The sequence below is a fragment of the Hoplias malabaricus genome, chromosome 9 (genome assembly GCF_029633855.1).
Source record: "Hoplias malabaricus isolate fHopMal1 chromosome 9, fHopMal1.hap1, whole genome shotgun sequence".
Taxonomy (NCBI): Eukaryota; Metazoa; Chordata; class Actinopteri; order Characiformes; family Erythrinidae; genus Hoplias; species Hoplias malabaricus.
Window position 1 is genome coordinate 36,432,579 of NC_089808.1, and position 72,089 is coordinate 36,504,667.

At 42.5% G+C, this 72,089-nt stretch overlaps 1 long non-coding RNA gene across 1 annotated transcript; it reads left to right on the forward strand.

Annotated features, from left to right (window-relative positions):
- Nucleotides 1–24,287: 24,287 nt before the first annotated feature.
- LOC136707017 (uncharacterized) lies at nt 24,288–55,735 on the forward strand. The gene is made up of 4 exons (XR_010804189.1): nt 24,288–24,406; nt 51,400–51,514; nt 54,688–54,783; nt 54,920–55,735. It is a non-coding gene; the product is annotated as an uncharacterized lncRNA (long non-coding RNA).
- Nucleotides 55,736–72,089: the final 16,354 nt, after the last annotated feature.

Consider the following 72,089-nt stretch of genomic DNA (forward strand, 5'->3'; position numbering starts at 1 on the left):
GTGAGGAGTGCGGTGTGTTCTCCCTGTGTCTGCGTGAGTTTCCTCCGGGTGCTCCGGTTTCCTCCCTTGGTCCAAAAACACACGTTTTTAGGTGGATTCGTGACGTGAGTCACCCTGTGAAGGACTGGCGCCCCCTCATGGTGTGTTCCTGCCTTCCACCCAGTGATTCCGGGTGGGCTCACACCACAACCCTGAACTGTGTAAGCAGTTACAGACAATAAATGAATGAATTTGGACAGCTCACCAAAAACCCTGCTGAGTGTTTTATTAACTACATGTGTGTTGGTAGTCTCCTCAAATCTTTTTGCACGTGGTTAGCACGTTTGCCTCTCAGTGCTGGGATCTTGGGTTCAAGGAGGAGTTTCCATGTTCTCGCCATGTCTGTGTGGGATTCCTCCGTGGTCTCCAGTTTCCTCCCACAGTCCAAAAGAACATGGTGTATTTGCTTCTCTAATAACTGGCCTGGCATGAATGAATGAGTGTGTATATGAATGAATGTTTGTGGGAGAATTATGGACAGGGGCACTGTCCAGGGTGTGTTCATGCCCTGTGCCCAGTGATTCCTGTTTGGCACTGACCGCAATGCAACCCTGATGAGAATGAAGTGCTTATAGACGTTAATGAATGAGTGAATGAATGCAAACTGACCTCTGAAACAAACAAGCATGAGAACAGTGTGATGATTTAATTGTAGGCCTATTCTCTTCACATTGTTTACATTGCTGTAAACTCCCACCCACTCGCCAAAGCAAATTCAAGCCCCTGAGTCATGTGGACAGTCAGCTAGTCTGTGTTATCAAGAACTGCTAATGGCTTCAGATGTAAATAACACTCAGATCGCGCTGGTCTCCGAAATCCAATCATGTGCTTCCTGTGTAGTAGCTACGTCTGTATCATTTTTCTGACTGCAGCTGATCGATGGATCATTATTAGATAATTGTTTTATTGATCCTCTCAATATTATTCCAGCCTGATATTTTTAGTAACTTAAACCCATCAGTTGAAGACATGGCTGTACCTTCTTCTCTCTCTTCCTGGAGCACTTTGTGCTAATGGTCTGACGTAGGGGCCGCTCCTGTCCGAGGTCATCAGTAACCTCGATCCTTAATCGTGTTCTTGTTTAAAGGTGTATGCTGTGACACAAGACACAACACATTTATATTGTTTAAGATGTGAAGGGGACATATTCTACCTTTTTCTTTCACAAGTGAAGACAGTTCTGGAGTCTTAATGAAACCACAGCGCTGTTCCCTGCCTAAACAGCTCTGCTCAGAAGCACAGGTTTCAGCGCCTGCTCCTTTAAATGAGAATGAGCCACAGTTCAGTTCATCGCGAGAGCCCAGGAGTGAGGATTGAGGAGCAGAAGCTCTGGTTTTTAGCTGCTTTGGCTCAGTTCTCTTACTTCTCCACACTTGTGTTTGTTTTGTGCTTTCACGTAAACATGGGTCCAATGCTGTGATTGGACTGGACGTCGGATTTTTCACCCTATGGGAGGCTGCTGATAAACACTGAGAGAGGGTCAGAATATTAACCCTTTGTTGCGTTTAGTGACAAAACCTTACGATGAAAGTTAACCCATCATTTAACCCATCACACACACACACTCTCACTAGTGATTAGGGGCAGTGAACATACACACACATGGAGGAGTGGGCAGCCATCTTGTGTGCCCAGGGAGCATAATAAACCTTTTGACTGCAGCAATCTATTCGTGATGTCACTTGGAGGGTTCCTATTAAAGCAGAGATCCAACAGCGCAGGATTTAGGCTGTTGGAATATTGCTGTGAATATTAGATGGCATTCTACCATTAGAACTATTTGACTGAGCACTGAGCTTGGGGAACTGATGTGCAGCTGGTTTAGAGCATCCCACTGTGTTTTCATGCACAACTGAAGGTCTGTGTCCACAGTGGGTGCAGCAGCATACACTTTTTAAAAAGCATGTCTATGAGCATTAGGACTTATTCGGTATATTGGTAAGAAGGGCATAGTTTTTGCTTCAGTCCCGGTGTCCACTCCTTGCATAGCATTTCCAGCCTGTGTTGGAGCACTCTGCACTAACGGTCTATTGATGGCCCAATTACACACCCCCCCACTCCTGTCTGAGGTCATCGCTAATGGAGGGGATGTGATGACATGTCTGTGCTTTAGCAGTAATTTAGTGATGGAGGAGTCAAACAAGGCCCCTGGGGGTCTCACCCTCCGTGATGGGAACCATGGTGAGTAAGACCCTGCTGGAACCCTCAGACGGACCGACAGGCACAGGGACTTACCGGTGATGATTATGCTGCGTGACTGGACGAAGGGTGATGACTTGCGCCCTGCTTTCAAGTCAGTTCCCTCACCTCAGTCTCTTGGAGACTTGTGCCAGAGACTCTGAGACGCAGGGTGACATCACTGCAGGGTGGTGTCCAGAGAGACCAAGTGTGAGGCGCGGCACATCTGAGCTCACAAATCAGTGCCATGAAGTAAATCCGGCCAGGAAATGGACCAGCGTAAATACGTCTATGCCCTGAAATGTGTTTACCGTGCAGAACGCCCATAACTTTTGAATGATTGCATTCAGCAACGAGAACAAGTGGACATCTATTGGTGTTTAATGATTAGTCCTGGACCACTATCATCTATCTATCTATCCATCCATCCATCCTACTCAGAATCACTGGGTGCATGGTGGGAACACACCCTGGAGGAGGCACAAGTGACACACGATCACACCTATAGACACTTTTGAGTAGCCGATAGACCATGGGAGACACAGGGAGAACACACCACACTCCTCACAGACAGTCGCCCGGAGGAAACCCATGCAGACACAGGGAGAACACACCACACTCCTCACAGACAGTCGCCCGGAGGAAACCCACACAGACACAGGGAGAACACACCACACTCCTCACAGACAGTCACCCGGAGGAAACCCACACAGACACAGGGAGAACACACCACACTCCTCACAGACAGTCACCCGGAGGAAACTCACGCAGACACAGGGAGAACACACCACACTCCTCACAGACAGTCACCCGGAGGAAACCCACGCAGACACAGGGAGAACACACCACACTCCTCACAGACAGTCACCCGGAGGAAACCCACGCAGACACAGGGAGAACACACCACACTCCTCACAGACAGTCACCCGGAGGAAACCCACACAGACACAGGGAGAACACACCACACTCCTCACAGACAGTCACTCGGAGGAAACCCACACACACAGGGAGAACACACTACACTCCTCACAGACAGTCACCCGGAGGAAACCCATACAGACACAGGGAGAACACACTACACTCCTCACAGACAGTCACCCGGAGGAAACCCACACAGACACAGGGAGAACACACCACACTCCTCACAGACAGTCACCCGGAGGAAACCCACACACACAGGGAGAACACACTACACTCCTCACAGACAGTCACCCGGAGGAAACCTACACAGACACAGGGAGAACACACCACACTCCTCATAGACAGTCGCCCGGAGGAAACCCATGCAGACACAGGGAGAACACACCACACTCCTCACAGACAATCACCCAGAGGAAACCCACGCAGACACAGGGAGAACACACCACACTCCTCACAGACAGTCACCCGGAGGAAACCCACGCAGACACAGAGAGAACACACCAAACTCAGTCAACCAGAGTGGGACTCAAACCTAAAACCCCAGGACTGTGGAGCTGTGTGACAGTGACACTACTTGTTGCGCCATCTTATTTGCTCATAATTATGAGAAGCTCAGTAATAATAATAATAATAATAATAATAATACAGTACATAATAATTTATAATGTCCTTTTCCTAACTCAAGCTGCTACAGACTAATGCTTCCAACAATAAATTAATAAATAAATATATAAATCAAAATCACATCACAATACTGAATTGTGTTTTTCTCACTATTCTTTTTCTCTATTGGATTTCTTAACAACATTAAAAGGCCTCATAAGACCCCTGAAAAAAACATTGTATTCTTCATTGGATTACAAATACCTAGGCATTCGGTTAGACACTTCATTATCATTTTCTCATCATATTTGCAAAGTTAAAGTCAGAAGTCAAGACTAAATGATGGTCATGCTGCAAACCTCACTTGGTCCTGATTACGGCGATACTGTTTATAGACTCTCATGTAGAAGTACCCTTCAGAAGCTTGTTGCTCTATTCTGCTCTTTGATGTCATTACAAATGTTCCCTTTAGAACTCATCACTGCTCTCGGTACTCTATGTTTAACTGGTCCTCCTCACACACTGTTCACAGTATACACTGGTTCAAACTCATTTACAAAACCCTCATCGGTCAGTTACCACCCTGTCTACAAAATTTGATACAACCGGCGTCTGCTACATATAACGTCCAACTGAAAGTCGCTAAGACAAATTTGACTTCTCATTGTTCCCGTCGTCTGTTCCACACACTGACCCTGTCGCTCACACCTGTGGACTACGTCACACTGCCAATCCACCTACCAACAGGTGTGTTTGGAGTGTGGGAGGAAACCAGAGAACCCTAGACACAGTCGGAGGAAACCCACACAGACACATGGAGAATACACCACACTCCTCACTGACAGTGACCAAGGCAGGGTTTGAACCCACAACCCCAGGTCCCTGGAGCTGTGTGACAGAGACACTGCTAGTTGCACCAGCTGTAAACCTGGCCCCAGAACCAGAGGAGAGCTTTCAAACAAACACTGCTCATCAGGAACATAAACCGATAGACCGGCTTATGTACTTGTATGATGTAACTGTTACTCACCCTGATTTGCAACCATGTCACCCCCAATGACACCACAGCGAGAGATCAGAAAGCAAGACACAGCCACAGAAGACAACACAGATGGATCAGACGCTTTACTCCAACGTCTCTCAAAACCTCCAGCTTTCAAGTGGCATTGGACCGCGGGCTCTTTCTCATCTGTGGAGATCACACGGGAGATGACAGGGCATGGGAATCCAGTGGGAAGGTAGTGGCTGGCCTTGTGGACCCCTCTGAAATTACCCACAACAACTCTCCCACAAGTTTCTTCCCTGGGTGTCTGCCGAGACGGGGATTAGGTGCAAATCTCCAGGTCAAAGATGAGAGCGCTGTCTTAATAAGAGCAGATTCACTCCAAATTTCAAAGGAATCGATGAGTTCAGCTTTAGGGAGTAGAGTGAAAACAAGGGCTGTGTCTCAATACCCAGTGAGCTGTCTTGCTCCTGAGTGACTCCCTTATTGAGTCACTGCAGTTTGACAGATATTACATTAATAATAAGGCGTAGAGTAGAGCTGTTTTATTTATTACCCAAAAGTTTTCACGCATGAAAGTCCAGACCAAACCTAGGTTTGTATTTTGTTACATTGTATAAGTTTAGTCAGATCAGTTTTAGCTTCACAGTGCAATTTAGCGAGGCTAAAGATGACGCTCACGATTTTAATCAAAAAACTTTTTAAATAAAATGCTGAGGATGTTTACTCACAGTTTGCTGCTTTGCAGTGTGTTTGTGTGTTCGAAACCAGACTTAAGTTTTTACGGAGCCCCTGTTTTTGTAAACGGGTAAAAAAACAAAAACAAAGGGTTTTGGTCGTGTATGCTAGGCTTCATCTCTCTCTGTTCATTGAAAAAAATTGCACTTGGAGGATTTTAGACAACTATTAGACCAAATTTTGAGAAGCATGAACCGAGAGGGGGATATTGCTCTATTCCGACTCCACAGAGGGTTAGGTTTGATTTTTTTCTGTCGATGTAAATGACTCTATATTTGCTAATCCGCTAACTGCAAGTAAACACAGAATGAAAATGCTGCAAAACGAAAAAACTCAAGTGAAACATTTGTTTCTGTGGTCATTCAAACGGTGGGATAAAAATGTATAGAAATGTTCAAGTAGTTTTTAGACGTTGCCTTAAAGCAACGTCCTGTCATCATCATGATATTAGCTGCCTTGACTTAACACTGATAGGGCTGTGTGTCGGAATGAACAGATTATTTTCGATTATTTACTTTGACTACTAATTTGTGGCTCCGATCAAGGTATATCTAATGTAATACACAAACATACACAAATATGCAGTGCTTATTTAGCACCTCCTTATTCACATATCCAAATTAAATGGCTGAACTTGTTGCACTGATAAATGTGTCCCACCCATCACTTTACCTTCTAAAAAAGAATGCAGTTTTTTTGTGTAGTGTGTGGTTTGGTATTGAGCAGAATAATGCAGTGGGAATCATGGTGATTTAATTAATTCTTTGCGTCTATCCAGTTCAGGGTCGCAGTGGGTCCAGAGCTTACCTGGAATCATAGGGCGCAAGGCAGGAACACACCCTAGAGGGGGCGCCAGTCCTTCACAGGGTAATGCACACACCAGTGGACCAATGGACTGTCTGTGAACTCCTCACAGACAGTCACCCGGAGCGGGACTCGAACCCACAACCCAGGTCTCTGGAGCTGGAGACTAGTGACTGGAGAGAAGTGCTATACCTTTTCAAATGTATTTGAGCTCTAATGTTATCAGTACTGGTGAAGATGTATACTCTGAACAAGATGACAAAGCATTTTGCCAAGTCGCTTTGGATGAGAGTGTTTAGTAATTGCTATAAAATATAATTGTAGTGTCCTTATCCAAGCGTGTTGAGCTCCAAGTATGGTACAGTTTTCGTATGGAACTTCTTCACCAACATCTTTGGTGATATGCACATTACATTTGCTAAGGACCCACTAAACCCTCATTAAAGGATTCATTGAGTGATCACACGAGCTCAACATCGAGGAAGTGTGTGTAATACAATGTATTACTTATTTATTGACATTTTAAGCATTGTAAAGATTTTTTTCCATGTCTGCTTACACTTGTGTTCAACATCGAACAAATATAACTGTGATAAGTGCAGATATATCCTCTGTAAAACAAATAATATGTTGGACCCAGGTGCCTTAGGCATCGGAAAGGTCCTGGAATATTCTGAATATTTCATACAGGGTGGTTTATATGCAGTCCTTTTTTTCATTTAACTATTCATCTCAGTGCAATCATCCATAGAAATCATCACTTTTTAAACATGTCCGAGACGACCCCAACAGCTATAGTGTAACCGCCAAGGCTCCAAAGCATATTGGACATTCCCAGCCAAGTGAAAGCAAACTCTGCTTATTTAAGATTGATTTCAAGAAGCCGCCACCGATAATTAGTGAACTACTGTAGTGAGCTTTAAGGTGTCCCCAATGTGTAGGATTTCTGAGAAGCTGGGTGATGATATCTTGTATCAACTTTTCAATTTGACTTGAACTCCCTTCGTGTGCTCTCACAGCTGCCCAGATGTTCTGAGTGCAGGAAGCGATTTGACCACAACCCCCTTACATTAATGTTCTTAAATGAGTTTTGCTACCATTTCCCCTTTGTGTTTTGGTAATAGCCAGAAATGCATATTACCCCCAAAACCCAGTGGAACAGGGTCTCTTCAGAGTGGGCAATTAGTCTTGGGAAGTGTCCGTCTAGTTTGGAAATGGCAATGATGATCATTTTAATAGATCGGACATAAGCAGTGCAATTACAACGTTGTGGCTTTGCCGTGGAATGCGCTTACGGCCAAGTCTGAATCTCATTATCAGACGCTGTGATGAATGGCCTGGTGTTTCATGATGCTGCCACTAGAGCTCACTCTAAATCAAAGGGAAAGGAAAGGCAGCGTCTCTCCCTGACTACAGAGCTTCTGCCAGTAATTATATTCCACCTGCTTTCATAAAAACAGAATCAACCTGGCCGTCTCCGTTCTTTAGTAATTCACTTCAGGGACAGGAGGGTTTTGTTTCTGAGAACTGTCTGATGCCTCGTCGTAATTGGAGCCTCTCCTCACAGCCCAAGACGCTCCACTGCCAATTATGTCTAGTATTTTATAACCCATCAGCAAGTGCTATTGACAACAACACTATTTTGCTCTGGCGCTACCTCCTCAGGTTTCATTACCTTTCCACACAAACGAAGAGGAGCTGACAGGAGAGATGAGTTCCTCGCTCTTTTTTTTCATGGAGCTTCATCGGAGGTGAAGGTGCTGCGTGCTCTAATTTTTCTCAGCAAAAGCCATGTTCATCCGCAGCCATAAATCCACCGATATTGTTTTCCATGGATTCTTCAGCTAAACCTCCATCGCTTCCACACTAGCCAGATATTGAATGAGAGTAATGGATACCCTGAGGTGCATTGCAGATAGTGACAAATATTCATTAGATGGCATCAATATTTGATGAGGCACCTCACACCCACTCACCCACTCAGCCCTCTGCCTTCTCCACCCAAAGAAAATCACACAATACCACTGGCTTTTACCCCTCGGTCATGTCCTCTACTGGTGCTCACATCTCTGTTTACACTTGGCATCACCATCCGATCACAGTGATCTGATCTTGGCCCTTAAGAAAGGCAAGAACAAGTAAGACACAGCAAAAAGTATTCTTAGAAAATGGATGATTTGGGATTGTACGTTCATTCATTTATGGCAACAGATACCGTCGTGACGCATTCTCAGAGGAACACCTTAGCACAAACAAAAGCTGCTTGTTAGGGTTAGCTTCAAATGGCTTCTAAAATTGCTCAGGAGGATAAGCTTAACACACACACACACACACACACACACACACACACACACACACACACAAGCAGACCCAAGAAACACAGGAGACTTTAGCATAGTCCTGCTGCTCAGACATGTATTCAGAGAAAAGAGGGAAATAAATAGAGACCGGATTTGGTCACATATCTCATTTGTATCTCAAACTGTGCTAAACCGAGATCACCTAAACTCCAAAGGAGATGCAGATGAGCTTCCAGATTACATTTTTTCCCAGAAGACGTATCTGAGCAGCGTGAGAAAGATGAGTCCTCTGGAAATGCGTCATGATGGTGTCTGTCGCTATGAATGAACAATGTCTAAAGTTTGCTTCAAAAACATCCATTTTCTGCCACTATTACAGTTAGAACTGAGCAAAGTTGCTAAGCTAAATTTAAGCGCGAGGGTCTGAGCAGCACTTTGCGTCTTCCCCATCTGTTCAGTGAGCCTGCTGCTCTCCCAACAACAATACATGCTAATGGAGCTCATAGCATTTGCACAAATTTGACAAGGCCCAGATGGTCAGACTTAAAAAAAAAAATGCAGTTTAAAAGCAAAGTAGTGCAGTGGCAAGCGCTAGTCAGCAACTCTGCTTCAAAACAATGGCTTATTTATACTCTCTCAGTGCTCTTCAGACAAAACGTAAATTCTGCGTCTGAGGATTTAGGCTTTGCTTTGACAACAGAAAAACCTGTTAGCATTAGCTACGTTAGCAATGTTAGCTGCTGAAACCTAATCTGCTCTCAACAACAGAGGCTGTGGAAGATAACTGAGAGAGTCGAGTTTAATCAAACACGTCTCAAACTTCACAAGAAACAAATCCACCAATAATATCTTATAATAATAAGAAAAATGGCGGCACGGTGGAGCAGCAGGTAGTGTCGCAGTCACACAGCTCCAGGGACCTGGAGTCCCGCTCCGGGTGACTGTCTGTGAGGAGTGTGGTGTGTTCTCCCTGTGTCTGCGTGGGTTTCCTCCGGGTGACTGTCTGTGAGGAGTGTGGTGTGTTCTCCCTGTGTCTGCGTGAGTTTCCTCCGGGTGACTGTCTGTGAGGAGTGTGGTGTGTTCTCCCTGTGTCCGCGTGGGTTTCCTCCGGGTGACTGTCTGTGAGGGGTGTGGTGTGTTCTCCCTGTGTCCGCATGGGTTTCCTCTGGGTGACTGTCTGTGAGGAGTGTGGTGTGTTCTCCCTGTGTCTGCATGGGTTTCCTCCGGGTGACTGTCTGTGAGGAGTGTGGTGTGTTCTCCCTGTGTCCGCATGGGTTTCCTCTGGGTGACTGTCTGTGAGGAGTGTGGTGTGTTCTCCCTGTGTCTGCATGGGTTTCCTCCAGTTGACTGTCTGTGAGGAGTGTGGTGTGTTCTCCCTGTGTCTGCGTGGGTTTCCTCCGGGTGACTGTCTGTGAGGAGTGTGGTGTGTTCTCCCTGTGTCCGCGTGGGTTTCCTCCGGGTGACTGTCTGTGAGGAGTGTGGTGTGTTCTCCCTGTGTCCGCGTGGGTTTCCTCCGGGTGACTGTCTGTGAGGAGTGTGGTGTGTTCTCCCTGTGTCTGCATGGGTTTCCTCCGGGTGACTGTCTGTGAGGAGTGTGGTGTGTTCTCCCTGTGTCTGCATGGGTTTCCTCTGGGTGACTGTCTCTGAGGAGTGTGGTGCGTTCTCCCTGTGTCTGCATGGGTTTCCTCCGGGTGACTGTCTGTGAGGAGTGTGGTGTGTTCTCCCTGTGTCCGCATGGGTTTCCTCTGGGTGACTGTCTGTGAGGAGTGTGGTGTGTTCTCCCCGTGTCTGCATGGGTTTCCTCCGGGTGACTGTCTGTGAGGAGTGTGGTGTGTTCTCCCTGTGTCCGCATGGGTTTCCTCTGGGTGACTGTCTGTGAGGAGTGTGGTGTGTTCTCCCTGTGTCTGCGTGGGTTTCCTCCGGGAGCTGCGGTTTCCTTCCACGGTCCAAAAAAACACATTGGTAGGTGGATTGAAAACTCTAAAGTGTCAATCAGGTTTGGATAAAATACTGAGAACCAATTCCTCTGTGTTCTAGCACAGTGGCCAATAAAGTGATTCTAATTTTAAAAAATATTATTATCATTATTAAGTAATCAAAGTTACAGAAATAAATGCAGGACTTCAAAAAAAAAAAAGATCTCTTATTTTATGACTACTGTGTCCAACTGGAAGTGCTTTTGAGCTTTGGCGCTCTGTGTTCGTAACACAACTCCTTCTGTGTTTCAGATACTGTGAGTCATTTTGTTCTCTTTGTTTTCACAGAGAGCAGCAGGATGTTGGCAATTTTGGCGAGGTGGGTGTCACCTTTGTGCTGCAGACTCTGGAGAGCTGCTCCCTCTCACACACAGACACACACACACAGACACACACACACACACACACAGTGGCATGTTACAGTTCACTCAACAAAGGACAGCCACTGCTTCCACCCACCCAAAACTGACAGGACAAGTGGGCCAGGGGGACGTCTCAAACCAAACCACCCACACACACACACACACACACACAAAGGGAGAGAGAGAGAGAGAGAGAGAGAGAGAGAGAGAGAGAGAAGGGTGGGGGGAGAGGGTAGAGGCTTAATAACTCAACTTATGACCAAGTCAATTAAGCCACCGCTTTCTTCAGTCCAGCCAGCTTTAATAAAATGCCCAGAACATAAAATCCAATAACCCTGCGGACGCATTGGCTCTGCTCTTGACAGACAGGTGAACTTACAGATGAATAGATCCCACCATTGTTCTCTACGATGCATGGGGATGATAGGGAAGCAGCAGAATCCGTGCAGTGATATAGTTTACTCATTTGATGTGTTAGCAATTGACAGGCAGGAGAGAAGTAAACATATCGGCACACGCTGCCTTCTGGGGTTTGAGGGAGTTTTATTTCTGAGACACTGAGGTTCTTAACCTTCCACTAATCTGAATTGAAAATGAGCTGTCATTTCACCACTAACAGTGTACACATGCATACACTGTGTCCAAGCATTGATAGGCACCCTTTCTGTAATAAAGCATGCTTTTATTGTCTTTGCTCATTGTACAACATAGTTGTGTCCATGCGTTTACAACACACACAGACACACTCTAGTGCACTATGTCAATGAATGGAGCACTTTCTCCCATAGGAAGACTGTCTCTATTGTGGACCAGCAAGGGCCTGAAGGTAGACCACATAAGGACACACCAGTCAGAAAACCAACATACATGTGAGAGCTGCAATAGCTTGTAAGCCTATTTTATTTGTGGTTCAGCTGTCTACATTAAGTAGACCTTAGTCATTCCTGGTTTCATTCACTGTGTTAGTCTACTACACATCCTTTTAACTAGGGTTAAGGAAGGTCAGAAACTGAGGCTCATAGTGGCCAGTGAACAGTGGTTCATCGTGTATCTGGAGCCTAAAAACCCACAGTGAAACAAAACCCTCCAGTCACTTCTTGTTGAGAGCTGCCTAAGTCAGAAGGCATGGGGTAAAACGAGACGTTCTGATTTTGCATGGCCTCCTATATCGAGTGCAGAGACCGGTAAAGGCCCGCCTCCTCGTCTGAGTCTCTCCAATCACAGAGCTGGACTCGTGTTTATGTGAAAGCATAAAGATGAGGTTAATAAAGAGAACTTAGTGACGACTACTGATGTGCAGACTGACCAATTAAATGTTTACAGAGAAGGTTATCGACCAATAACGGTAGCTCTACAGTCAGACCGTCCAATCAGAAGATTTTAGGCTACTTCACCACGCCCCCTTCTCACTCAAGTGAACCAATCGGAGTAGGGGAGGTCGGGACTAGTTTGTGAACAAAACGCTTCTCGAAGTTCTATGTAAGCTCTAGAAAAACAAAATCCCGGACGTTTGTGAAATTCCGCCCGGACATTTTTTTAAGTCTAAAAAGAGGACATGTCCGGGTAAAAGAGGACGTCTGGTCACCCTAGTATCAGGTCTTACTAGTATATTTAAAAAAACATTTTATTTACCTCTTGGAAAGCTCCCTTCATGCTGTAGATATTCAGGAACTCGAGGGTTTTCGGTGTAGTCGTGTAAACAGGAAAGCCGCATTTCTCTTACAGTGGTCTATTAACATCAACATCATTTTTAACCCAACTGCAGCTGTCTCTGCTTGATTGACTCCATCATCAAACCGCCTCATTACTCAGAAAGAGATGAATCATGAGTTTTAGGATAATTAAAATGAGACAGGTGAGTTCCCCTTCACCAAGAGATTCAAATCTGTGCTTCACAGTCTGCTTCTAATGAAACCCTTCTGTTTTCAAACATTCGCATGGGTTTTGGATTAAGGCATTTCCACAATTTGCCCCGAAGTATGTGGGCAGCTGCTTGTCCAACATTTCTGCTGAAAGCAAAGTGTGTTTTAGTTCTGCCTCCACTTCAGGAACAGCTTCTGTTGTTGTTGTAAGGACTTGTTGGCGTTCCAGTCATGCACTGTAAAAAAAAAAAAAAAAAAAACAACGTTAAAAAAACGGTCAAATGGCTGGCAGCAAAAGTTGATAAACAGCTCCCGTAAAATTACAGTAAAATACAATGTAATTTAACAATTTATTACTGTAAAATCACAATCTTTCGCTGTATATTCATTCAATCATTAATTCATTATCTGTAACCCTTATCCAGTTCAGGGTCGCAGACCTACCTGGAATCATTGTGCGCAAGGTGGGAATAGACACACACAAACATTCACTCACACCTACGGACACTTTTGAGTCACCAATCCACCTACCAACGTGTTTTTTTGGGCTGTGGGAGGAAACCGGAGCACCCGGAGGAAACCCACACAGACACAGAGAGAACACACCACACTCCTCACAGACAGTCACCCGGAGGAAACCCACGCAGACACAGGGAGAGCCACCATGCCGCCCCTTGCGCTGTATATATTCTTTGTAATTTTACAGCCAAATTGTAGTAAAATTACGAGATTTCAATCCTTAAAATACATTATTAAAATGTAATAAAATTAAGCAAATACTGCAAAAATAAATTTAAGGTCTGTAATTTGAAAGTTGCCATGTTTAAATAAAAGGGGTAGCTATATTATTTCAAAGAATTATTCAGTCAATCTACAGTAAGTATCTGTCAAATCACAGGCTTTTTGAATTAAAAGAACAAACATTACTGTCTTTTAAATCTTATTAGCGGTCAATAAATGTCCTTATCCCATAAATGTACAGAGCATAACCGTTAAATATTGGTTAATGTGCCTACTAAATATTATGATCTCACTATTATAGTACTCCAGCTCCCAGAAGAATGAATGGCACATCCACAGTTCCCCGGTGTTAGTGGGCTTTAAAGTCAGCAATTCAACCCCTTCAACCAGCAGGAAGAATTGGGGTGGTGGGTGTGTGGGGTAGGAACCGTGCTGCCTCCTCCCTCCACATCCACAGCTGATTTGCCCTTAAACAAGCCACCTACTCCTAGGCTGCCTGACGCTCCGGGTGTGTGTTACCAAATTTGGCCACAACTTCCTTCAGTAATTGGGTCGTTTACAGAGCCTAGTGACATATTAGTGGTTTTATTACACAGTGTAAACACAGCGTCAATGCTGTGGAATATGGAGGTGTTTTTATATTCTGAGCTGTGAGCTGCGCTCTTCAATATTCTCAGTTAAAGCTTGATTCTGAGCTTCGTTTTGTTTGATGTTATCTCTCTCCGTGTAACCTTTACTCAGCATATTAAGAGATTCTAAAGTTATGGTTCAAATATCATTAAAATTATTCGAAAAAAAAAACAAGGAAATTCTAGCATTTCATTCATTCATTCATTATCTGTAACCCTTATCCAGTTCAGGGTCGCGGTGGGTCCAGAGCCTACCTGGAATCATTGGGTGCAAGGCAGGAATACACCCTGGAGGGGGTGCCAGTCCTTCACAGGGCAACACAGACACACACACACACACACACCTACGGACAATTTCAAGTCGCCAATCCACCTACCAACGTGTGTTTTTGGACTGTGGGAGGAAAGCAGAGCACCCGGAGGAAACCCACGCAGACACAGGGAGAACACACCAACTCCTCACAGACAGTCACCCGGAGCGGGAATCGAACCCACAACCTCCAGGCCCCTGGAGCTGTGTGACTGCGCCACCGTGCCGCCCCATGTCATGATTAAGTAAAGTTAAACCTTATGAAACTACTAAAGCTTGGACCTCGTGATCCTCATATTGGCTCACTCCTTCGTTTGACAGTGGTCCACTGCTCAAAAACACCCAAACAAGACCAGCTCTGGGGTCTGAACCTGGCAACTAATGAACAACTTGCGTATGACAGACACAAACTGTGCATTTACCGTCGAGACACAGCTTCTGACTGTTTTCCAGCAAGGAGTCGCTTCAAAGTAAGTGTTTCTAAAGAGTGCCCACATCTTCCCACCAGCTCAGGTCCAGTTGCTTCGGCCTGCGATGGCCACTTTCTTGTGGTCTATGACTATTTCATCGCCTGTTTGTGAATTACTCATGAAGGGCCTGGATTTCTCAAGAAGAGTTGCTGGTTTACCTTGAGATGTTCAAAGGTCTGCGTTCACCCTGTGAATCCCAAAGAGAAGGAGAAGAAAAGATGTCAGGCATATCAGATTAAAGCTTGGGCCAGTCCTGTCAGAAAAAAAGAGATAAGAAAAAATAATCAGGGCTGTTTTTGCAGATCACGCTCGGGACGGTGTGGGTAAGTCTCATTATCATGGCTGGCATTTCAAAACTGAGCTGGTGAGAGGTTTCTTTTGGCTGGGAAGGATATTAAATAAAGCCCCGAGGCTCGACTTGTAGGCAGTGCGCTGCGTTACTGTTGTGCCTTTCATTTGAAGTAGACCAAGTTTGAGACGAGCACGACAAATGCAATTTAGAATCCCTGTTCAGGAGAAGAGGAAAGAGATGAATGGAATGTTGATGATGCCCTGTAAATCTTTGGCATTAAAAGAGCTACTTGCAAGACTCTGAGGCAATAACTTGGGCTTGTCAGATGCCTAATAATCTTTGATATGGCACGTCTAGCTATCAAAAAGTGATAAGCGAAGATCTAAACACGGCCATTACAGTCGGCTCAGGCTCATTTATGATGGGGAAGGACGTGAAACAATGTTGTTGCGTCAACCCATATCATAGGATTTGAATAACTTGTCCTCGGCTGCATGCGAGGCCATAGCTCTGCGCGCATATTTCCATACAATATCATATTCGCATGAGTCGAGAGTATGGCGAGGAATTGAGCGTGTCAGTCTGGAGACCCGCCTGCCCCTCCGAAGTGCCTCCAAGTGCCTCCAATGCAAAACAAGGCATACATCATTTACCATGAGCCAGGTGGGCTTCAGCTAACACTGCCACAGCATCAAAGTAACTTTTAAAGCTGGAGCTACAAGTGGAAGGTGTTTCTCGGAGGGGTTTGAACGAGCTGTCAGTCAGAATGAATCACAAAGCAGTGCTGGAGTGCTGTGCTTATGGCTGGATGCAGATCCCCCTCAAGTGTGACGAGCGTGATCTCAACAACATGTATAAATCTGCATGCTCATGTGTACGCTCCTTTATCCTGAGTGTATTGCAATATTCAAATGGCTGCCGCTCAAGGGCAGCTGTAAAATCTGAGTCTGAACTCATATCTTGTCTGGAGCAAAAAAAAAAAATGTTTTTTTGGGCTCTGAGGGACAGTGCAACAAGAGTTAGCTGACATTAGCTTGCTAATTAGCTTCTTCAGATCAGTATTAGGTGGGTTTTTATTTATTTTTATTTTTAATTAAAGGGACAATTTCGGTGGTCTTTGTTGGTTCTAAAGAGTCCCATTGGAAACATCTAGTGAATATCTCTTAAATCGGTTTATAACTCTTTAAATTTTTTCACTGTAGCTGTAAGCAGAGACTAGACAAGGTATCTGCAGAAATTGTATTAATTTTAATTCTTGTACAAACCAAAGGCATGGTCTGAATACAATGGTAGACTTCACAAAACCGGGAAACACATTAGAAATAACAAACCAAAAGGGCAAGACAGAGGCAAACGGAGACGCAGTTTAAATAGTTGGGCACAGGTGAAAAAATCAGTACTCTGGGGATGGACGGCAAAACCTCCCACTGTGATTGGAGGACTCAGAGTCATGTCTGTCCTTATGATCAAACGGGGCCTCCTGGGCGTTGGGGTTTTCAGAAGGGGCTGCAGGAAGAGAGACAGAAGTAACAGGGGGAGGGGCTGATGTAACCGTAGATTTAAACAAAAAAAAAAACATATTTATAATAGTATATATTGGTGGTTTTCACTGGAATTAAATCAGAAACGTGTCGTTACTGATCCCTGCACGGTATTATGAAGCTGGGATCTTCCAGTGATGTCATCTGCACGCACAGAGTGATCAGGAGTCCAGTAAAACCTCCCATGTGCTGACTTGTTGAATGTTACCGATCCACATCATTGGTTTCATGCTGTGTTTACAGGACCTGGAGCTGCTACGGAGACCTGTTCTGTTCCCCTCTTTGTGTATACAGTGTCTCATTGCTGATACAGGGAAGACCTGCCTTTGTTTTCCAGTCCCAAGTCAGAGCAGCGGTGAATGTGTGAGTAAGCAGTCAGTCATTTTCTCCAGCAGTTCTTCTTCACGTAATGAAACAGGCATTAAACTGACACTGTGTGGCTTAGATGCTTTTGAAGAGCTATTGAACCCAGTTTATACCTGGCTGACCCTTACGGTGGACCCTATGGCCTCAAAATAGGTTCTACACTTCTGAGAACCAAAAAACAATCCATAACCAATAAATGTCATTTTGTAATTTTGAGAAAACTCATTAATATTCAGAGTTATGAAAACAGGTTTGTAAACAGAATATTTCTGTATGTAATAATTTACTTTAAGTTTAATATTCTTGAAAAATCCATTTTCTCGTTTGCGATTCTCTAAGTCTCGCTTTCACCTCCAGAAGTTTATTTTGACTTTTGACGGTATCGGGGTCTAGACAGTCATTGGCTGCTAAAGATAAGCCCCGCCCACTCAGCAGATTCTGCACACCCTAACGCTGATTGAAAATGACTCTAAGCCTCTGAGGAACTGTACATTACTAAACGACATAATCGTTAAAAATATTTGATATGGGCTACCTGTGTTTGCCGGTTGGTCTTACAGTCAGGGTAAGATTGCCACCCTCTCACTGACGTAGTGAGGTGTGCAGAATGGGCTGGGTGGGCAGGGCTTAACTTCAGCAGCCAATGACTGTCTAGATCCCGACCCCCGTCAAAAGTCAAAAACGATAAACTTATGGAGGCGAAAGCGAGACTGAGAGAAGCGCAACTGAGAAAAGGTGGAATGAAAACGAAGACGTATTCTTCAAGAATATTACACTCAAAATAGACGATTACATACAGAAATATTCTGTGTATGAACCTATTTTTTATAATTCTAAATATTAATGACAGTTTTCTCAATTACAAAATAACATTTATTGGTTATGGATTCTATTTTTTGGTTCTCAGAACTTTAGAACCTATTTTGAGGCCATAGGACCGACTCATAAACAGATTCATTGGAGTTTTCATCTTATACAAAGTGCCCTTTCTAAATAATAAATAAATAATGAATCATTTCCTGACTATTGTTATCTACTTCTGGTGTTTGCTTCAAAATTCTCCCAAAGTGGAAATCCAATTGAATATTCAGAGGAAACCATTGAAAAAGAAAGACTTTTTTTATAAAAAGAAAAAATAGAAGGGAAAAATCGAAGAAGAAGAACCTTGAAAAAGAGCCTTGATTGGGCCCTTTTAAAAATTCATTCAGATTGATTTATTTATTTAAAAAAACATTAAACACATCCAATATTTATAGGTTATGAAACGATGTGGTTTTGCATGTCACTACAATTATTGTAGGTGATAAAAAGAACAACAGGAAAGCACTACGACAGTTTCCTGCCTCAGATTTATCCACAAAGAGAAAACGTAAAGTAGCGCGATGGTGATTTAGGAGCATTTTTGTGTGCACAGAAATATGATAAAGCAGGCTCTGGGTTTTTGATCAGTAGTAACCTCCAGGGCATTTTGGAATTAGAGTGAGATCATAGCGCTGCTGCCAGAAGGAGAAGGAAATAGGAGAACAAGTGACTGGAAGTCATCTATCCTGACTGTGCACCTGAAAGCCTGCTGACAGAATCATGCATCTCAGCAGAACACACCTCAAAGCTGAACTCTGATAGTCCTTTGACATGTAAACACTCTCTACATCAAAATGTCTGAGAGCCAAGGAGAATTTGTCAACAGAAAGGATCACACCACACCTACCCACCTATGTCTCCTAAGTTCTAGGATTCACCAAACTTCTCATAGGAACAAACCAAAGCAGTTATTTCCATTCATACAAGACCAGGCCCCTATATTTTTCAGTGGAGAAAGGCCTCAAAATCTTTTAGAAATCACTGGTAAAGCTTCCATAAAAACTGAAGAAATTGCATAAAATGTGTAGTCTTTAGCTCAAATAAAGCCAAATTTATTTCAAACTGTATATTTTACTAAAGAGAAAACGTTCTTGTAAACAGACAGTATGCTGAATACAATAGGTTTCCTGTTGATTTTGAAAGGAGGGACTGAACACCTCTTTATACGTCTCTGGTGTTACCCAGTGTGTGTGTGTGTGTGTGTGTGTGTGTGTGTGCGTGTAAAGTCTTGTCCACACACTTGTATTTTTTAAAATGTGACATTTTCTGTGTGTTTGACTTTTGACCGCACAAACTTTGTCAGTGAAAACTGACCTTTTGAAAATGTCTGTCAGTGTGGTTGTGCAGACTGGATGTCAGGAGTGTTTTGTTTGATGTAAAAATATGCACCATTGTTTACCTGAGGGTGGCACAGGTGGCGCAGCAGGTTAGTGTCGCAGTCACACAGCTCCAGGGACCTGGACGTTGTGGGTTTAATTCCCGCTCCGGGTGACTGTCTATGAGCAGTGTGGTGTGTTCTCTCTGTGTCTGCATGGGTTTCCTCCGGGTGACTGTCTGTGAGGAGTGTGGTGTGTTCTCTCTGTGTCTGTGTGGGTTTCCTCCGGGTGACTGTCTGTGAGGAGTGTGGTGTGTTCTCTCTGTGTCTGCGTGGGTTTCCTCTGGGTGACTGTCTGTGAGGAGTGTGGTGTGTTTTCTCTGTGTCTGCGTGGGTTTCCTCCGGGTGACTGTCTGTGAGGAGTGTGGTGTGTTCTCCCTGTGTTTGTGTGGGTTTCCTCCGGGTGACTGTCTGTGAGGAGTGTGGTGTGTTCTCCCTGTGTTTGTGTGGGTTTCCTCCGGGTGACTGTCTGTGAGGAGTGTGGTGTGTTCTCCCTGTGTCTGCGTGGGTTTCCTCCGGGTGACTGTCTGTGAGGAGTGTGGTGTGTTCTCCCTGTGTTTGTGTGGGTTTCCTCCGGGTGACTGTCTGTGAGGAGTGTGGTGTGTTCTCCCTGTGTTTGTGTGGGTTTCCTCCGGGTGACTGTCTGTGAGGAGTGTGGTGTGTTCTCCCTGTGTCTGCGTGGGTTTCCTCCGGGTGACTGTCTGTGAGGAGTGTGGTGTGTTCTCCCTGTGTTTGTGTGGGTTTCCTCCGGGTGCTCCGGTTTCCTCCCACAGTCCAAAAACACACATTGGTAGGTGGATTGGTTGCTCAAAGGTGTCCGTAAGTGTGAGTGTGTGTGTGTGTGTTGGAGTGGCGCCCCCTCCCGGGTGTATCCCCGCCTTGCGCCCAATGATTCCAGGTAGGCTCTGGACCCACGGCGACCCTGAACTGGATAAGTGGTTACAGATAATGAATGAATGATTGTTTACCTGAAGAGATGGTTTGTAAAGGTGCTGTCAATTATGTGTTCTCCAGTGGTGACTGAAAGAGACTGTTTTTATTGTTAGTATTATGATTTGGGTGATAATGTTACCTGCACACGTATGTAATACAATCATCACAGTGCTTTGCAGTTTGTTTGATGGTAAAATGAATCAGAATCGGTTGGTCAACTGGTTTTTCTGTAATCTGCCAGATAAAGAATGGCACACTACACTGAATGATAACTGGATTAGGAACACCGCCCTTGTGTCTACAGCTCCACTGACCACACAGGTGCATTTGTAGTCACTCAGAGGACGACCGACACACACTGTGCAGCGACAGATGAGCTACTGTCTCTGACTTTACATCTACAAGGTGGACCAACGAGGGAGGAGTGTCTCACAGAGTGGACAGAGTGTGGACACAGGGTTTAAAAACTCCAGCAGCACTTCTGTGTCTGATCCAATTGTACTAGCACACTAGCACCCCACCACCACGTTAATGTCACTGCAGCGCTGAGAATGATCCATCACTCAAATCATACCTGCTCTGTGGGGGTCCTGACCATTAAATATTAGGGTGAAATGGGGATAAGAAAGTGTGCAGATGAACTACTGTCTGTAATTGTAGAACTACCAAGTGCTCCTGTGTGGTCAGTGGAGCTGATTAAATAGAAAGTGAGTATAGATACAAGGTGGTAAATTTGGCACACCTGATCTAACACCACCCTTCAGAGAACATCATCCAGCCCACTACAGTGAGGATCAGTATTGAAAGATCATCTTGGTACATAATTCTACTCAGCACAGCACCTCACAAATATCTGGTTAACATCTGCACTGTAGTGAAGTGGAACAAAATGTGTTACCTTCTTCCATTGACATTGAAAGAGCCTTTGTAGTCTTCATAAACACTCCACTGTGTGGCAACAGTGATTTTCCAAAACATGAAGAGGCACTGCGTACTAATCAATAATTCACCACACATTTCTGTACCTGTTTCTCATGTGGTTTTGGCTGCTGAATAGATCTGGCAACATCAAAAAACATCTTTTCATGTTTGCGACGGATCCTTTTGTCTAGAAACAAGAGGCATCTGATCTTTTCTGAAAACAACACCCCGCAGTGACGAGGCTTCACTTGCTATGCAGTGTTTTTGAGCAAAACAAGAAAACCCATAGTTACACCTGTGGGCTGTATTTGGCACATTAACTTTACTAGAAATCTCCCTTGCAGATGGCTCTGGAAGTGGGCTGTCAGGTTTCACACCTTTCTCCTGTGAGAATAGAGCAGGCCTTCGCAAGGCCATAGGTTACTAGGGAATACAGCAGACTGTAATAGCACAATCAGTGCAAGCGTGTTTAATGGTGTCTGGTGACGAAGTGCAAATTCACCAGAGAACAAAGTACTGTAAAGTCACTTGAAGAACAAAACTTTGCATTGCCAAAGAACATGGTCGCACTGTTCATTTCTCTCTGAGCAGGTTTCCAATTATAAGGAGGCTCCAAACACTGCTCGTTCTCGTTTCTATTCGAATCTTATCAATACTGGCAGACATAGGCCCAAAACTCTTTTCAATATCATAAATAAACTTCTTCAACCTCTCTCTCCCACCATCTCCAATTCCTCTGTGCAGTGTCAAATCTTTCTGAATTAATTTCAGGACAAAATTAGTAACATTTACAAGCCCTTCCCCTTGAGAACTCACCTTTCTCTCACAGGCCACTGTTTCTCCACACCCTGATAACTGTCCTTCTGCCCCAACCTCTGTTAATTCTTCCATTAGGGTAGCTGCTGTCACGCCTATATTAAAGAGACCTGGGTTAGATCCGTCCTCTCTGGCCAATTACAGACCGATCTCTAACCTCCCCTTCCTGGCCAAAGTGATGGAAAGAGTTGTAGCCACTCAGCTACATGACTTTCTATCAAGCAACAATCTATATGAGCTCTTTCAATTTGGTTTTCGTGCCATGCACAGCATTTCTCAACGTCCTGGTTCTTCTAGATCTATCATCAGCCTTTGACACTGTTAATCATGACATCCTCATTTCCAGACTGTTATCTGTTAGTGTTACTGGACTAGCGCTTAATTGGTTATAGTCATATCTCACGAACAGACAATATTACGTTGTACATAAATCATCTATGGCTGCTGTTGATCAGGGTGTACCCCAGGGTTCAATGTTAATCAATTCCTTTATTTTTTCTCGAATTGATTACTGTAACCCCCTTTCCTTTCAAATGAATTAACCGTCTCCCGAACATTCAAAACTCTGCAGCTAGAGTTCTTATATCTACCAAGCGCACTTCACATATTACACCTGTCCTCCAGCAACTACACTGGCTCCCTGTCTTTTCTCAGATAAAATATTAAATTCTTCTTCTAACCTTTAAAGCTTTACATGGCTTGGCTCCAGTTTATGTTTCTGATCTTATTCTCCCTTACCGTCCCTTTCGCACACTTAGATCGACCAACACTGGATTTCTTACTGTCCCTCACACCAGATACTCAACCATGCGTGGCAGATCCTTTAGTGCAGCTGCTCCCAGTCTTTGGAACACTTTGCCTCAATCTTTCCTTCTCTGTTCTTCACTGCTTTCCTTTAAATCTCTGCTTAAAACTTTCCAAACTTTTTCTCTTTATCCTTGTTAGCTTGTCCCACTGCCCCTAACACTCTGTAAATCGTCCTTGGGTTTGTGAAAGGTACTAAATAAATTGAACCAGTCATATATAAAGGCACACACGCAACTCTATGGACAATTTCACATAGCCAGTCCACCTAATAATGTGTTTTCAGCCTGTGGGAGGAAAGAGGATGTCCTGGAGGTAGTCCATACAGCAACAAAGAGAACACACCAACGTTCTTGAAAGCCAGAAAAAGAGTGATAGACTGTTTTGAAACATCCCTTACGTTTTTGAAGTATTGGTCTAAAATTTTAATCCAAACCACAGTGGCTATCATTGAAAATGTATCTTCATTACATCACTGACAAACAACTCAGGTTAAAATAACGAGGCATCGTGTAAACAACGTTATTTTATCTATTCATAAATTGATGTAGAATATATTCCTCTCATTCATGTTTCTTCTTTTTGAATTGGTTGCATTTTGCAGGAGCATCACTTCCTGTCTGTTTTGTTTTTATATATTGTGACGACACTAGGGGTTAAATAACCCCGAAAATGACCACAAACATAACAGTTGAGCATGTTGGGAGCTCCCCTGTGAGATCCCCAGCATCTTCTATGCATGCTGCCACCAAAATATATATTCATTTGTTTAGTTCACTGAAGGTGTCTGGTATATGGAATGAAAATGTCCTTTTCTTTTGGTTTTTAATGGGACATATATGTTGTAAAATCTTTGATTAACAGAGAAATTACACTGTTACAGTCAAATACAGCTAACAATCTGAAAGAAAACTCAAATAACAACAAAAACAAAAACCCCTTGTGGACCCTAACTTCAGTTTAGACAAAGCCATACACACACTAAGGTGGTGCTTTAGTATTTTTACTGCTCAACAGATTGCATGATAGAGCTGGGTGTCAAATGCCTTTCATTTTTTAATCCAATGTGTTACAGCTTAAAAAGCCCGGTTCCATCTCTCCCTCCAAGAAGAAGTGTGATAATTCAACTAAGAAAAATAAAGGGAGAAGGTGCACTAATCAATTTCACTGGAGTGCTTATTTGTGTTATTGCTGTTCACCTACCTAGCAGCATTTAAACTCACCTGGGACTTACCATTTAAAAGAGGAGGAGGATAAAGAAACAAACACCAAACACAGTATTGTGTGCATATCTTCCTTATACATCTAAAACTAAATATATTTACCCTCCCCCCACCACTCCCCAACATGGACCAGTCCATATGGTCTACACTGGGCATGCCCCAACTTGCCCTGGGCCTATAAAAACCAGCTAAACCAGGAGAACTCTTGCTCTTTCTTCTCTGGTGGGAAGACTGGATCTTCAGGCCATTGTGAATGTGTGAATGTCCAAGAAATGTCTGCCTCTGAGAAATGGACTGAACTTGGAAAACAAATGCTGCCGCTATAACTTTGATTACAAGTGAGTGATTTACTTTTCCTGGAAAGTTGCTATAGCAACAACATCAGGATTATTCTGTCACCTCAAGCCGATTGAAATATATTCTCATAATGTTATTAACTATCATCATCCGCTTGGTTAAAAATACTTACTTTAAATGTGTCCAGTTCTGAGCTCCACTCACAATCACTTCTGATATGAATGTATCAATGTGTCTATGTAAAACTGACACAAATCACTGTTAAACTGAGAGTAATCAACACCAAAACATAGGAAGAGCAGCTCTGTGGTCAAACTGTGGGTCCAGTCCTTGATACCACCTATACTGTATGGGTGTTTTTTTTCCAGTTCTCCCTGATCAGCTTGTTAACAGACCTCCCTGTGAGCTGAAGAGGGGATGATACACACATACATACATTCATAAGGTATTTCAGGACCAGTGTTGAAAAGCTGTGATTTAGAAGACTACTAACTCATGCTGTCAATCAGCAGAAAGGAAAGGTCACAGAGGAGACAAACTCAAAAACCCTCTTCAGGATTACATTCCAAATTCCTGCCTTCTCTAATCATCTCAAGGCAGCATCAGAAGGGTCAGGACAGTACTAAATACCAGGGAGGAGGTGTAGTTTTAATAGAGCAGCTACAATTTATGTGACCTTTAAAAGTGGGTAGGCCAGTTTACTGCTTGAATCCCAACAGTGGATTCTGAACAGTCCTAATAGATTATTTCTATTGGGTACTGGTTTTGTGATGTTTCATGAATGCATGGCCTCCAGACCAACAGGGGCAAGGACCCACTGCTTTTAAAATTACTCAGGCATTGCCCCACCTCTTTCACATTCTGCCACTTGTTGAAGGAACACTTCAAACATTAACAAATCACCAAAACCAGTTGCAAATGGAGCTTTATTCTGTAGATTATCTCACCAGGGGGTGTGCTGCAAACGCACAGCGGCTCAGTCTCGTATCAATAACGCTTCCCATTTATAGTTTTTCAAAGTCTGTTTGTTTCCCATGTTTTACGTGTAGTTTGTGAGGTCCGTTTCCTCCATCAAATTGATCATTCATCATTCAAGTGAAGTAATCCATACCCTGGAGTTAGGCATTGACCGTGCACTGACCCTGCATTGCCCTCATGGTTGCTCGGACCCCTACAGAGAGCAAGGTTTACATCTGATTTGTCTCCAGAACCGCTGAAGTTATGTCATAAATTCCACGGAGCAGGATACAACTAATACAGGGTGGGCCATTTATATGGATACACCTTAATAAAATGGGAATTGTTGGTGATATTAATTTTGTGGCACATTAGTATATGGGAGGGGGTGAAACTTTTCAAGATGGGTGGTGACCATGGCGGCCATTTTGAAGTCTGCCATTTTGGATCCAACTTTTGTTTTTTCAATGGGAAGAGGGTCATGTGACACATCAGACTTATTGGGAATTTCACAAGAAAAACAATGGTGTGCTTGGTTTTAACGTATTCTTTATTCTTTCATGAGTTATTTACAAGTTTCTGACCAATTATAAAATGTGTTAAAAGTGCTGCCCATTGTGTTGGATTGTCAATGCAACTCTCTTCACACACTGATAGCAACACCGCAAGAGAAATGCTAGCACATGCTTCCAGTATCGGTAGTTTCAGGTGCTGCACATCTTATATCTTCACAGCATAGACAATTACCTTCAGATGACCCCAAAGATAAAAGTCTAAGGGGGTCAGATCGGGAGACCTTGGGGGCCATTCAACTGGCCCACGACGACCAATCCACTTTCCAGGAAACTGTTCATCTAGGAATGCTCTGACCTGACACCCATAATGTGGTGGTGCACCATCTTGCCGGAAAAACTCAGGGAACGTGCTAGCTTCAGTGCATAAATAGGAAAACACATCATGTAGCAATTTCGCATATCCAGTGGCCTTGAGGTTTCCATTGATGAAGAATGGCTCCACTATCTTTGTACCCCATATACCACACCATACCATCATGTGCAGCACCTGAAACTACGGATACTGGAAGCCTGTGCTAGCATTTCTCCTGCGGTGTTGCTGTCAGTGTGTGAAGAGTGGGAGAAGAGAGTTGCATTGACAATCCAACACAATGGGCAGCACTTTGAATACATTTTATAAGTGGTCAGAAACTAGTAAATAACTCATGAAAGAATAACGTTACGCTTTAAGTTAATAACTTCAATAAGTTTGTGTCACATGACCATCTTCCCATTGAAAAAACAAAAGTTGGATCAAAAATTGCCGACTTCAAAATGGCCGCCATGGTCACCACCCATCTTGAAAAGTTTCCCCCCTCCCATATACTAATGTGCCACAAACAGGAAGTTAATATCACCAACCATTCCATTTTATTAAGGTGTATCCATATAAATGGCCCACTCTGTATAATGTAAACAAATAGAACCCATTCAAAAAGTTTCAAACACCATTAAGAAATAAAGTAACTACACAGTAAATTCACCAGTGTTAAATCAACACTTTTAGTGTTAAATTAACACTGTCAGTGTAATAATTTAACACTCTCCGTGTTAACACTAATAGCGTTGATTTAACCCTGGTGAACTTACTGTGTACATATTTCACTTTTGGGGAACAGAAGAAATATAACCCTCATCAATCAAAATTCATCAATGAAATATCAAAAACCCCACTATTTCTGAGAAATTTCAGATTACGTACATGTTAACAGACAATTAAATAACATTCTCTATGAGCTATGGCTGAGACCAGTGTTGGGAGTAATGAAATACATGTAACAGCATACTGTATTTAGATTACAAAATATACGTAACTGTTCTCATACAGTTACGGTGCTGAAATAAATGGATTACACAAAGGGATTAATCTGTTAAATTACAGCAGTTCTGTATTTCCTAGAGGCCCTTGAAATAAAACATGGAACATGTTTATAGTTATGTTAGTTGCTCACTTAGGAGCTGATAAGACTCGGCCAGCAGAGAAGTGCGTTCATTTTCTTGAAAATTTAAACAGTATTTTACTTTTAAGCAACAAAAATACATGTTAAAAGTAACCGTCCCAACGCTAGTGGAGATGCTGTTACAGCAGATTGTAAATAAATCATGTCAGGTTTTATCTGTTTATTAATGGATTTTGTTCAGAAATGTAACACTTTGGGTTTAGAAGCCATCATTTCATCTATTCATAGTGTACTACATGAAAGAAGCCATTCACAGCTGAATAAATGAACATGACGTAAAAACAGAATCTCTTTATCTGTGGGTCATGGGGAAGTCAGGGAAGTTGTGACATAAATAATATTCAGGATATAAACATTTATATTATATAAAAGGGTATACAGTGAGTGATTTGAAGGTGATTTAGTGCAGAGTGTAGTGTTTTGAAAGTGATGTAATGCAGGATGTGGTGTTTTGAAGGTGGTTTAGTGCAAAATGTGGTGTTTTGAAGAAGCTATCAAGCGGATTGAGAGTTCCTTTCTTCATTCATTCATTGTCTGAAACTGCTTATCCAGTTCAGGGTTGCAGTGGGTCTGGAGCCCGCCCTGGCGGGGACACACCCTGGAGGGGGCGCCAGCCCTTCGCAGGGCGACACATAATCTCACAATCACTCACACATTCACACCTATGGACGGTTTGTGAGTCCACCTACCAGCATGTGTTTTTTGGGCCGTGGGAGGAAACCGGAGCACCCGGAGGAAACCCCACGCAGACACAGGGAAAACACACCACACTCCTCACAGCCAGTCACCCGGAGGAAACCCATGCAGACACAGGGAGAACACACCACACTCCTCACAGACAGTCACCCGGAGGAAACCCACGCAGACACAGGGAGAACACACCACACTCCTCACAGACAGTCACCCGGAGGAAACCCACGCAGACACAGGGAGAACACACCACACTCCTCACAGACAGTCACCCGGAGGAAACCCATGCAGACACAGGGAGAACACACCACACTCCTCACAGACAGTCACCCGGAGCGGGACTCATAACCCCAGATGTTCAACTACCACTGTTTTCATTCACATTTTCAATTTTAGAAAAAGCATTTGTGTCTAAAAGTGTCCATAACAAAATCACATTATAATTTGTGCATTTTTTTTGTTCACCTGCAGTGAGCAGTTAATGGAAGCATATCTGCTAAAGACTCCATTGGCAGTGCACATGCCTGGCTGTGTGCTGAAGGTTTCTACCCGTGATCAAGTGGATCAGTGGTAGAAACACATTTTGTAGCCTGTGATGGAGGTGGTTCAAGGCCCTTGATCTTCTTCAGAGTCCAGGTCCTTAAGGAATGAGGATGTGTCAGACTTAGCAGAGTATCTCATTTGTCTGTGTGTTGTGCTGATTCATGTGAGCATCTGCTCGGATCTTTAGAGGATCACTTTGGCATTTTTGAACCAACCTGTTCCTTTACATCTGCGGCTCGCTGTCATTCATTGCCTTCATTCGTTTTGAAGGTTGTCTCCTGAAGCTACAGTGAAAATGAGAATCAAGACAGTTTCCACACAGGCATGACGCACTTAACGCCCCATTACATCGGTGTAAAAACTGCCAAACATCTGTCTTTTAATATTGTTCTATTGTCTGGAGTAAATAACTCTATCAATCACTGCACATAAGCACAATATATAGCCAAAAGCTAAAGCTGATGGCTGTATGCCATCAAATCAAAGCAATGTTCCAGCATCCAAAACAGTTGGGCCATATAGGGTCTAGATTATATATATATATATATATATATATATATATATATATATATATTATTTACATCCACCTGTTCCCTCCTAGCTTTTGCTCCTCTGTATACTCGATTTCATAACATTGCTGTGAGGATTTAATGGCATTCAGCCATGAGAACGTTAGTATCATACTCTGTTTTTGAGGGATTAGAATCACAAGCACCTCTCCAACTTTGGCTAACAGAGGCTTGGCATTGGTGATCTTCAGCTCATGTGCAGCTGCTTTAGAGCATCCTATTTCTGTTCATGCTTTTCCATGGAGGAAACCGTGTGTACTGAACACCTGTATCAGTAACGGGTGCAACTTGAAGTAGCGAAATTCACTAAAAATGAGGGTTGTCTAAAATTTGACCATATTGAAGTCATCACTTGCAACAAACCACATTAGTTGAAGATCTTTTTATTTAAAAAACTTGAACCCGTTTATGCTCCGCCGAATGGGTCCCCCAAATCTAGTGTGAACACGGACTGGCTAGGACTCTAGGTAGTATTTTCACCTTAAAATGACTGCCTCATGAATTATTGTGGTGCTCCACTGAGCAGTAATAAGGAGAATAGAACCTCTGTTGTTCTTACTCTGGGCCCTGCACTGCAGAAACTGCACTATGTAACTTTGGGTAGTGGGTACACTTAGTAGTATGTCGTAGCTTATGTCGTATGTGTGCTCTTGTTTCACAGTGTGTGGGTCGGATTGATTCATTATGTCTCATTTTCAATAATAATACTAATAATATACGTGACACAGACAAATGAAAAATAATGAGGACGTTCCTAATATGTTATAAGGTGAATGCTGGGAAATATCTTTCAGATGGGTGTCAGAATTGCAGATGTTACCATGGCGACGCACAAGAGAGTGTGGCCAAAAGCACAATATACTTGAAAATGTTTAACTACATGAAAACAGCTGTTAGATTTTCCCCTGCACTCTTTTCGGCTATCGTTTAAAGCCCTTAAACTCCAGGCTGATTATTCACTTATTAATCAGTGGCTCATTATTCAGTAAGTAATATGAATTATTCACAAAGTGCTATGAAACTAATATGTAGAGTGTGCACTGTGCAGTGAGGGAGTGAAGTCGGGATTCTCTCCTTTTTGCTTGGAGTTAGTGATAGACAAATTTGCAACCTTGAGGTTTCCAAATTTTTTAAAGGATAGAAGCCTGGGCTGGTTAATAATTTACATTTTACTGTGTTTTAAAAGGAGCGCATAATGAAATAAATCTCACCCACAGAGCTTCAGAGCTGTCCTTATTGAACATGTCAGACTTGTGTTTAAGGTTCAGACATTACAGACTATAGCCCATCTGTTGTTGATCTGCATCCATTTTTAGATTTTTCTCACCCTGCTATTCCATAGTCAGGACCCTCAGCAAGTATGATTTGGAGACACCGATGTGGAGACACCGATGAGTGGCTCAGACACAGCAGTGCTGCTATGAGTTTTTCAATGGTCAAGTCTAAATCAAGCATGAAATATCTGTTGTGGGTTTTACGTGGGTCATCTTAATTGGTGGGTATATAACACACAATTACTTATTTTCAAAGTTAACCTCTTGTGCTGAGCTCGATTATTGCAGTTCCAGATGGGTGGGGTCACTGGTAGAACTGTCATAGCCCACTGAATGGAATTTGCATTGCAGTCTCCTTCGGGCATTGGCAAAAACGGGATATAATGTCAATCTACGATTAATATTAATGTGGATATTAATACTAGTCTGTTGGGCACACTTAAAACATTGCCCACGGTCACCAGATTCATCTCCAACCGCCTCATGCACACGGGTCCACCGTGCACCAAACCTTGTACTAATTAAATAGTGGCCTGTTGCGCATTACCATAATTAATCAAACAAATGTACCTCGTCCCGGTATATTTGCCTCACTGTTTGGTAATTATGAACGGCTGCTTATGCTGAAGCCCGAGACCAGGCGTCATCAATATGCAGATCACTGCTGGAGCTCTGGCAGGAAATTAAAGCTAAATCCCCCTGCCCTTTAAATGCAAAAAGATTAGTTTGAAGCGTGCCTAGCATAGACTCCATCTTTATGTATGTTCCGCAGCCGGGAACGAAAGCTCCCTCCACGTCTCCACAGCACAAGGTGATCTAGTAAATAAGTCACAGTTGTGCTCTGGCATCCGCTTTCATCAAAACACTGTGGAATCTTAGTCTGCCACTTTTTACTTATTCTACAGTGTCTTTCAAACTTGAACAGTTCACAACAAAGTCAAACGCTTGCAGCAGAAGAATATTTCCTGCGGCCAGTGATTGTATGTGAGAAGTTGTTTTTGTAGTCTACATTTAGAATGAGCAAGTCCCGACTCGGAATGCCACACCTCAGAGTTCAGAAAGGCCAATGACAGAGTGAGTCCATTAGTCGTCAGCATATGAGAACACACTCCACCAAAGTCTGGAGACACCACTTAGAACTAGTGCATACAGCTACTTCATGTTGTACACAGATGATTAAATTGACTTTTATGGTCTCCACAGTAAACCACTGATCAGGTGGGACACTCTTGAGCAGCTGCCTATGAGTCTGACCAAAACATGCCCAGTGCTAAGCATGGGCTTCTGGGGTATGAGCCAAGTAGAGTAGGTACTATGCAGTGGAAAGCACCAAAACTGCACTTTCTTGAGTGTGCACAAATTTGGACAGATGGATAGAATACTCCCACTGATTACACAATCAAGGGCCGGAAGCTAGACCCTAAATTAAAGGCCCCAGTTCTATTGCATTGCTCTAAAGGACCCTTCATGTTTGTGTGGAGAACAACAGGACTCCTAGACTATTTCTCCTCAGTTTCACTGTTGGCATAGTTACCACTCTTGGCCTTTGGTATACAGCAGGAATGTGGAAGTTGAGGTGAAGACATGCACCCTTTGTAAATGTTTTTTTCTGTTATGTAAGTTGTAGGAATTGAAAAATAACGCATGAGTCTTTGAGAGAGATACAAACTTTTAGACCAAAGCCACATTCAAGGTTGTCCTTTGTAAAAGTTGTTAGCTTGTTTCTCATTTAGGACATCGAAGAAACATTCACTCCACCCAGAGTCAGTCCAGACTATCCCTTTATCAGCCAAATTCTGATAAAGGGCCCTCCTACCTGAACTCTGAGCCAAAACATGACCATTTTGACAGTTGCAACTGACCCTCCACTAATTCTCTCCCACCTTTTTTGGCTTAAGAATAAACAGCCAGCCATATACAGAACAAAATGAGGTGGAAACAAACAATAATTATTTAAAAATGTTTATATAAATACAGTTTTAGCATTATTAACTTTGCGATAAGCTCTCAACCATTTGATTGATTCTGTAACAGCTGCAGTCCTTAAGTTGGAATAGAAGGAAAAGAAGCAAACATCAATGTTTATACTCCAGTTGCAGCTTTGTGTCACCTTAAATTACGCAGTAGTTTTGTCCAGGCGCCTTTAGCTGCTTCACTGTTTAAGATTTAATGAACATTTCAAATATGCCGGGGTCAATGTGATTGTGTGAATATCGCAGCAGAATTTAAGCACTTGGAAATGACTATGTAATGTTTTTAATGTGGAATAAAATAGTAAGCAACTTTTTAGATGGTACTTGTGTGTTTTGGGAAAGTTAAACAAATACTAGACCGTATAAAAACATGGGTATATTTTAACTTTTCACTTTCCTGCTTCAAAGTTTGGTTCATGGCACTGTGAGGCTTTTAAGGTTGCACGCCACCTCTAATTATATTCCCGCAGCTATACAATCCAACCTCGAGAAGAACAGTCACAAGTTTACCTGACTGCAGTTCCCAGAGCTCAGTCTCAGTCTTTTTTTCTTCTTTTAATTTCCTGAAGGATAGTTTTTCTTCATCTTCTGATGAAACAAAAACTCTCCCTAACTTGAGACGAGGGGGTCTTTGGTAATTTGCGGGCCCAACCCAACATGCGTAGTGAGCATATAGGGTGGTCCGGCTTTGTCTCCACCGCTTTAACATTTTTGGTCTGTTGCTCCCTGCTCTGATAGAAGCATCCACTTTTCTGGCAAGGGCTTTTGGACTTGGTTTTGGAACATTTGCTGTGAGAATTGAAATGCATTCGGCGATGTGAGGTCAGGGACTGATGTCGGATGATTAGTTCTGGAATATTTCTCCCAATCTTAATGATATTAGAGAGACTACACTGTCACACAGGCCCAATGCTGGTGGCTGTATAGCCCTTTAGCAGACACATGGCATTGGGCATTGTGATCCCAGGCTCATTTCCATTTCATTTAATGCTTTCTTATTAAGATAATACAAGCTGCATGTGCTGAGTTGAAAACCTGTGTCCACGTGAGTTTTATAAAGTGCAGCAATGTGGAGTTGATAGTGTTCTTACACTGTTTGTGCGCACGACTTCGATTCTTTTGGGAACCTGCATGAGGAGGACGGGCTAAACAAATATTTTCCTGCAAAACCGTCATGGTTCATTAGCCGTGTTTGCTCTGGCAGGTAAAACAAAGCAGGACGAAGGTTTAAGAAGTCGTGCCATGATGTGTGAAGGTTCTTTTTTTTTCCCCCTCCTCTTATCCGTGAGAGCCATTTCTCACCCACCACGATGCAAGGATCTTTTTTCTCATCCTCAACGAATGGTTTGAATGTAACTGTACTGGCAGAGAGAATGGAGTGGCCTTGCTGTTGCCTAACAACCACGTTCCTGCCAGCCGAGGATGAGAGATGACTTGCACTAATTGAATTTCACTTCTTTTGAATGCGCTGGCACTTAGACACCATTCAAAGCGCAGCCATTCTCGACGTTCGCTCAGTGGAATGAAAATTGCCAGCGTGATGTTTGTCCCTGGTCAAGGTCCTGCCATTCAAAACACTCTGCCGCAATTCTGGATCTTTTTTAAAGAGCCAACAATGGAACTGATGAATCTTTTAAGGCTCACGTGGTGGAATTGACATAACTTTAGAGAAAAGAAGGGATACAAGGCTGATCTGTGGACATATGCAGCATTAATCACGATGGCGTTATGACCTGAAACATGACGGTTGACTATGTTTGTGCGAGTGGACTTCCAAAAGGGGCTATAACACACCTTCATATCCCTTCAGTATAAATAGGTGGGGCTAATTTGCTGTAGGTGGATTTATATAATTTTTGTTTGTTTGTTTATTCTTTAATGTTACAAAAACAATGAATGCAAATGGGTCCTTTTCAAAACCAGTCCGTTTTTTTACAACTTGTTTTTGTTGTTGTTCTTATAAGACGGATACAGTGTTAATTTTGGCAGCTAATTTTGTTTTAGTCTCTTTTTAGCTATTTAATTGTTAGTTTTAGTATAGTTTAGTATAGTATTTAATGCACTAAAATTAATTTCAGTCATGTTTTTACTATTTTAGAGCTATTATTTATTGCTAACCTTAATAAACATTTCCCTGATTATATTTCTAGAGAATTTCTGTTTTTAAGTTTAGAAATTACACATTATTTATCAGTCAATGAATGTTTTGTCAGGAGATTGGCACTGGACTGATGTATGTATATCCTTCCTCCTGTGTTGGCTTTCTGTTACCATCTCTTATGTTAATGAATCGGTTTTGACCCGTGTCTTAAATCAGCCATAAGATCACCCTAAAAACAATTAATTATCAACCGATTTGTTTCTTTCCTCTTGTTGACTTTGTTATTCTTCCTTATCCATGAAAGGATTGGTTTTAATTGTTCATTGTTGCAGACTGTAAACTGGAGATGTACACGATACAAAACTCTAACTCTAAACTGACTGGGCCTTACATGTCTGGAAATGTCTGTCTTTCCTTGTTTTGTGAAACAGACAAAGACAGAAGCCCCTAACTGAATCTCGAGTGGTTGTAGGAGGAGCCTGCTGTAGGCTGTTGGTGTATAGTGTGTTTGAATCCAGATTTGGCACTTGTTTTTGTTTTCTGATTTAAAATTATACCTGGGTCAAAACTGACCCCACAACAGAAAAGCCATCATTTTAATTTTTTATTACTTTGTTTAAATAGAAGTTCCTGATAAAGTCAAGAAGTCCTGGTGCAATAAACAAATTTATGCAGTACTTGTATGCATTTAAAACCTAAAAACAGGTCGGTCAAGACCCAAACACAAGAGGAAGAATATGTAAATAATCTCCTTTCTGACCCTCCAGTGAATGCAATTCTACTGCTCCACAGCCCACGGCTTGGTTTTAGACATTGTGACCTTAGACTCAAGTTTAGCTCCTGTAGAGGGTCCCATTATATTGGTTAGTGGTTTTCTGTGGAGATCGTACCAGCTTCATGTCCATGGTGGGTGCACTTTAAAGAAACTGAATTCAGTAATGAGGGATGTGTAAACAGGGACCTCTTCAGTGAAGGTGTATAGCCTTGTTAGCAGGTCGGTGTGTGGTTGTTTACGCAAAAAAAATATATCATGAGTGAAATAAGTGGCCAGTGCCACGTTGAGCATTTCTGATTTAAATCAGTAGCATTCCAAAAGCAGCCTCAAACAGGTGGTTTCAGACGGCGAGTGATTCATATGTCATAAACCTCAGGAATAAATCGTGTAGTGTGGCTTCTGAGCTGTGAGTGAGAGGTAGAGGGGTGAGTGGAGACCTAGGCAAGGACTAATTACATATTTATAGCTCCGTGCACACTGAACAGAGGTGTCAATAGGGTTTACTTACTGAAAGAATGCAGTTTCTTTGACTGGGATAAAGCCATTGACCTACTGTTGTGGTCAGTCACACAGAGAACAGACCTCTCCATTCAGCTTTTTATTCAAACATTGTGTTGATTCACAAGGAGCTTTAAAAACAAAGAGAATGAAATATTTCAGTTTCTGTTCCAGTGTTTTCCAGCCTGTATTTTCCAAGTGAGACAGAGAGGGAGCGCTTTGGCTCCACGTCTCCTCAGATCAAGAGAGGGGGAGTTCGCACTCTGAGTCTCACAGAAATAATCTGGCACAGTTCGATGAACATAAGGTGCAAAAGCATCTCCACCAATCAAGTCGGAATGTGTTGGAAAATATTTTTCTCATAAATGCACAGTTCTACATGGAAACATGACGGTATGGAGATTATATCAAGCATCTGACATTTACCATATTGGGTCTGTGCTCTGTCTCCAGCTTCCCAGACTCATCACCAAATGCAAATAATGACACATGGAAGAGTAGCAATGATCCACTCACACGTCCAGTGTTTACCTGAACCTCCTCAGCCCTGTGTTATGTAAAAAGCAGTTCTCCATGGACTTTCTTCACCTTTGAAACTGCCACTATACTGACACCTAGTGGACTGGGTCCATCAGAAACTCTGTAATACACTTATTTTAAACAAATGCCACCCCAATGTGGGGGACATACTCTGTACCATTTTGATTCTTCATCTAAGATTAGCTTCTTTTTGTAGAAATTGAAAAATAAAAATCAATAATAACTTTTTAAACCCATGCTCAAATAAGTATGGTCAGTACCATTGTAGCCATAAGTTATGATCTCATATTTATTTTAAACTTTTATAAAATATAAACTGTGCTCAACATGAATAAACTATAATATTTAAATTAGCTGCAGTGGCTTTTCACTGCCTACATCAATAAAAATGTATAATTTTGACCAGGAGTGCTTAAGTTTTATACACAACCAAACTGAATTGCCCTCTGATGTCACAAGACCCAAATATGCCATCACCCATTCTTTGACCTACTCCCCTGCAGTTTAAAATGGTTCAATTAAGCCAGAAAAGCCAAAGCAGGACTTTATCTCAGGTCAAATCTAAAGACGTAATAATAATATTCCAAAATATAGTAAATATTTATAATAGTGATTATTTTCTACCTATCGTTTATAAACATTGCAGTTCGACTGAGAATAAGAATCACATTTCTGTCTGAATTTGCACTGAATTTGACTGTGCACCAGAGTGGGACCCCAACATGAGGGCAGCCATGTTTAAAATTAGTGCAGTGTTTGTGATATATTCAGGCCTCTAGCTGCCAGTATGACAGCCGTTTCAAAGCATGACGCATTTTAGCAAATGACTGCGCATTTAAAGACAAGAACAAATAATTTTCATTCACAAGGTATATTTATAATACATTTTATTTCATAGGCGCCTTTCTGTCACTCAAGGACTCCTTACAAAGAGTACAAAAACACACAAGTATACCGTATTGAAAACAAATAAACAATGACTGAGTCATTCAAATGAAAAGGCAATCTTGAACAGGTGGGTTTTGAGTGAAGACTTGAATTGTGAGAGTGAGTTTATGTTCCATATGTCAGGGGGTAAAGTGTTCCAAAGCTGGGGAGCAGAGCGGCTGAAAGCTCTACTTCCCATGTTAGTGAGACGGGCAGGGGGAACAGTCAAGTGAATGGAGGAGGAGGATCTGAGGGTGCGAGAGGGAGTTACAACATGGAGGAGATTGGAAAGATATGGTGGAGAAAGATTGTGGATGGCCTTGAATGTTAGCAGAAGGATTTTGTAATCAATGCGGAACTTGACCGGGAGCTAGTGGAGCTGTTGCAAAACAGGAGTGATGTGGTGGATGGAGGGGGTTCTAGTGAGGATACGGGCAGCTGAGTTCTGGACCAGTTGAAGCTTATGGAGAGAATTGTGCATAATACCAAAAAGGAGGGAGTTGCAGTAATCAAGGCGGCAGTTACAAGACTGTGGGCAAGGATGGCAGTGGTATGGGAGTAAGGAAAGGGCGGAGACGGTTGGTGTTACGTAGATGGAAGTAGGCAGATCGGGAAATGTTACTGATATGAGATTGAAATGAAAGAGTACAGTCAAGGATGTTTATTTGATGATAAACTTTCCTTATTGCACCTTTTAAGTGCTGAATAACTTCTAGAAATGTACATCCAGTATCTATCAGTGCAGCAAATGACATATATTCCACGTCCAAAAGAGGTGCGGCAAAACAGTGCATGGTATGGGAACCAATGGAACAGAATGAAGAGCATGATAAAATATAAAGTAAATATAAATAAACACCAACATGGTTACACATTTAACACACATAAAAACACACTAGTGCACTAGGGACTGAGAGTAAACACTCTGTGTTAGCACCAGACAAATCCAGCACCCAGGAGCAATTGCAGGAGAGATGCCTTGCTTTTGGGGGAACCTCATCTATGGGTGTTGAGGGAGGAGACACTGCTGTTCCTTCACTCCTCCCCCCTGCCGATTTAACCTGCGACCTTCCAGTCCCAAGCGGAACCATTAGGCCATGCTGCTAAAATGTTAGTGAATTTAATTAATGTGCAGAAGTAATGTACAGGTGTATCTCAATAAATTAGAATATCATCAAAATGTTATTTTATTTCAGTAATTCATTTCAAAAAGAGAAACTCATATTATATAGATTTATTACAAACATAGTGATCTATTTCCATTCTTTTAATGTTTATGATTATAGCTTTTACCCAATGAAAACCCAAAAGTCATTACCTCAAAAAAAAAAAAAAAAAGCACGTTTGGAATATTATATAAGACCAATTAAAAATATATATTTTAATACAGAAATGTTGGCGTACTGAAAAGTATGTACAGTATACGCACTCTGGGCTCCTTTTGAATTACTGCATCAAAGCAGTGTGGCATGGAGGCAATCACTCTGTGGCACTGCTGAAGTGTTATAGAAGCCCAGGTTGCTTTGATAGCAGCCTTCAGCTCGTCTGAATTCTTGGGACTGGTGTCTCTCATCTTCCTCTTGGCAATACCCCATAGATTCTCTGTTGGGATTAGGTTGGGCGAGTTTGCTGGTCAATCAGGCACAGTGATGCTGTAGTTATTAAACCAGGTATTGGCACTTTTGGCAGTGTGGACAGGTGCCAAGTCCTGCTGGAAAATGAAATCTGCATCTCCATAAAGCTTGTGAGCAGAGAGAAGCATGAATAAAATTTCCTGGTAGACGGCTGCGCTGACTTTGGACTTGATATAACACAGTGGACTAACACCAGCAGATGACACGGCTCCACAAACCATCACTGATTGTGGAAACTTCACACTACACTCAAGCAGCTTGGATTGTGTGCCTCTCCACTCTTCCTCCAGACTCTGGGACCTTGATTCCCAAATGAAATGCACCACTGAGCAACAGTCCAGTCCTTTTTCTCCTTGGCCCAGGTGAGACGCTTCTGGTGTTGTCTCTGGGTCAGGAGTGGCTTGACACAAGGAACGCGACAGTTGTGGCCCATGTCCTGGATACATCTGTGTGTGGTGGCTCTTTAAGCACTGACTCCAGCAGCAGTCCACTCCTTGTCAATCTCACCCAAATTTTCTTAACAGTCCTTTCAAGGCTGAGGTTATTCCTGTTGCTTGGCTGCATTTTTCTACCACACTTTTCCTTCCACTCAACTTCCCATTAATATGCTTGGATACAGCAGGAGGGAGTCAATGACTGCCTTCTGGACATCTGTCAAGTCAGCTGTGTTCCCCATGATTGTGTAGCCTACTGAACCAGACTAAGGGAGTATTTTAAAGGCTTAGGAAAACATTGCAGGTGTTTTGTGTTGATTATTCTTATTTTCTGAGATAATTTTCCGGGATAACGTTTGGGTTTTCATTGGGTAAAAGCCATAATCATCGACATTAAAAGAAATAAACGCTGGAAATAGATCACTCTGTTTGTAATGAATATGCTGTGAATGAGTTTCACTTTTTGACTTCAATTACTGAAATAAATTTGATGATAGTCTCATTTATTGTGATGCACTTGTATTTAAACATAAAACTCTAAAAATGCTCAGGATAGTAGTCTACACAACCATTTTAAAACTTTATTCGAGGACACAAAAGTGAGTAACTACCCACCTCTAACTCTAATACTAACAGGTCCTACCCAGCTGTAAATCATCCCCCAGGGAGGAAGCCAGGCTGTATTTATTTCTTTCTCTCTGTCTTTATTTACTTATTTTGCCACGCAGAACATTGTGCTCCCAATTAGCTGAGCTTTTGGCTCTGCTGTTGCACACTGACATATGGCAATAGTCGTGCATGATCAACTGGAGATGGCCAAGCATGGAAAATAATGAGAGTCGACTGCACACCAGCGTCAGGTCACAGTCAGGGGTTACGCTGTTCACTCCCTCTCTGCCATTTTACAGCTGACAACTGGAGAGTGAATGTTCAGAATCAAATGTAAGTTCAACCATCCTGTATTTCTCCACCGTTTCCTTCCATATGGCTTAGTGTCTTTAAGCCCAGTGCTGATAACCTTTATTAAAAATAAATTGTAAAAGCTTTTTCATTTAAAAATTTTAGATGATCTTATACAATCATAATCCTGTTACTAGTGTAAGCTAATACAGCATTAGCAGCCGTGCCCGAGGACTCTTGTTGGTGTAGCATGTGTGCTCGTCTAAGTGGACCCCTGATGCTCAGGATCAGCTGCATGTGGATATTTGACTATGAATGTGGTTTTATGACTGAATGCCATCAAACTCTTGCAGAAATGTTCCGACATGTAGCTAAATGATGTGAGGCTGTTGCTGCAGCATAGAGGGGCATTTTTTCTCTTAATATAGACAGGTTGGTGGAGTACTGTGTGCTATAATAAGATCATATTTGTCCCTCCACTTATCACTGACGGAGAGAGAGAGAGTTGTCGGCTCATTCAGAGACTCTCCAAGAGGCTGTGTTTAACTAAGCTGTGGTATTTTATCTGATTACTGTTGTTTGACTCACCACACCCCTTGAATTCCTTGGGGTTGTGATGACAGTGAGGACTGGTGTGTTCTCCCTGTTTTAGCATGGGTTTCCTCTTGGTTCCCCAGTTCTAGTCCTTCATCAATGGACACAGGATGCCGTCGGCTGGATATTTTTGGTTGCTGGACTATTCTCAGCACGTCAGTGACCCTGAAACCTTTAAAAACCTCCAGCAGCAGTGCTGTGTCTGATCCATTTGTACCAGCACAACACGTCAGTGTCACTGCAGCGCTGAGAATGATCCACCACCCAAATCATACCTGCTCTGTGGGGTTCCTGAACATTGAAAAACAGTGTGAAATGGGGATAAGAAAGTATGCAGAGAAACAGATGGACTACAGTCTGTAATTGTAGAACTACAAAGAGATCATGTGTGGTCAGTGGAGCTGATAAAAAGACAATGAGTGTAGATACAAGGTAGGTGTTTCTAATCCAGTGATTGTTCAGTGTATATTGCAGTATCTATATGTCCTGAGAATCAGAATCACTAAGCCTTTCCTAACTGATATCCCACTGTGTTTTAAAGTGTAATACCAAACTAAGAACAAATTTAACACAGACACAGTGTTTTAAAGCAATTAGTCAAACAGTTAATAATTAATTTACAGAAGACCTCAGCAAGGCATCTTATAAATATATGTATACCACTTTTTTTTTTTACCCCTGAATATTCTCAACAGTTTACTCATCACCAGTACCACCCTGTTAGCTAGGCCTCCCCCAGTCACACACAGTGCCACTATGCTGGTATTCTTTCACATCAGCTAAGTCACAGCTATGCTGGCTGGTCATATGCATACATTGAGGGCCAACTGTGCTCTCCAGGACTCCTGGCCTCAGATTGCTGAGGCATCACCGGGAAGAGAACCTGTGATTTCCTGATAAGGCCAGTGCTTAGACCGTTGCACCTCTTAGGAGCCGTGACACCACATTTCTAAACTCTGTTTACAAATTATACATTGATATTTACTGAGGCATTATTAATTCCCTCCAAACCGTTAAAGGCTAAGTACCAGCGATATGAAAGTGTCAAACAAATAAATACAGTGGAATTTGAGTTCCTAACTTGTGTTTATTGATAGTCAGAAAACATGTTATTTCTTACTAATTCAAGGAATAAGGTTTAAAAGACCGTTGGTCCCCCCCCACAACAGTGTTCGGAAACTCTAATAGGCGTCTTGCCTGTGACGTAGATGGTATACAACAACTCTAGAAGTTAAACTCAATTTAATGCAAAATGGCGAAAAGGTGTGTTGTTTTTGGCTGCAATCATTCAGTGTACAGTGGGACATCTGTGAACAAATGACCCAAAGATCCCAAAATATCCAGAAAATGGACTAAATTTGTCAACTTTAAACGGGCACTTTGGAAAGGACCCTCCGCTCACTCCGTTATCTGTAGCTCATTTCACTGGCGCTTTTCCAACAATATGGGCATGTAAGGACACCAACGAAAGGTGTTCAAGAGCCTCTGTAACATGGAGGTAAACAGGGTAAGGACACTCACTTCGCCTGTTTTAGTTGGTGTTAGTTAACGTTAGCTTGACTCGCTAAACTCGGTGCTCAGATTATACTCAGCTACGTAGCTGCATTACGGAGGTTTATAGTGTTGGAGGAATTCGAGTTCGACTTCGATCACATTTACAAGAATAACGGTACCTCTACATTTGAGTTTAGCTTATTGCTAGGCTATTGTCATGAATAATGTTGGTTAATTAGCTAGATATCGTCATAAGTCAGTCATAACTGTGTTTTACCGCAGCATTGTTCGGCTGTTGTCCACCAGTGACGTCACGATTGCGTTCAAGAATTTCCGTAGCGAGCTTGGGTTTTTCCGTCAATTTAATAACATTTTCAGTTTTAAAGCAAATTAAGCTGCTATTTTCATTTTAACTCATACTTATATCTGTCAGTAACTACAATAATGTGAAATATTCACGGAGGTCCATTAAGTGGTGCTTAGCCTTTAAAGGTGCTATATACAATTCTGGAGAATGACTGCTTATATTTGAACTTAACAGCAAACAAATACACTCCTTCTTTCAGGGCTCCCTCAGAAGCTCCTTGCACCCCCCAAATGCAGGCATATGGCCCAGGACCAAAAAAAAAAAAGGCAAAATCATCCTCATTCTATCATTGTCTCAAACCGTTTATCCAGTTCAGGGTCACAGTGGGTCACGGAATCACTGGGTGCAAGGTGGGAACACCCTGGAGAGGGTGCCAGTACTTCACAGGGCAACACACACTCACACATTCACTCACACCCTCACACACCCCTGTGGGCAATTTTCAGTCGCCAATCTACCTACCAGCATGTGTTTTTATACCGTGGGAGGAAACCGGAGCTGGAAAATCACGTTAGGAAAAATCTGTTACAGTTGCTGCTGCGAAACAAACCAGTTATGGATTTCTATCACACACTTCAAAAAGGACAAGGCCATACTGACCTATTTCTGTGAAACAGCAAAAAAATGTGAATGTTATGGATCAGGAATAGAGTGACATCCTCATTCCCATTTTTGTGCCTTTCACCATTCATCAACATGTTGCCTGATCTAAGAACATTTTGTTCAGCTTTCGTTCATCAGTTCTTATCCATTTTGGCTGTTGTTTGGCCATCTCTCCTTGACAGTGTGAGCAGTTCAACATGTGACACGTACCACCCCTGCCCCTACCTCTCCCCTGTGCTGCGCAAGAGCAGGAATACCCCATTGTTGATTGGCTGGAATAGTGTTGAGTCTGAGCCACTTTGCATTTCCCATTTACAGAGCCAGGCCTTTGTATGAACACCACACTTTTTTTCCAGTGCACAAACAAACTGGAGAGCTAGCAAACTGTGAGGACATATTCGCTGAGTTTGATATTGGCTTAAAATCTTATACAATGCCTTGAGTTAGTCATTAAAAAGTAGAACTACGAGTGTTGCCATACCATTAATGTCTACCAGTGAAATGTTTCCAAATCTGTGGCCTTTAACAGCAGAGGTATCCCCAGCAGCCCGGTGGATGCTATTGTGAATATCAATGATATGAGCCATCTTTTTTCAGCTTCAATTCCTGTGCCATTGCTGGGTTAACCAATGTTGTTTTCTCGTGCCCTGGTGACACCTTGAGCCCTCATTAATAAATTTCATTTCGAGGATATCAGGAGTTTAGCTTGGGTCACAACAAAGTAGCAATGTAATTAGAAGTATTTTGGTGTATGCAAATTGAACACCGAAGGATTAATTACCAGGTGTGAAGGCTTCGGTGACTCTCAGGGCAATGACTTGTGTCTTTCTGAGCTGTATGAGCTGGAATGGCAAAGTTAGCAGTGACCAGGAAGTGTTATATTAATAATTTAATATCTTTACATGGTCAGCCAGTTATTGGAGTCGTGCCTTGGGTAAAAAGTAAAATAGCTCTAATTGGAATATATGATATCTATTTTCTCCCAGATTTTAGTCACCATTCATTCATTCATTCACCCTGCTCGTTCTTTCCCAATCACACAGCGCCTCAAAGTTGGGAGGACTGAAAGAGCACATGCTTCCTCTGAGAACTGTTTATACTTCCACTTTCCATTCATAACTGCTGCGAACACTACATCGCTGGAACTCAACACTGCCCAGTTCTGAAACATGGAGGGCCATGACTGGGTTGGCTAAGGAGTCTATTTATGATAAGAACAACACTTATTTTACCATTGTTTATCTATCTGTTTATTGATGTGTCTAGTCATCCATCTCTCTGCTCTGTCTACATGTCTATAATGAAATAATATGGCCAAACAAGCAATAGCTCGAATCCTAAAAGTTAAGTTAGGGATTGTCCACTTGGCCACATTTGTATTATAAACACCTCAAGGAGGTCAGTATCCAGCATGCACTCAAAATCCGACAGATCTGACTAAATCAGACTAAAGCTGTTTGATCCCACCCTCTGTACAAAGCTCCACAGCGGGTGCACTGATCTGAATCAGGAATCTTGTTGATTCTGCCCTCAGAACAATCCTTCCTCAGTGCTGTGTATTCCAAACAAGACTGTCCTCAAAAACTCCAGCTGCAGTAAGCAGTAGGCAGTATATTTTACATTCTTTGTCCATATAGCTTATTGTTGCTGTCAAGACAAACCCCTGTATCTCCAAAATGGTATCGCTGAAAAAAAAAGTTAGTGGACCAGGGTTATTTCTGGAGCATTTCTTTTGCTCCATTCACCAAACTTTGAAAAAAGAATAGCAAGGTTTTCAAAGATTACAAGGTTTTCTTTTGACAGAAATGTTATTCTGAATGAGTCTGAGACCTGTGAAAAGATGTTGCTTTGGCCCCCGCCAGTCAGTGTTGTGCTAGCCTCCTGAGACTGTGTTTAAATTGCCTTCCTACATTTACCACACATTCACTGTGGTGGTGGGTAGTGACAAAAATGATGAAGCACAGGCTTGTCTCTGGTTTACAGAATCCAGCCACCCCCTCCTGTGCCAACGGAGCCTGGCATTAAAATAGACTTTGTTTGTGTGTTTTTGGAGCTAGAAACTAATGTCCTTTTCCCAGAGTTAGGCTAATTATTAAACTCTGCAATCTCACATCAAAGGCTTAGACCCATTATTACATTTCACTTCATAACATTTGAGATTAATTTACCACACAATGCATGGCAACAAATCAGAACAGAGTTCGTTTACCACAGAGTTCGTTTGGCCAAAAGTTTGTAAATGTTGCGGATTCTCATCTACCACAATGGATGTAGGTACAAAATTATTATGGTATGTTCTGTGGTACAAACACCACACAAACATATTACAGGGACCATGTCTACTTAAAATATGTTGCATACTGCACATTTAAAAACAGAGGAAACAATGCGTGGCTTGTGCTTGGACCCCGGAATTGCTAACAGCAGTGTTTTACTCACGTTTATAAAAAATTAAGAGACTGTACAAGGACAGCTGTGTCTAAAATGGAGCTGTTTTGCAGAAGGGAATTGACTTTTATGTATTTTCACCTCCTCCGTCTTTCCTTGTTAATTCAGCATGCTTGAGTATACTTGGAAATTAACTTCTCTCTCTTCACTCTTCCAGTACCTTCTGGAGGAAACTTGCTTGTGTCATGAACAGTTAATTAAGGTCACATAACTAACTCATAAAGACAGGATGTTTTTTTCTCTCAAACATTTATCACACAATTGTAGGAAGAAGAAAGGAGCAGTGGTTTAAAGTGTAGTTTTAAATTGTATTTCAAACCGCAGATGTTGAACTCTGTTTAAAGGCGCTTTTAGAGAGTTCAGAGACTCTGGATGTGAATAAACTTTCTGTCTTTGGAAGCTTTTTGTGGTTTCTTTCAGATCTATCTCTGTTTCCTCCCCTGACTTCTTGTGGATTTACTTCCATGGTATTTGCTAGCTTTGTGTGGATTTGTTTCCATGGCACCGCAGCTTGGTGTGGAATTTTCTTAATGGCGCTCTGCAGCTTCATGCCCCCATCTATCGCTGGCATTTTGGCAGCTTCGTGTAGATTTGTTTCCCTGACATTTAGTCACACCTCCTTGACGCTCTTCAACGTTAAAAACTTTACTGAATTTCGAGAGTTGTGAAACAGCATTTCTGAACAAAGGAGCTCCTGACCCTGAATGTGTGATATCCCTCCTCGGTGGGGTACAATAACACCAGCAACACCAGCATGTGTTTTGTTTTGGATGCTAGAATATTAGCAGCAAGGGCAGCTAATATGCTAATCACAACCAAACCTAGCATGTGTTGGGTATTTATCATTGGTAGCCTAATAAACCAGCATGGCTCTGTTGGGTGGCCGTCTAAACCACATCAGACAAGCAGTAATATGTTTAAACCGGCTGAATTTGTCCTCATCTAAGTTTTATTTTCACCAAGAATTAAATTACACTTGTAAAACAGGACTATTACATGATCCGTCCTAATTTTTACTGTATTTAATGTGCGTTAGCGAGTGCTAAGGTAAAAAGCAAGCTTGCTAGCATGTGTAACACTGTACAGACACACTGACAGTTCATTTACACATGATATAGGGGAGGCACGGGGCTGCTGTATGTATTTTCCCTGTATCCTCACCTCTGTCTGTGAGCAGTTTGGTGTGTTCTCACTGTTTGTGTGGGTTTCCTCCCCCAGTCCAAAAAACACGTGATTGAATTGGCTGTGTGATATTGTCCACAAGTGTGACTGAGTGTGTAAGGTAAGTGTCTTCAAAGGCTTCACACTTGATATTGGAAGCTGTGAGTATTTGGTTGCATTTGGCCAAGTACTGATGTTGGAATATTGGTTTTGGATCAGAAACACTACTCCAGCTCAAAGGTGCCAACACTCTAGTGAACACAGTTCCACTGTTGCACCACATGATGCTGGCTTTGGGCACAATGGCTGGTCTTGTGTGTAGTTGCTCTCGAATGTACAGTTCCATTAGTCCATTCTTTTGTAATGAGAATACACAAGCCATGTGTAGGTTTGAAGTCTGCCATTGTTTGGACGTACTGTATTTGTCGGACAAAACCAATGTATTTGCCCCATGCACAAAACAATCTGACCATGACAAGCTTAAATATTTATCATGCTTCAGGAGGGAGGAAGGTGGTGGAAAAGAAAAATCTTTTCTCTCGCTCCAGTGTGCGGTTTCATTTTTGCATTTTTAAAGTAGATCATAAAACACAAACCCCTGCCAGGCACATTTGTTATTCAAAGTGAACCTGGAGGACGTGGTTGGGCATCGGCGTCCTGTGGGTAGCCCTGGAAGGGAAGCAGCTAAATGTTTAATAGGAGCGTGTGTGTGACATCAAAGGCGGAAGGTTGTGTAACGTATGGGCCAATCAGCTGCGATGGTGTGAGAGTTCAAGCTTAAATGGGACTCTGTCTCAGCCTCCGTGGAGTACTGAACTTTTAACGAGACGTGCTCCTATTAGCTCCGCAGGTGGAATTTCAAGCACATCAAGGTACTTCTCCACGGCTTCATTCCACCGCTTCCGGCACGTCCACTTTCCTCCCAAAGCCCTCCATGACTGATAACTGGCTAGCTGCACCTAATGCATTATTAATCTTGATTTGTTTCTGGTTGTCGCCGAGATGGTGGAAGCTACACTTAAGTCCCAGTGCACCAGGATTTGTAACAACATCCCATTTAGCAACTTCTCAGCTTTGTCCAACTTACATAGGCTTACCTATTAATCACTAGCAAAACAAAGTTAAACTTTTCTGAGTAAAATAATGTTTGTGCACCTATATTTGCATCACCTTTATAGCAGTGGGAAGGTGTTATCCAGAGTTACTTCCAGTTGAACCACATCACAGAGGGAGGCATACACTGTGATAGCAATTTTGAGCAAGAACTCACACTGCTATAGAATAGTGTTAGTACTGTATAGCAGGGCTGGAAAACATGGTCATAATGCGGGGCTTGACATTATTCATATCTACACTAAGGGCACACTACAGAAATATTTTGGAAACCACTGCACTATAGTGTAGGCAGCACGGTGGTGCACCAGGTTAGTGTCGCAGTCTTACGGCTCCAGGGTCCTGGGGTTGTGGGTTTCAGCCCCCCTTTGTGTGACTATCTGTGAGGAGTGTGGTGTGTTCTCCCTGTGTCTGTGTGGGTTTCCTCTGGGTGACTGTTTGTAAGGTGTGTGGTGTGTTCTCCCTGTGTCTGTGTGGGTTTCCTCCGGGTGACTGTCTGTGAGGAGTGTGGTGTGTTCTCCCTGTGTCTGCGTGGGTTTCCTCCGGGTGACTGTCTGTGAGGAGTGTGGTGTGTTCTCCCTTTGTCTGCGTGGGTTTCCTCCGGGTGACTGTCTGTGAGGAGTGTGGTGTGTTCTCCCTGTGTCTGTGTGGGTTTCCTCCGGGTGACTGTCTGTAAGGAGTGTGGTGTGTTCTCCCTGTGTCTGCGTGGGTTTCCTCCGGGTGACTGTCTGAGGAGTGTGGTGTGTTCTCCCTTTGTCTGCGTGGGTTTCCTCCGGGTGACTGTCTGTGAGGAGTGTGGTGTGTTCTCCCTGTGTCTGTGTGGGTTTCCTCCGGGTGACTGTCTGTGAGGAGTGTGGTGTGTTCTCCCTGTGTCTGTGTGGGTTTCCTCCGGGTGACTGTCTGTGAGGAGTGTGGTGTGTTCTCCCTTTGTCTGCGTGGGTTTCCTCCGGGTGACTGTCTGTGAGGAGTGTGGTGTGTTCTCCCTGTGTCTGTGTGGGTTTCCTCCGGGTGACTGTCTGTAAGGAGTGTGGTGTGTTCTCTCTGTGTCTGCGTGGGTTTCCTCCGGGTGACTGTCTGTGAGGAGTGTGGTGTGTTCTCCCTGTGTCTGTGTGGGTTTCCTCCGGGTGACTGTCTGTGAAGAGTGTGGTGAAAAGTCATTGTTCACAGTAAGGTTGGACAATGCACAACAAACACAATGTTAACTATATACATGTGAACATTTAATAATATTTGCACTTAGTTATGCCAATGAAATAAAAAAATAAAAAGTAAAAAGAAAATGTTTGGAATCTTTTATTCTTCTGTAACCTTATTACTTCTGGTGCAGGTGTAAACATAGATTGGTATAAAAATAATATAATTAAACTAAATTAATTAATTAAATGGACAGTACACAAACAAACTAGCAGCAATTAAAAAACATGCAAATAAGAATAAGTACAAAACAGTCTGTTATAAATATAGATGAGAACAAGTCAACAGAGCATATTGTGCGTTAGTGTGGATATGTTTGTAGATATGGTTGTGTGTGTGTATAACGTGCATGTGCAGCAGATTCAGTATCATGTTTTAATCAGCTGGACGTGAAAGTTGTCCTTGTTTGCTGGGATGTGAGGAGGGTCCTTGATGGCTGGGGTGATTTATTTATTTTTTTATCCTTAATATACATTCTAGAGGCAAGCGGCTAAATATACACATATTTTGTCCTTGTTGCAGGGCTTCTATTAAAACACAATGTGAAAACATAATATTCTCATAATGTTGACCAGATTTTGATATTAATTTTAACTGAACGCTCCCATTCAGATCTGGCTGTGGACGACCAGTGGGTGCTTGCCATAGCTGTAGAAGCCCAGCACCTTGAGGCTAGGCCACAACCTTTCTACTCTGGATCAGAGAAGCTCAGTAATCAATAAACTAATGTCTGGAGCTGTTTCACACAGCCTACAAATGAGTTAAATCTGGTTTAATGTTTCCTAATCCCCATTTATGCCAAGACATCATTAGGTTTGGATGCCTGTCAGAGGATGCCTCTGTACATTGGCATTTGTTACACCAGTGCTGTTGATATAATGGGCTACTACTTTATTCCAGCCCATGATGGATCAGGGTTCTGGGATTGGATTTGTCTTCTGCCTTGTGGTCTCGAACTGCAATTTTTCAGTGGTCTATTCACTCATGTAGTTTGGTTCCCCTGGTCCAGGTGAAAGCAGAAAATGGTCTGTTGTTGTACTTCATTCCTGCTTCTCTTAGTGTTTACACTGATCTCAGGTCCCAACCAAAAGGCAGAAAGAACAGTTAGATGGAGGGAAAAAATACAACTGTTTGGACAGATTTTATGATGTGCGCTTGGCAGCAATAACTGGGATGATATTCACTGAACCCCTCTGTTCACACTGAGCCTGTGGGTTGTATGTTTGTCTTGTTGTTAACTGTGTGCTATCCTGAGGCTTTAATATGTGAGATGGGGTAAGATCACTAACATTAACAATTCTTGTTTTTGATTCTGTCAATGGGTGCCAGTGAACAGAGAAACATTCGATTTGATTATATTCCATCTCCCCTCCCAACGTACTCCATCTATCCATTATCTGTAAGCGCTTATCCAGTTCAGGGTCACGGTGGGTCCAGAGCCTACCTGGAATCATTGGGCACAAGGCGGGAATACACCCTGGAGGGGGCGCCAGTCCTTCACAGGGCAACACTCACACATTCACTCACACCTACGGTCACTTTTGAGTCGCCAATCCACCTACCAACGTGTGTTTTTGGACTGTGGGAGAAAACCGGAGCACCCGGAGGAAACCCACGCAGACACAGGGAGAACACACCACACTCCTCACAGACAGTCACCTGGAGCAGGAATAGAACCCACAACCTCCAGGTCCCTGGAGCTGTGTGACTGTGACACTACCTGCTGCGCCACCGTGCCGTGCTAGAGTAACCAGTAAAAGGTTATGAACAGGTAGGTTTGGGGCCTGGTGTTCGTACTTCCCAACTGTAGGCAGCAGCTTAGGTTATGCTCCAGCGATTCCCTTCATTGAGTTTTCCACTGCATGGTACCTACTCTACTTGACGTTTTGGTCCCTGGTACCTGGATTATTTTCCACTACAACAGCTCCCCCATTCCGGATGTAGCTGGTGGCAGCACAAAACTCCCATCACTGAAAAATGAGAACACGCGAATACACAATGAGTAAACAACACATTTGTAATTTGCGTGTTGTCATTTTTTGGGATTGACCACATCTCCGTGCATCAGATCAGTGCAGTTTTCCATTCTTTGTGGCGCCTCTCCAAACGTCTGTGCCATAATTTTACAAGCTGCTATTGTGAGTCGGATAAAAACCTCTCTATTGTAGCATGGAGATTTTACAATCTGCTAGTTTAAATCTAAGGGTATCTGGCTTTTTTCCCCCCCTCAGATCATTGCTGGCTGAGCCTTGGCCAAAAAATGGCATCTGGAAGCGACAGTGGAGAGAGACCTGAGCGTTTTAAAGCAAGAAAAACGAGGAGGATATTGCTCTTTCTGCTTCATAGGTGGGTAACAATGACTTCTTTTTGCTTTTACAGATTTCTTAAGGTGGAGCTGACTCTAAATCGGGAAGTTGCTAATTGTCTGAAAGTAAACACAGACTGAAAGTGCTACAAAACTAAACAAAAGAGTTTCTGTGGTGATTTAAACAGTGAATAATGTCACTTATAAGTTGTTGGGTTTTTTTTTTATTCAAACATATGGTTCCACCTTAAAAAGCGCATCACAATGAACACAAACAGATTTTGAGGTGGAGGTGAGGGAGGGGGCTAGTTATCCAGAATCATCTCCGTTGCCTTGAAGGTGTAATCCAGCAATAAAGGAAGCCTTGTGCATCTTTAATATAGTGATAGACCAGACCTTCTCTTACTAGTGGCAAAACTCTAACCTACAGCCTTGAGTGTCTCACTGCTTTAATAAATAATGCAACATGGAGTTAACATATGCAAGGAGCTATCAGGGGTGTTATTGTGTGCGTGAAGCCCTCAGTAGGACTGCTACAGCACTGGCAGGGAGAGGATGTTACAGAAACCGAGCTGAAATGGTGGTGAGGGCCAGTAGCGGACACCAGGCGAGTGGCACTGCCCGTGGCCTCACACCTCCGCTCCTGCACCTGTAATTGAACCTTGCTGAGAGGAACTGCTCTGAAAATAAACCATGAGAACAGGGAGGTGACTGGATCTGGTGTGGAGCCGCTCGCCTGTCCGTCACTCGTCAAAGCTCCAAAGGTGATAAAAGACTTTGAGTGTGAGGTGTGCGTAAGTGTGAAATGCCAGCACTCAGCTGTGACCGCTCTCAGACGGGAGCTAGATGTTATAAGTCATGCAGAACATCAATACTGATGTCTCAAGTTTTTTACTCTTTATTTCAGCCAATCAGCTCTAATCATCCGTTACATCTTTGTGGAAGAAGTCACAGTTAAAATTAGCAGTAACAAAAAGCTTATGAATTATTGTTTCTACACTCCTTGTCCTTTTAATCAGCTTCACTGATCACTGACTGTAGTCCATCTGAAACACTGCACAACTTGGTACAGTGAGTGGATCAGACACAGCAGTGCTGCTGGAGTTTCCACTCACTGTCCAGTTTGGGTCGGTCATCCTCTAGCACTTCATCAGTGGATACAGGGTGTTTTTGGTTGTTAAAACTCCAGTAGCACTGCTGTGTCTGATCCACTCGTACCAGCACAACAGGCACTAACACCATCACCACCACCATCAGTGTAACTGCAGCACTGAGAATAATCCCCCATTAGAATAATACCTGCTCTGTGGGGGTCTATGGGGAAAGAGGGCTCACTCTCCAAGTGTAATCGTGCGATCAAGGGTGGTCTAACCAACACACACAAAAAAAAAACATCATGTACATGAGTCAAACTTGAGCAGACGGAGTAACGCAGTGGTTCAGCTGTTTTTCTTTCATCGTGGGTGATCTTAAACTAATCCGTTTCCAGGCAGAGCGCGTCTTTTTGAAGATGAGTGCGTTCTGTTACACCCCTCGCGCAGAGCCGTCCTCCTGAGACAGTCATTTAGAGGACTGCCTTCAAATACCATCTTCATCCATTCTGGAATCAGGACAGCGAAATAAATTAATAATGCCCATAACTAATAGACACCATTACTTAGTCATTACGTGGAATACAAAATAGGCTCTCAAAGGGTTTAAAATAGATACCGGCTTATATTTGGAAAATGTATTCTCCTACGTCACGACTCATTTCTGCGGCGTGTTAGGCAATTTCTGGAGAAGACTTTTTGTTCCCGCTGTAAGAACTTCTTCAGAAGCTCATCCTCCGCCACTTCTCCTGTCCCTCCACAACCTCCTCCACCTTCCGATGCATATTTATTTATACAGCTTTCTATTGTTTTCTAGCAAAGCGTTGGTGAGGCAGAAATGAAAGAGCAGGCAGTTCAAAATGAAACCGCAGACAAAGTAACTCCGGGAGAGATGAGAGAGAGGTGGATAGAGGCACTGGGCCGGTGTAATGCAGCCAAGTGAAGACCTCTGGGGAGGGGTCACATTGTGTGAGTCATCCCCTCAGATGCCCCCACGCCTGGTGCCTTCCATTTATATCTAGTGCATTATCTGTGGTCCAGCTGGTTTCCGCTTTACTTTCCACTACCTAGAAGTTTAGCTTCAAAGAAGCAACTTCAAACAAGAGAGAACTCTTCTGCATTTCACGTGTTGAAACTTTAGGTTTTAACGGCTTTAAGCAACACACATTTAAGGTAGTATAGCTTAAAATTACAGCTTCTGTGTCTTTGTGATGCTCCACTGACTTGTAACAGGGAGACTAGAGCGTCTGTCGTTGCTAATCTGGGCTCAGCACTGCAGAACCTGCACTATGTAACTCCTCCTTGATTTCAGGACAGTCTTCTGCACATAATATAACTTCAAGTGTGAACTTAGATGGACTTCTGGTCTTACAGATTGTTTTCAGTGTGTGGCACTAACACGGTTTTATAACCCTGCCCTCGTGCTAATAAAAATAACACTGGACCTTACTGGCCAGGAAGTGTAGTAGAGGAAAGGTCAGACGGGTGATGTTTACTCAGTCTCTGGGACTCTTCTCCATCTCAGCCCAGAAGAATTTAAAATCTATTGCCTCAGGGTTGGCTAATATTTAAGGATTCTGGAATATTTAAAGAATATCTGGGCCGGACCGCTCTTGTAGTGGGTGGTTTACCTGTTTGTGTAGACCGTAGACGTTTGGGAAGGATTGGCTGAGCTTTCACGAGAGATGCTCTGAGCTGAGGGTGGATAAATAGTCTGAACTCAGTGACCATCTCAGACTTCAATCACATGATTATGTTTTCAAAGATGACACTGAGACAGGCAGCACGTTTTCCATTACACTGACTCTATAATGGTATAACCAGCGTTGTCTAATATGTGGACATTGACCAAGTGCTCACTTACATCCTCACACTGCAGTGGGGTGACCACAGTCCATCAGAGGCACCACACACTCACATTCATTCACACACTCTCACCTGTGGAAAATGTGGCAAAGCTAAGCCAGCCACCAAAGTGTGTTTTTAGACAAACTGTTCACAGACAAACTGTGTAGAGGGTTCAGTAATGGTGTTATTTCTTTGTGTATTTTTTAACGTCTAAGAGTCTACAAGTACAAGATACATATTTTTGAAAAGATACATTCTTTTCCCTGTGTTTACAGGGTAAATAATCTGATCATGGTGACCCAGCACCTGAGAGGGTGTAGATTCTTGGAGGATATTATGATTTATCACAACTGTTCATCTTGTCTGAAAAGGTGAGGCTGAGTCTCAGTTGTCTCCCTACACCCTACGTAGTATACAGTGTACAGTATACTAACCTAGTGTGTTTTATAATGACTTAAAAAACCATTGATATTCATTCATTATCTGTAACCGATTATCCATGTTCAGGGTCGCGGTGGGTCCAGAATCTACCTGGAATCATTGGGCATAAGGCGGGAATACACCCTGGAGGGGGCGCCAGTCCTTCACAGGGCAACACACACATTCACTCACACACTCACACCTACGGACACTTTTGAGTCGCCAATCCACCTACCAACATGTGTTTTTGGACTGTGGATGCACCCGGAGGAAACCCACACAGACAGAGGGAGAACACACCACACTCGTCACAGACAGTCACACGGAGTGGGAATCGAACCCACAACCTCCAGGTCCCTGAAGCTGTGTGACTGCGACACTACCTGCTGCACCACCGTGCCGCCCCAGGTATATCATTCATGTCTTCCTGATGAATTAGCCTCAGCTCACCAATACAGTATCACTAACCTGCCGAGGAAACTACCCAGACCCCTAATCTACTGAATAAACTACTCCAGATAAACTTGCTTCTGCCCAAGAGAGTCTTTATCTAGCTCGGTGAGTTCAGTCAAGCTGCAACTATCTCAAATTTCCACATGTTCCCTTTGTAGTGCACCGTAAGAGGTAATCAGCCATCATGCATTATACTTCTAATATAACACACACCAATATTGAACCACGGTTGCATGACTTAATTTTAAACATTTTGTGCTCGGTTCTAAACCCACAGTCATGACTTGCATGTAATGTTAGTGCACTATGTAGGGAATGGGGAATGATTTGAGATGCCCTGAATGTGCAGCTAAAAACAAAAGCTCCTCACGAATGCTAAGGACCATTACCGTAACTGAATGTTATTTTGTATTCGTGTTGGATTAAACAGTCTTTAGTGCTGGCCACTGCCCTCAGTCTCCACCAAGCCCCTCTACTCACTGACACAGTTGGACAGAACCAGGGTCTTTTCACCAATGTGACGGGTCAACGTTCCTTACATATCAGATGTGGCCATAGACTTGAGCACCCTGTCTATGTTCTGGGTCTAACATTTGTTTTTCTTTATATACATGGGAATAATTGAAAGCTTTATCAGCAACATTTATGCAACTCTTTAATTGATCTTGCATAATTCTTCATAAAGCCAGATGAGAACGTCCAGGCATGCAGAACCTTGTGGGCAGGTTAAATATTCATGTTTCAGCTGAATAATATTTAATCAGACATTGTGAGAGGCTTGCATCTGAGGCTTATGTATAAAACCTGAGAGGAGTATGCAGTTGTCGCTCTGTTGAATGGTGTGAATAGTTTTATCAAGGTTATTTTCCATTAAACTAGTTGTCCTCCATTGCCAGCGGCCTTTAGGCATGGCGAAATGCTTTTATTGTGAACATCAACCGCACATCAACTATGCACCAAGGCCAGCAGCTCAGCGTGTCTGGAAGCAGATGCCAGGCTTTGTGAGCTCTAGGTGTTGAATTCACAATATGTTTAGTCATGAATCTGAAGGCTGATGTGAATCACGGGGTTATGACAGACTGTGTACGCCGGCTGAAAAAAAAAGCTGCCACATACGTCTTTAAAATACCGTGTCCTTAAAGCTTCTGGTCAGTTTGTTTGTCCTTTCGTTTTCATTATGGAAAGGAATGTCCCATCCCTCCCACATCACACAGCACAGTGCCAGTGGAGACAGCCAGCTGACGTGATGGACCTGGGCATTCAGCACGCTCCTCCAGCACATGGGGGATCATGCTTTAGCAGCAGTGCGAAAAGTTATGGGTTGGTATCCCATGAGGAATTAGAGAAACATGATAATATGGCAAAAATGAGAGCGGCAATTGAAGAGAACTAAACATAACTTAAACAAGCTTCCTGTGCCTCACTTGAAGCTGCTGATTGCTCGGGGGTGAGTTGGCTGTTTAGACTGAGGGAGAGCAGTGTTGTGGTGTTTGATCTTTATGGTTTTTTTTCAGTAAAGAACATGTCAGTGGAACTGTTCTAAAACAAATGATAATGCTGCTCTATGTAATGAACATGAATAGCCACCAATTGGCAGGATGCAAACTGCATACCAATTTGTAGATATCACCTCCCTTCATTAGCAGGTTTGGTCCTGTTACAATAGAGTGCTTTGGGAAATCAGAGCCACTTAGACAAAAGTGTGCTGGTGGAAAGATTGTGGTGAAGAGAGGTGTGAAGAGGCTGCATTATCACTATTTCACACTCAGCTTTATCTCAAAGTGTGACATTATGCTTTTACTCTCACAAGTCCTGTGTTCTAATAGCAGAGCTGATGTTGTCAACACATTAAAATACCTGAATGGCCTGCAGCATCCATCAGGATGATCCCAGTCCTGTTACGGGAATTTAAGTCAAAAGTCAATGAGATGTGAGTCTCGGATGACTCTTAAGTCTTCGCAGTCTGAATATAGAGCTGAGACTCAAGATTGTAAGCTATTCAACCAAGTCATGAATCATTGAATTGAATCTGGAATTGGAATTTAAATCAGGTCACAAGTCACCAGGGTCTGAATCTGGGTCAAGCCACCGCTGACTGGGATGGAGATTCAAGTTGAAGTCACTGGGTTGCAATAGATGCAAATCCAAATCAAGTCATGAGATGGAAAACTGATTTGAGTCTTGAGTCACTAGATATGAAATGTGAGTCAAATCTGAGTCAAATCACTAAAGCAAGTTCAAGTCAAGTCACTGAAATGTGTGTCCGAGTCAGATCTTAAGTCACTGGGGATGCAATTCATATCTCGTCATGAATCATTGGGCTCTGATTTGAATCATGAGTCACTGAGCTGAGAATTCAAGTCCAATCAAGTCACAAGTCACTGGGAAGCAAATCTGAGTCAAATCATAGCAGCAAGTGCAAGTTGAGTCACAACTCATGCAAGTCTGGGTAGGGTGTGAATCAAGAGTTAAGTCACTGAGAAATGAAACAGTGTCGAGTCACCAGTTACTGAGATGGGAATCTGAACTGAATCACAAATCACTGGGATCAGAAATCCAAATCAGGTCATGAGTGACTGGGATGCACCTGTGAGTTAAGTCACAAGTGCAGTTATGAGTCACTGCGATGAGTCAAATCGGGAATCACTGGGGTGGAAATTCAGAGTTTACCATCACAGTGACCCCAGGCACTTCAGACAATCAGAGTTCCCTCTTGTGTTCTATTGCTTTTATACAACAGTTCAGGTAAAAAAAAACATGAAATATATAAACAGAGTTGTTAAAGTGGTGTCAAAAATGTTTATGAAATTAGTAAATCTTTCTGTCAAATTATAGTTCCGCAACGAATAGCTTGTTGCTACGTCACAATAACGAATTCTACTGCACTGCACTCACGGCCCAGACTGGATCAGCCTCAGCTCACCACTACAGTATCACTAACCTGCCGAGTAAACTACCCAGACCCCTAATCTACTGAATAAACTACTCCAGAAAAAACTTGCTTCTGCCCAAGAGAGTCTTTATTTAGCTCGGTGAGTTCAGTCAAGTTGCAACTATCTCAAATTTCCACATGTTCCCTTTGTAGTGCACCATAAGAGGTAACCAGCCATCATGCATTATACTTCTAATATAACTAGGGTGACCAGATGTCCTCTTTTACCCGGGCCTGTCCTCTTTTTTTAGACTTAAAAAAATGTTCGGGCGGAATTTCACAAACATCCAGAATTTTGTTTTTCTAGAGCTTACATATAACTTTGAGAAATTTTGTTCACAAACTAGTCCCGCCCTCCCCTACTCCGATTGGTTCGCTTGAGTGAGAAGGGGCGTGGTGAAGTAGCCTAAAATCTTCTGATTGGACGGTCTGACTGTAGAGCTACTGTTATTGGTCGATAACCTTCTCTGTAAACATTTAATTGGTCAGTCTGCACGTCAATAGTCTGTTGTATAAAAGGGTATATATATCCTAAAAACTGGAATTTGGAGGGCTGTTCCCTATAAAGCATTTTTGCCATGAGTTGGAGTGACATTTGTAATCGAAACTTATCATCTTACTTCAGGACCTGACCTCCCTGCACTTCTCATTTCAGAATGCAATCAAATCCTCACAGCAGGGTTTCAAATGTCAGTAGAACAAACAGAGGAGATCTCCTTATGAACACCTCAGATTTGAGAAGAGATACTGGGGCTTCCCCCCGCATTTATTCCAGTATTAGATTATTATAAACAAACCTCATGCATACATTCTATATGTGCCTGCTAATTTGTGATGTAAATTAGTGTGTAAAAGTGGAAATATTATCCTCCTTCCGTATGTTGTGTCTTGACTGAGCGCCGGGATGATTTACAGTGATCTGGCCTCTGGGGAAAATCGCGGAATTAACCTGTTTTTCCTCTCTCGCCGTGTGTGGGAGGAATGACTTAGACATCCTCATAAAGAAAACATATAAACAGCCTTTCATCCACTGGCTGTGAGGCCTGTTCCGGATAAGCATCAAAACGGGCATCCTAATCATGGGAAGAAAACACAGGAATAAAGCCTGCCGAAGTGGTGGAGAGTTGGTGGAGAAGCTAATGTTTTGGCATGCCTGATCATTACCGAGCGTATTACTCACTTAGACTCCGCTAATGAGCAGACACGGGCGTCTCCTCTTTGATGTTGCTGATTGATATGGTGACATACTCACCACACGCCCTCCCAGCATGCACCAGGGCACGCTCGACCTTGATGTTTACTCTCGTGGCTGTAAACGCTGATCAGAGCTCTGCTGCTACTGCGTAAAGGTGAAGTCCTCAAAGGAAAAAAATAAAAAAACTCTCGGCAGACCCATGAACCAAGAGTCTTTTTTGTTGTTGATCCCACAGTAGAGAACATAGGAAACAACAGACCAGGCCAGTGGCTGACCTTTGGGAGATGTGGACCAGTGAAGAGAACTGTTGCTTTGTTTTAAAGAAAGAGTGAGAGTGTACTTGAATACAGATTCTGGTTCTTTGCTCATGGGCTCCCCCTATAGTTGAAGGGTTGAGTTTTTACACTTTTACAGCACTGTCCTGAAATCAAGGGGGATGATGAGGGAGGAAGGGAGATTTCTTGCCTGCCTTCAAAGTTACATAGTGCAGTTTCTGCAGTGCTGAACCTGATATTTTTATTTTTTCCGGAAGTCCAATATTACACTTTTATGATGAGAATCGGATTGAGAATGTGTTGTATACAGTTAGTGTCAAACATTAATATTAGGACTTTGTTTGCAGTGTATTTATGATCAGCTAGGGGCATCAGTGGTGGGACGGCGAGTCTCATATTTGAAGGTTCATGTCTCCCAACGCTCGTTCAGATTCGCAGCATGCGAGATGCCGTGACCTTTCGGAGGAACCTGGCATTCTATCAGGGAATGCCTCGGAGCCTGTGCCATCAATCAGCTGAAACAAGGGGGAAGATGATAGGCAAGAGGAGTGTTGCTAATGCTTCCCTGATTGTTCATTGCACTTCATACCCTGTGTCTTCCAGAGTAACACATGCCTTGTTCCTTTCCCACTCCTCATACATACACAAATGCCTCCTCTGCTCATTCCAGTACATGGAACCTTGGAGGCTGTGATACATCTCTCCTTTCTTCCTCTATCGCTCCCTCCCTCTGTTCTGGGCAGGTCTGAGTGGTGGGTATAATCTCACCAGGTCTGAGATATTTGTATTTCATCCATCATCCTCCCCTTGGAGAGCTCAGCATAGAGAGCACAATACATTTGAACACAGGGCTTAATCGCTCAACAAGGCCTTTGATACTCACCCCAGAGAGCTGTGTACAGCAGTGGAAAAAAAAAACCTAGAAAAAAAAAAAAAACAGAAGGCCCTGGTCACGTGCTCTGGAGCTGTAAATAGGAAACGGAGCAATGGGAAGAGATGAATGCTGAAGAATGATATATCTCATTCATGATAAGAAAACAAGCCATGTCATAGATTTAAAAACATCTAAAAATGTTTTGAAGGCTAATGAAAATGTGGTGTGTACTCTCTCTTATCTTGGATAGTGTCCATTCCAGCCACAACCAAGGTCTCCTCGAATCAGATGATGCCACCAATTTCGGAGAGTGAATGCATCACACTTTCTCTGAGACTAGCCACCACTTCTTTTCAAACCGCTATTACCAAATCACTGGAGCTTAACACGCTTGAAGAGAACACTAACTGCCAATTTTGTAATTATAGTTACACTTTTACTGCTGTTTTCTAGACCTCCAAAGTGCTTTACATTCTTTGGGACATTAGGAAGTTGCCACAACTAACATCCATATGCAGCCATGAGGTGTGAGGGCAGCCAATCAGAGCCAGTACCTTTACCAGACATCAACTTGTGGGATGAGAGGGCGTGACTAAGCAAGTTTGAAGCTAGGGGTGATTATGAGGCCATAAGTGACCGCAGTGCTTGATTTAACAGAACACTGGGGAGAATCTTCTATGACTGTTTCAGTGGAATGTCCCCTTCACTGCACTTGGGCATTGGGATCCACACAGACCACAGGGACAGTTCCCCCACCAATACCACTTTCAGGAGCCACCCAAGCTCTCCTCAGAGGTCTCCCACCTAAGTACTGACCCAAACCTGCTTGGCTTAAAGGAATTTGTATCTTCTGGTGTTCAAGTTCTATGTCTGCTGATGCGATAATGTTATTTAAGACACATGAGATTGCCAGTGTAACACTGGGTGATGTGGGTAGAGGGAGGGCCATCCAATAATGCTCCTGGTCAAAGGTGGCTGAGGAAACCCTGAAGAAGGAACTAACTATCACAAGGGTTGGTGCCAACACACCTGGGTGGAGGCCAAGGCACTAATGTATCATGTTACTTTACTTCATAAGAAACATAAAACATTGATAGGGGTATGCTAATGTCTCCAATTTTCCAGTTCCAGCTTAAATGGTGAAGCAATTACCTTCTAGCTTTTGTGGCTACAGCAAGTTTTAATATGGAACTGGAGGTTTTGAACAAGAAGATGCAGAATAAATAGCTTTATACCTCAGAGAATTGAGAGTGGGTGATTGTAAAAGATTGTCAAAGGCAAGTGACGCCCTGAATCTAACTGTTAAAGTCCAGAAACAATTCTCTGATATTGTTGAAAACCACCAGCAGAGCACCACGATTACACCAAATCATATTAAAATTACATTAAAATAAAATAATCCAATGTTTATTATAGTTTTTAAAGTACAAAAATACTGACATTTGTGGTTTTGCTTGGTCGCTTGTTCCTCCATCGTGCAGCAGATACACCAGGCATTCATAGCCCTTCATTTGAATTGTACCCTTGAAAAGTCTGTTTGAAGGGATATATAGACCTTCCACTCATTCCCAAAACAATTGAGACACCCTAACACCCTACCCCTAGGCAAAATTGAGGGGTATGGGATTAACCCTAGGTCATCTCCTCTTTTAACAAAAAAGGACAGTGATGAAAATCCATTTTGATATCTGTAGAGAGTGTACACCAACTCCAAATTACAACAATGTACAGAGCATTTCACAAAAAATAAAAAAAAACAACCTCATGACAGATGGATGCCCAGTACATGGCAGAAGGAAAGACTACTAATAACCTAAGTCCAGACTTCAGGGAAGAATTCAGAATTCAGCGTTGGAAACTCTTTGCCTACAGAATATTTCTAGCTCATCTCTCCTAGGGATTTGCACGAGGGGAGTGGTAAATCTTGTTCCTGTTCCTGGGTTTGTAGGTTTAAACCCTGCTGCAGGTCACTCTCTGTGAGGAGTGTAGGTTGTCCACAGGTGTGAGGAAGTGACTCGGTCAGTGTGTGAAATTGGCCACAAATGTTTGTGAGAGTCGACTGGACCCATGTTGAGGGTGTGTTTCTTCCTTGTGCCCAATGATTTCAGGTAGGTTTCGCACCCACTGTGAGTCTGAACAGGTGAATCAATCACAGAAGGTGAACAAATGACTTAATAAAACACAAATATCTCAGCATCAAAAGCAAATGAGCCTGAATATATCGCATGAACCTGCAGGACATTATTAAATGGCACCTCCCACACACTGATAAACTAGTATCCAGACCTAAAGTCAGGAAAAGTGAAGCAAAAGATACTGGCATTACAGTGACTTAGCTAAAACGCCCAAGGTATATTGGAGGGTACTGCTCCTAGCAGGAAAATGACCTCTGCCAAACTCTGCCCGAGTAAACACAACTAAGGTGTTTGGAAAAAATGTAGCAGTTTGGAGAGGAAAAATTGATATGTAATCAAGCACATCTCTCCCTGCCTCATACGGGCTTTGACCTGTAACATGTGTGGAGCATTTCAATGTGGAGCTATGCGTGATTTTGGAATGAATGAGGCATTTTGAATGCAAGGACAATCTCGATCATAAAGCAGTTTTCTCACACAAAGGACTGTTTATTGCAAGTGCACAATATTTCGGGGACCTGGAGCTGCTACCAACCCTCAATATGTGAAACAAAACACACGTAAATCTGAGCAAAATGGCAAGGGCCTCACTCGACTGCTGTATGCTCTGAGTTGGGATGAAAGGTGACTCATTCTCGTTTAAAGGAACAGGCATTAATCCAGCAACGTTATGCTCATCGAAAACAAGAAACAAACAGAAACAACATATTACAACAATAGCACACACACACACTAAGAAATCCCCAAAAATGAAAAGCACTTTGTGTGAACCTTGCTTTGTGTGACTTCATTTTCAATAACTGTTTGCGGAAACAGTAAAAACAACTATTTAGGTTTGACACTCTCATTACTTTTTTGAAGGCACAGAGTGTTGTCTATTTTGGGTCTAAGAGGAGTCCAGACTCTCTGTGGCATGTTTACTCAGACAAGGCTCCCAATGCCTGCTACAACAGCTCTTTGAGCCTGAGGGTCAGACAGTTCAAACAGTTACTTCTAGTTGAGGTTTTGTGTTGTGGTAATTGAGATGGCAAAGTAAATGCACACATCAAATTCCTTGGGGTTTAGAGTCCTGAGCTAGCTTTCCAGTCTTTCTCACTGAATACTGATACTCCAGAGACTTAACCCAGAGCTGGACTGGAAACCTCAGCGTTTCTATGCCCTGCAACAAGGATAAGTGCCTGCTGTAATGAGGGGGAGCTCCCTGGTGGACCCAGTGTGAATTGAGTGTATGTGGAGTCGAAATCTAATGCTTAATTTCCTCAACTTGGCAGTATCTTAACACTGAGTGACAAGACATTTACTTAACTAGGTGTTTTCTGTGTAGAACATGTAGCAGAAGATGGGGAAGAAGCCTCATTAAGAATTCCAGTTAATTCCAGGTTTAGTACATCTGCTGTGAAACAAAGTCATTCACATTTAACCCCTCTGTGGCAGTGTACACACATCCATACCCACGCAGAGCTAGAGTACTGGGCAGGCATCCCAGTGCTCACAAAGCAGTTAGAGTAGCTCACAGGCAGCTCAGCCCTGGATGTTGAGGGTGCTGTTTCTTCACTCCCCCTCACTTTCTGTCAAGCACTTTCTGTCTTTAACCTTTAGACCATGGTTGTCCCTGGCGTGTTCTCTTTTTCTAGCAAAGTCCTCTTGCATTGATCGTAATGTTAAAAACATTATAAGGAAAGCAAGTGCCCATGATACAACCACTCTAGATATACAGTCATGGCCAAAAAGTATTGGCACCCCTGAAAATTTTCCAGAAAATTAATTACACGTGTATTTCCTTTGTGTGTATTGGGACAACACAAAAAAAAGAGAGGAAAAAAAAGCCAAAATTTATAGAATTTCACGCAAAGCTGGACAAAATTATTTGGCATGTTTTCAATATTATCTCTAAAGAACTTTGTTTCAAGAATGTGATGCTCGTTTAAACTCACTTTTGGCAAGTAACAGGTGTGGGCATAATAAAAATCACACCTGAAACCAGATGAAAAGGAGAGAAGTTGACTCAATCTTTGCATTGTGTGTCTGTGTGTGCCACGCTAAGCACAGAGAACAGAAAGAGGAGAAGATATCTTGAGAACCAAAACTGTGAAAAAATATACTATCTTAAGGTTACAAGTCCATCTCTAGAGATCTTGATGTTCCTTTGTTCACTGTGCAACATATTCAAGAAGTTGAAAACCCTTGGCACTGTAGCTAATCTCCCAGGACATGGACGGAAGAGAAAAATTGATGAAAAGTTGCAACACAGGAAAGTCCGGATGGTAGATAAGCAGTCCCAATCAAGTTCCAAAGAAAGTCAAGCTGTCCTGCAGGCTCAGTGTGCATCAGTGTCAGTGCCATCTATCCATCAGTTATATCTGTTTGAATATAATGAAACACTATGGCAGGAGACCCAAAAGTACCCCCACTGCTCACACAGAGACATAATTAAAATCTAGACTTCATTTTGACAAAATGTATGTGAGTAAGCCAAAATCCTTCTAGGAAAATGTCTTAGGGATAGATGAAACCAAGATAGAGCTTTTTGCTGAATCATATCATTCTGCTGTTTACTGAAAATCGAAAAAAAAAGAACACAGTATCTACAGTCAAATATGACGGAGGTTCAAAGATGTTTTGGGGTTGTATTGCTGCCTCTGGCACTGCATGCCTTGACTGTGTGCAAGGCATCAGGAAATCTGAAGATTACCAAAGGATTTTGGGTCGCAATGTAGGGTCCAGTGACAGGAAGCTGGGTTTGCGACCAAGGTCATGGGTCTTCCAGCAGGACAATGACCCCAAACATACTTCTGAAAGCACCCAGAAATGGATGGAAACAAAGCACTGGGGGGTCCAGAGGTGGCCAGCAATGAGTCTGGATCTAAATCTAATGAACACCTACTCAGTAAATTCACCAGTTTAAATCAACACTATTAGTGTAATAATTCAACACTCTCAGTGTTAACACTAATAGTGTTGATTTAACACGAGTGAATTTACTTTGTGTGAAGAGATCTTAACATTTCTGTTGGGAGAAGGCACCCTTTAAATATGAGGGTCCTGGAGCAGTTTGCCAAAGGACAGTGGTCCAAAATTCCAGTTGAAATGTGTAAGAAGCTTGTTGATGGTTATAGGAAGTGATTGATTTCAGTTATTTTTTCCAAAGGGTGTGCAGCATTTTCTTTTTAGTTTTGCTTGAAATTATTTAAAAGTTTTTTTTGTGTTGTTCCAATACACACAAAGGAAATAAACAAAACATGTGCACTTGCAATAGTTTTTTGGGAGAAGTACTTCATCTTCTGGAAATATTTCAGGGGTGCTGGGGTGCCAACACTGGCTGTAGCTTGTAGGGCTTTAGCACTCACACACACTCTGATAGGGCAAGTTTTCAGCCATCTTACATATGACTTTGCATCTGTGTTATAACAGGAATTAAAAACAAAATGGTAATGTCTGTGCAAATCATTTAAACCCTATATTTAACTAAAGCATTGCAAAAATGACAAATCAAATGTTGAAACTAAAGATTTTTTGTGTTCTGATATAAGGTCATTAATAGTTTCCGAGAAATTGGAGATATCTCCATGCAAGGGACAAAGCAGAAAACCAAAATTGTGAGTCTGTTGGCAGTTTCAATATCTAGTGCTTCATGCCATTGTTCATGCTAATATTAGCAAAATCTAACAGTATAGTATTGTGGCTTCTGTCATGGGCTCTTTGTCCTGTAGGGGGTTTGTGGACTGAGCCATACAGAGTAGATCCCTCCATCACTGAAGAAAAGTTTGTTGGTGTCCAGTGTCTTTGTGTGTGTGTGTGTGTGTGTGCATATATGACCTTCTGAACAAATCCAACCTTGGACAAATAGCAATACCACTTCAAACTCTGGCTCTTCAAACAGAAGTACAGCACACTTCAAACTCTTAATGAAGATGTCTAATATCTTGTCGAGTGAGGGGGTGGGGGATTAAAGCAACCGTCTGGTGGGCCGACGGGCCAAAACACATTTGTGGGCCAATCTCACTTTGGGCAGTCCATTTTCACTGGAATATAGCCCAGGAATGTAGTCATTCAGATCATTTCCAAACTACTGAAATACACGTATTTAGTTTGGGGTTATCGTTTGGTCAGGAGACAAATTAAAGTGCTAGATTTTTCCCAGCTCTCTAGGACATTGTATTTAGAAAGAACTGAATGTTGGCTTTTTGGTTGCTTTTCACAGATCAGTGTCTCTGTACATCACAATGTAGCTGACCATTTAAAGAGTTTTATGAGTGTTTTAAATAAAAGAAAATCCACATAATTTCAGCACAAATACTGACCTGGGTTTGGAAATTATTTAAGAACGAATACTAAACAGGGATTTAATTTACGAGAAAATACAACATAGCACCATAATAGTGGAGTAGTATTACACACTTACCACCCACTTATTACTGATCCAGTGCTACCTGGTGATTATTATCAAACTGGATTGGGTTACACTGATTTTGTATTTAGCTGTGTTTTATTCCAGTAAACACTATTTGGTTTCAGATTACTGGTTTACTAAATTTAAATTCATCATCCATTTGTAAGGGATGTCTTAACATATATGTAATATGTACATATTGACAAATGCCAAACACAGTCACTTAGGATGAGGAATAGCTCAGCACCAATCAGTAAATACACTGCCATGGAAACTGACACTTCTTCTTGCACTCTGTGGAGAAAAGAAGATCTTGAGAAAAATAAATCTTGAAGGAAACTGTAGTGTTACCATAGCAAGGAATATTACCACGTATATATTAATATACAGTACATAATAGCCATAAAATTGTGGAAAGGGTTCAGTGTACATTCTAAAGATAAAATTACAAATGCATTTAAGTCTAAAGTGCACAGTCTAAAAAAAAACCCCAACTACAGCTTTTTCCAGTTTCTTCATAAATTAACCTGCATTTTATTTTTAAACCAGCTGTTTCTGGCCAGCAGACACAACAGCAGCATTAGTCTAGAAGTTTCTACATCAGCCATAGAGGATGTAAATAAAACCACTTCGCACAGCATGTAGTGTTCTTATTCGCTAATTAATCTTAAAGGTAAAAGTAAGTCAGGCCACGTCTTTGTCCTCTTTACACCGTCTGGGTGGTTCTCATTGGTTTCCCAAACTCTTACACCTGCTTAGAGGATGTGTACCTATTTCACAGACGCTAAGCTCAGCATAAACGCCCATTTTGATTTAGCTTAGAATAAACCTGAATGTAGTAGACACATTAAAAGTCTCAGTAGCTCTGAGTCTCAGACACATTAAGAGTCTCAGTAACTCTCAGGAAGAAAAGTACAGAACTTCACTTCTTTGGATACGAACCTGGTGACTGGTGAATTTATCAAGGGTACATTGTCAAATCTACAGCAAAACCCATTTTAATTTTGCTTATTTTAGTCGCTGTCAATTCCACCCACTAGCTATCATTAGGGTTAGGTCTTTAAAAAAATAATTAATTAATTAACAATTAATTAATTATTTAATTAATTGTTAATTAATTAATTAATTGAATTTTAAAAAGCACACAATAAACATACGACCACTTGTGCAGGCTTTACGTTATGCTGCAACCCAGACTGACTTATTAGCAGGTAGTGTCGCAGTCACACAGCTCCAGGGGCCTGGAGGTTGTGGGTTCGATTCCCGCTCCGGGTGACTGTCTGTGAGGAGTTGGTGTGTTCTCCCCGTGTCCGTGTGGGTTTCCTCCGGGTGCTCCGGTTTCCTCCCACAGTCCAAAAACACACGTTGCAGGTGGATTGGCGAATCGAAAGTGTCCGTAGGTGTGAGTGTGTGAGTGAATGTGTGTGTGTCTGTGTTGCCCTGTGATGGACTGGCATCCCCTTCAGGGTGTATTCCCGCTTTGCGCCCAATGATTCCAGGTAGGCTCTGGACCCCCCGTGACCCTAAATTGGATAAGCGGTTATAGATAATGGATGGATATTTACATCATGCTCGGAACTCAGCTACAGTGTGTAGCCCTTAAAATGTTCCCCTACAAAACTGGACGACCATTCAAGAGCCTGATACATCATCAGAACACAACTAAAAAGAGTGCTTCAGTGGGATTCTGATAGTGATGCAGTGACAGGAGCACTTCAAAAAGAATCAAAATACCTTCAGTGTTTTATTATTCATTCATTGTCTGCAACCGCTTATTCAGTTCAGGGACCAGAGCACCCGGAGGAAGCCCACGCAGACACGTGGAGAACACACCAAACTCCTCACAGACAGTCACCCGGAGGAAACCCACGCAGACACAGGGAGAACACACCACACTCTTCACAGACAGTCACCCGGAGGAAACACACGCAGACACAGGGAGAACACACCACACTCACAGACAGTCACCCAGAGGAAACACACGCAGACACAGGGAGAACACACCACACTCACAGACAGTCACCCGGAGCGGGACTTGAACACACAACCTCCAGATCCCTGGAGCTCTGTGACAGAGACACTACCTGCTGCGCCACCGTGCTACCCCGTGTTTTATTACCCACTCATAACATCTTCTTGAATCTTTTTCTTGAAACTTCCAGTTCCATCTTAAATGTTGCAGTAACGTCAGGTGCTAATTAAGGTGGAAATAAATAATTTACTAGCTAACCACAGAGACATCATTGTATTAATGATGTTCTGTGCTTGTCATGTCAATTGTCATAACATATTAAATCTACATGAGACTAAGTTAATACAATTGTTATCATAGTTCTTAAAGGTGAAAAGACTTGTGGGTTTATTAACTGACAAGAACTGAGACCCCCTGCACATAGACAAAATGCAGAAATGGGATTCACACACCCTAATCTAATAATGGTGTCAAGAAACAAACAGTCAAAGATCAGTTATATTTCATTATATAATGTAGTAAATATTTAGAGATTGGAGAGTATTTGTTTGATAACCATATGCTTTTTTCTATCTAAATGTGCTCATCTGTTTAACAAATCTTTGGTATTTAATATTTGAGCCATATGCTCTGTATAGACACAGGCAGGATTTTTAACTCACATCTCTGCTTTTGTAAAGGGCTTCACTCGGGCAAATAAGCCCACATGGCCACCTGGTAGCTGTGGCTAATTCTGCTGGAGAATATTTCAGTGCGCAGGCATCTCCAAGCCTCAGGAAAGAAGCGAGACTATTGATTACAGCAGTTCAATCAAGACTCCCTGCTCTCTTACCGGCTTCGTGCCAATCACTAAAATAGCAAGTGAGCATTTGAAGCTTGATCTGCCTGCCACTATTCTTAGAGGCGCTCTTCCCCCTGACCTGAGCGGACGAGTGGGCCCATGAATTAGCATGTGTCCAACACCAGCGCGTCGGCTCCAGATCAATATCGACTTCTGCCTTCGCTCGGGCAACTCTGTTTTCCAAGGGAGGCTGCCAATTGTATATGGTCGACTCAACCCCTTTGGCAATCTTTCCTTTTACCCACACGCAACCGCGACTAGAGGTGTGGAGTGATTACTCACATTAGCACTTCAGTAAAATGTTTATTCCTAGGATTTGTACTTCTGCAAAGGCTTTATACTAAATATCACAATGTTACTGTGTGCTTTAGATTACATTCAGCCTTGAAAACATCGGTGAAGTCAGGTACTAATGTTGGGTGATTAGTTTTAGATCTGAAACCCCACTCCAAGTCATCCAAATGGAAATGGATACTGACCTGAGGCTTATTTGTGGCTTCTGAGGGTCAATGCTAAGATGATTATACTGAACCTCTGCTGTAGTAGGTTGTAAGGAATGTACGTTTACTTCTAATGCAGTCATTATTTTACTCAGGTGTAGCACAGTCTGCAGGGGGATGGGTGGATGTACAAACAGAGCAATCCAGGCCAAGGCTCACTCTCACCTCCCAATTTCATTGTCTTGCCATATAGGTGGGGCACAGGCCTTAGCAAGCTGCTGGAGGACCAGTGGAGGGAGCTTTGGTTAGGACAAGAAGAGGGAGGTCACTAATGGCTATGCATGATACCTATAACTCTAATCGATTTTGGTGCCTAGTAACAGGATTAGTTTTTTCACTACAAAGGCTCCCCCCAAAACATAGACTCTAACTGAGCAGCATGGTTTGGAACCACAGCAACTCGGACAGTAATGTTAAGGATTGATTATTCAGACTGAAAAAAGCTTAGCCTTGCAACATTTCAGACAGATCAGTAGAGCTAGTGTTTGTTTTGTGTTGCACTGTCCAGCTCTCGCTGGAGTCTTTAATCAGTTACCAATCCATAGAGTCATTTTAAGAACTGTCATTAAGTCAGATAATAAATGCTCACTATTGTAGCTTTTACAAATAGCTAGATTCTGTCTGGCCAGTCAGTGCTCTGCAATGTTTACACGTCACCGTTAAGTCCCTACTTTGCTCGCTTGGAACCAGGAGCAAGAAGGTAAAAAGTACCTGTTTTCTAGGTACCAAATTTTCCTAATAATAATAAAAAAAACTAATAAGTAGAGTAGAGTCAAGATTTTGGAGTAGGCACCATGCAGTGGAAAAGGCCACAGTGATACCTGAGTCCTCTGTGAGACAACACGACTGGGGCATGGGCATTGGTGCAAACTCAGTCATCTCTATCTGCTTATCCTTCTGAAGTTTGGGCAGCACCATGTAATTATTCCTGTACTTTATTATTGGGAAAAACTACCTTTATCTGTCTTTATCTCTATTTGTTACTCCACTCCTTTACCCATTCCCCTTTAACACCTGTATTGTCTTACACATCCCTTACTATCTTAGGATGATAAGTTATCCCCTTATCTGCTTTCATGTTTCCATCTTCATCATTCACCTCTCCTAAAAGTCCTCTTCTTCCTCGCTCCCTGTCCTTAATTCCCAATGTATACAGGTGCTGATCATAAAATTAGAATATCATGAAAAAGATTTATTTCAGAAATTCCATTCAAAAACTTGTATGTTATACTCATTCATTACACACAGACTGATATATTTCAAGTGTTTATTTCTTTTAATTTGATGATTATAACTGACAACTAATGAAAACCCCAAATTCAGTCTCTCAGAAAATTAGAATATTAATAATTGTAGAATAAGACCAATACAAAAAAAGGATTTCTAGAAATGCTGGCCAACTGAAAAGTTTGAAGATGAAAAGTACAGCACTCAATACTTAGTTGGGGCTCCTTTTGCCTGAATTACTACAACAATGTGGCGTGGCATTGAGTGGATCAGTCTGTGGCGCTGCTCAGGTGTTATATGAGAGCCCAGGTTGCTCTGATAGTGGTGTTCAGCTCTTCTGCATCATTGGGTCTGGCGTATCGCATCTTCCTCTTCACAATACCCCCTAGATTTTCTATGTGATTAAGGTCAGGGGAGTTTGCTGGCCAATTAAGAACATGGATACCATGGTCCTTAAACCAGC